This window comes from Chenopodium quinoa, unplaced genomic scaffold (assembly GCF_001683475.1).
Source record: "Chenopodium quinoa cultivar QQ74 unplaced genomic scaffold, ASM168347v1, whole genome shotgun sequence".
Taxonomy (NCBI): domain Eukaryota; kingdom Viridiplantae; phylum Streptophyta; class Magnoliopsida; order Caryophyllales; family Amaranthaceae; genus Chenopodium; species Chenopodium quinoa.
The window spans coordinates 1,915,735-1,984,350 of NW_018742817.1; the positions used below are offsets into that span (position 1 = coordinate 1,915,735).

The 68,616-nt window shown below is 34.7% G+C and overlaps 5 protein-coding genes across 12 annotated transcripts; 4 read left to right on the forward strand and 1 right to left on the reverse strand.

The window, feature by feature from the left end:
- The first annotated feature begins 25,828 nt into the window (after positions 1 to 25,828).
- LOC110725994 (glutathione S-transferase T2-like) lies at positions 25,829 to 26,821 on the forward strand. Its single transcript, XM_021905470.1, has one exon. The coding sequence runs from the start codon at positions 25,829 to 25,831 to the stop codon at positions 26,819 to 26,821; it is 993 nt and encodes a 330-aa protein (XP_021761162.1).
- A 999-nt stretch (positions 26,822 to 27,820) lies between these two features.
- Positions 27,821 to 28,636, forward strand: LOC110725995. Its single transcript, XM_021905471.1, has 2 exons — positions 27,821 to 28,077; positions 28,282 to 28,636. Exons 1-2 carry the CDS (start codon positions 27,821 to 27,823, stop codon positions 28,634 to 28,636), a joined length of 612 nt encoding a protein of 203 aa, XP_021761163.1.
- A 1,846-nt stretch (positions 28,637 to 30,482) lies between these two features.
- LOC110725942 (DEAD-box ATP-dependent RNA helicase 58, chloroplastic-like) lies at positions 30,483 to 41,950 on the forward strand. 5 transcript variants are annotated; one of them, XM_021905412.1, is made up of 11 exons: positions 30,483 to 30,671; positions 30,981 to 31,240; positions 31,843 to 31,936; positions 33,711 to 33,824; positions 34,039 to 34,164; positions 34,395 to 34,499; positions 35,918 to 36,076; positions 36,177 to 36,245; positions 39,650 to 39,739; positions 40,894 to 41,034; positions 41,536 to 41,950. In XM_021905412.1, the coding sequence occupies exons 2-11, from the start codon at positions 31,002 to 31,004 to the stop codon at positions 41,797 to 41,799; spliced, it is 1,401 nt and encodes a 466-aa protein (XP_021761104.1). In that variant the 5' UTR covers positions 30,483 to 30,671; positions 30,981 to 31,001; the 3' UTR covers positions 41,800 to 41,950. The 5 variants fall into 5 exon arrangements, with proteins under 5 accessions (XP_021761104.1, XP_021761106.1, XP_021761105.1 ...); XM_021905414.1 differs by lacking the exon at positions 39,650 to 39,739; XM_021905413.1 differs by lacking the exon at positions 36,177 to 36,245 and having other exon boundaries at positions 30,484 to 30,671.
- Positions 41,951 to 42,076: 126 nt separating this feature from the next.
- On the reverse strand, positions 42,077 to 48,324 carry LOC110725941 (glucose-1-phosphate adenylyltransferase large subunit 3, chloroplastic/amyloplastic-like). 3 transcript variants are annotated; one of them, XM_021905411.1, is made up of 15 exons: positions 47,927 to 48,324; positions 46,860 to 46,955; positions 46,620 to 46,793; positions 45,474 to 45,566; positions 45,309 to 45,392; positions 45,117 to 45,172; positions 44,872 to 44,965; positions 44,677 to 44,789; positions 44,478 to 44,550; positions 44,188 to 44,268; positions 44,011 to 44,097; positions 43,769 to 43,873; positions 43,148 to 43,254; positions 42,987 to 43,047; positions 42,077 to 42,539 (listed from the first exon to the last, which is right to left on the reverse strand). In XM_021905411.1, exons 1-15 carry the CDS (start codon positions 48,143 to 48,145, stop codon positions 42,438 to 42,440), a joined length of 1,545 nt encoding a protein of 514 aa, XP_021761103.1. In that variant the 5' UTR covers positions 48,146 to 48,324; the 3' UTR covers positions 42,077 to 42,437. The 3 variants fall into 3 exon arrangements, with proteins under 3 accessions (XP_021761103.1, XP_021761102.1, XP_021761101.1); XM_021905410.1 differs by having other exon boundaries at positions 46,860 to 46,967; XM_021905409.1 differs by having other exon boundaries at positions 46,860 to 46,973; positions 47,927 to 48,323.
- A 2,728-nt stretch (positions 48,325 to 51,052) lies between these two features.
- Positions 51,053 to 57,133, forward strand: LOC110725944 (clp protease adapter protein ClpF, chloroplastic-like). Of its 2 annotated transcripts, none has more exons than XM_021905418.1 (9): positions 51,053 to 51,253; positions 52,421 to 52,820; positions 54,052 to 54,111; positions 54,489 to 54,583; positions 54,659 to 54,831; positions 55,412 to 55,524; positions 55,949 to 55,994; positions 56,397 to 56,437; positions 56,534 to 57,133. In XM_021905418.1, exons 2-9 carry the CDS (start codon positions 52,494 to 52,496, stop codon positions 56,687 to 56,689), a joined length of 1,011 nt encoding a protein of 336 aa, XP_021761110.1. In that variant the 5' UTR covers positions 51,053 to 51,253; positions 52,421 to 52,493; the 3' UTR covers positions 56,690 to 57,133. The 2 variants fall into 2 exon arrangements, with proteins under 2 accessions (XP_021761110.1, XP_021761109.1); XM_021905417.1 differs by having other exon boundaries at positions 51,055 to 51,253; positions 52,418 to 52,820.
- The last annotated feature ends 11,483 nt before the right edge of the window (positions 57,134 to 68,616 follow it).

A 68,616-nucleotide genomic window follows, 5' to 3' on the forward strand; every position in this document is an offset into this window, starting at 1 on the left:
GTGATCAAGCAATAACAATAAATATCATCAAGCAACATAATAATAATCATAATAATAATAATCATATTAAAGCATAATATAAGCAAGATCATATGCATGATACTAACAAGATTAATAACAAACCCTAGCATGTCACTAAGCAATAAAAATCAAATCTTTAACCCTAACATGATACTAACATGCATATTAAGAAAGAAAGTAGGAAACATCACAGGAATCATAATAAGCATTTTTAATATTATAACCTTCTCCCTAAACATAATACTAGGAAGATCAAAACACCCTAACATGACACTAGGAATCAAAATAACAACCTAAGCATGATTTCTATATCATAATATCAATAAAACAATTAAAGCACTTACTTGTATGCCTCGTACCTCTTTCTAATAACAAAATACACACATTAGTAACTTCAAGGAAAATATAAAACAAAACAACCAAATTAAATAATTAAAAGAGAGATTTGGGACCAAACCCTCAGAAATTAAAACCTTTCACGTATAGGGCGAAGGCAACTTCGAACTTGGCTAGGTGTGTCTAGATCTTGTGAATGCGGAATTTTGTGTGAGAAAAGCTAGTTTAGAAAAGAGAGAGAGAGAGAGAGAGGGAGAGAGAGTAATCAAGAATTTCTTGATGAGAGTTCGTGAAAAGAATTGATAGTTGTTGATGATTGAAAACAGAATTTTAGGAGGCTATTTATAAAGAAAATCAGCCGGATATGATAAAAAACGAACCAGAGTTTCGAAAAGAGTAAAACACGACTTCAACGCCAAACACGCGCCTGTCGCCAGGCGACAGACATGTCGTATGGAGTTGCAAACCAGTTTTCCACGCGTTTTCTTATTTTGATAAAATTTAAGCGTACGAGAGGGTAAAACTGTATTTTCCTTAAAAACACTTCTTTTATTCTAATTAAAACTCTTAAGAGTCAATTAAAATCAATTTATCAATGCTAATCAAATTAGGATTCAAAAGAACCTTTTAGAAGATTCTAGAAGACTATTATCAATCCTAATCGCATTAGGAATGATAAATCATAATAGGCCCTCCTCTAGATCATTGGGCCGCATATAAAGATCAAACTGGGCCTAGTTTAGTAATTTGGCCATAACTTCCTCATTATTCATCGGAATTGGGCTTATAATATATCGTTGGAAAGCTTTTTTCGAACCCGATCCAACTACACTATTATTGGACCCTTTCCATGGACCAAACCAAATTGGATTGGCCGTTTTCTTAAAATAGGTTTTCAAAAACAAAGAGAAAGAAAAGAAATAAAAACTAACCGCAACACTAGACTTTCCACACTTTCACTTCATTCGATCATGATTTGACGTGAAAGGTACTCATCACTGGGTTTGGTTTTGGGGAGACACAAATGGGTGTCTACACGTATATACCTTGAGTATGAACATATGGGGGGAGTTATGGAGTTTTATATTTAACCATAACTTCTACTGGAGTACATGACGCTGTACATTCCTTTTATTATTATTATGCGCAGGAATTCCACCACTTACGAGTGGTTATTGATGCTGGCACGATTAGCTCCCGTGTCACTAACCTCAATTTATTGGGGGAGGTTAGTGGGAAACCCGTTTGATGCGTAATAAATGCTAAATAAATTATGTAGTTTTCTAGTTGAGAAGTTTTGTTGAATGTTGTATGCTTGAAAAACAGGTGCAGCAAGGTAAGTTGTGTGTTGATAGGTAAATGCATGTTAGTGTGTTAATTACGCTTATGTACTCAGCTTTGCTGATTGTGTGTTTTGTTTGTTGTTGGCCTTGTCTTTATATTGGCCCTATGATGACTCATTTCTAATGGAGAGTAATGGAAACAAGTAGAGAGAAGCTTTTCAGGTGATGAAGCATATTTATGACTAGGCATGAGTGAGGAGCGAAGCATGCTAGTTTCCATAAGTATATGATGTGTTTAATGCTTTAATTATTTATTATATTATTATGCATGACTATTGCAAAGTTTTGGAATTTGGTTGGGTTTTAATAAGGGCCTATAATGGTTCCAAGTTGTAGGTTGATTTTATTTTACTTTGTTTGACTTTGGTTTTTACTTTACTTTCGTTGGTTGACTTTTCAAGTTGACTTATTTTGAATGGTTTTGAAATTAGGCTCCCTCTATGTGTCTTTGATAGTTGTCTTAGCCGTTTTCACGGTGGCGGTAATGTCTTAGATATTCCTATTTAAAGTTTTTAAACAAGGCAAAACAGGTATTTTAAAAGAAAGGAATTTCTAGGGTGTTACAGAACAGGTCGACAAGATTGTCACAAGGCTTAATTTGCTGGATATCTATTTCCTCGTCCTTCTGCAGATAATGTGTGAAGTATAGTTTTGGGGCAATATGTTTTGTTTTATCTCCCTTAATATATCCTTCATTTACTTGAGCAATGCATGCTGTATTGTCTACAAATATGATGGTCGGGTCTTCTGTTATTGCGTTCATTCCACACTCCTTTTGGATATTACTGATCATCGACCTTAGCCATACGCATTCTCGTCCTACTTCATAGAGGGTTATCTATTCTGCATGATATGAGGATGTTGTTGTTAATGTCTGCTTTGTTGATTTCCATGATATTACAGTGTCACCATAAGTGAACATATATTCATTTTGTGACTTGGCATTTTGAGGATCCGATAAGTATCCGGCGTCTACGTACCCAATGAGAGCGGCATCTTGTTTTGGTTGATAATATAAACCAAGGTCTTGTGTCCCTAGTAGGTATCGGAGTAAGTGTCGAACTCCCTTCCAATGCCTATATGTTGATGCATTGTTGTGCCTGGCCTGGCTAACAAGTTCACAGAGAAAGTTATGTCGTGTAATACCCCGTATTTTCAAGTCATTAAATATGGATTTTCCAAAATATTTTATCATACAAAATATTTATATGATAATTTTATACCTATATTTTATAATGATTTTAATTATACAAGTCAAGTCAAAGTTTGTCGTATCCAAAATTAGATTTTCAACCGTTAATAAGTTGTACCCGATTCTGACGACATAGTACAAAATTCGCCATTTCAATTCATATATTATTACACTAGTACTACACAAAATTTTCACATCAATTGTCTAGCATACTACTTCAATACACACTCTCTCTCTCTCTCTCTCTCTCTCTCTCTCTCTCTCTCTCTCTCTCTCTCCCTCTCTCTCTCTCTCTCACACACACACACACACACACAAACACACACACACATATATATATACATATATATATATATATATTTATACATATATATATATATACATATATATACATATATATATATATTTAAAATAATAATAATTAAAAAAAATATTTAGAGCATGTCGGCAAGAGGGGGAAAACCCACCCACTTGCCTCCTACATTTAATAATATGGATGGCATAGTATCAAGACACTTCTATAAATAGCCACGGCAGATTGGGAACATATCATTACTTCACTCCATTTCCTCCTCTAAGCTCCTCTTCTTACTTTCTCCTTCCTACTAGCTTCCTCCTCCTTCTTCCTCCCATACTCCCTCTCTTCATTCATAACCTTGCTTCAAAGTAGACCAAATTGGTCTTTATTCTACCTTCAGTAAGTTGGACTCCTTCTCTAATATGGCATATCCTACTATAATACATACTAATGCACTCCTTATTTCTATCCTAAAGAATGTATGATTAGATTTTATGAGCTACTTTCATTATTCTAAGTATTATTATTACTTACTTTTGCTACTTGCATACTACTATATATACTAGGTACTACTACTATTACTCCTATATCTATGTACTGCTATTAATACTTGCCATTATTATTATTATTATTATTATTATTATTATTATTATTATTATTATTATTATTATTATTATTATTATTATTAGTATTAGTATTATTATTATTATTATTATTATTATTATTATTAGTGTTATTATTATTATTATTATTATTATTATTATTATTATTATTATTACTACTGTCGTTATAATTATTGTTGTTGTTATCGTAGTTGTTGTTGTTGATGCTTGCTATTATTATTATTATTACCAGCTACAACAAATACTTGCACAAATTACTACTACTACTACTATTCACATATATAAGTACTACTTATTTGCTTACGTATAGTAATACTACTTCCTATTATTATTATTCTTATTATTATTATGGATTATTAAAGATAATTTCATAAATACAAGTGTTAATTTTATAAAAAGGTTATGATAATAAATTGTTCATGCACAACTAGTCAAAGTCGATAGTCTTAGTCCTTGTGTCCATGGGTTGAAAAGTATTTTATTAGGATTATTGGTTTGTTATAGGAGGAATTTCAGGTTCGAAATTAGGAGCTCCGTAATTGCGTTTAAAGATCAAGGTACGTACACGTGGCTAGACCTTTTATAAAATAACTTTTATATGCAACGTGATTTACATGTTAAGTAATTTCGAACCATGTCTGAATGATTGCGAAATATATTTCGGTGAAGCATGTTTTAATCGTTTAGTCTCAAATGTTAAAATATTTTATATGGTTAATTATAAACTTGTATTGATATTCAAAAAGGAAGTTTTATTGTTTTAATTTATCCCGAGTATGGGATATTGGAAAGTTTATTTATCAGGATTTATCCCTTGGATCTTTGGCTAATACGTATTTGTTTTGTTTTGGCTTGGCCCTACTTATCATTTTGATAAGTAGATAGGTGATGGCGATCGGACAACGTGAACTATATGCTGCATTGGGAATGATGGGCGGTGATCACCTAGTTTAATTTAGTAAACATAGTATTAGTGGTGTAGCTATTTTGAAAGTGTATCAAACTATTATTATTATTACTATTATTATTATTAATAAAAGATAAGTACTGTTTTTCGCTGCAAAACTCTGTTAAGACTTATGTAATCACGTGGCGGTAACACTCCCATGTTACTCCCTAAAGTTGGATTAGCATTGTTAAATATTATAGAGTAATTTGGGGGTGTTACAAAGTGGTATCAATTTTCGGGTCTTAAAAAGATAAAAATTGGAATATAAAACTGATGGGTAGACCTAAGAAGGGCATATAGGATAGAGTTTCGCACTTGTTTTTCTGAAATTATACATTAAGTATATATTCAAGTAAAAACTACTTTCCATTTTAATATGAAGAAAGATTAATAGTGGGGATTATTTGATTGAAAATAAGCTCTGGCTAGGCAGGACTTGGGCTCAGGGAAACGTCGTCCCTAACCTCTCCTACCTGGGATCTCATTGGTCCAATTAATCCACATTATGAATCAAGTATTCAACTTATAACTATATATATACATATAATATCTCCGAAATTAAAGAGTTTGAAACGTATTCAAAAATGATTTCGAACTTTACGTGAATTATGTGCATATGGACTAAGCAAACGTCCAAACTATGTTTTAGAATACAAAGGTTCGAATTAAATTTCGAATTGTGTTAAGATTGATGAGAGTCTTTTGGGAATTTTTATATTCCAAGGTATATTAGTGAAGGTTCATGAAGTATTATTCGATAATTATTCATAAATTGGAAATGGATTGGAAGGTGAATTGCACTTTTATGTGACGAATTATATGGAGAAATGTTTGTTATAATTGTATGCAAATCGTGATAAATCTTGTGATGATTTTTGAGATGTTACTTAGAGTTGCTTCTAAAATGGCAATTTAGACTTGCTAGTTAAACTGATGAACGTTTAGTATTCAAGATATTTTGTGAACAGTAAAGTTATCACATCTCTGAGTTTTTGTTGGGTGGATGAGTAATTTGTTTGTGAATTCATGTGTCTAATTACCATATTATTCAGGATCATGTCTTTAAGGCAACGAATTAAGAAAGGGAGTAGTTCCAAGGTCAGCTCTGTCATCAAAAAGCTAACCAAAATAACCGAAAACATAGCCGGTATTGTCTCAAACCAGGGAAAAGCCCATAATGACCTTGATGCTTTTGGGGAAGTTTTTAAAAGAATGGCTGCGGCCAAACCACCCACTTACCTTGGCAAAGTAGACCCATCGAGCTTAGAAAATTGGGTGAGAGAATTTGATAAACTTTTTTATGCTATTAATTGCCCTGAGGAATTAAAAGTCAATAATTTTGTTTATTACCTTAGAGAGGAAGCCAATTTGTGGTGGAGTCAAAGGAGAGATGACTTGTTAAGTAATCCTAACTTTGGGAGGGCTCAATTAAAGGAAGCTTTGAGAGAGAAGTTTTACCCTGCCTATTTGAGGAAACAAAAGTGTATGGAGTTTACGAACCTTAGGATGGGGAACATGACGATTAATGAGTATTATAGCAATTTCATTGAGTTAATGAGATTTGCACCTGAGGTAGTGCCAACTGAGGCGCTTAAGGCCCAGAGGTTTGAGCAAGGTTTGACTTTAACCCTTCAAGGGAAATTGGGAGGAGTGACTTTTGAGACCTTAGATGAGGTTTTCGGGAGGGCAGCGCACCTTTATGGGATCAAAGGGAGAGAGCTAGAGGGAAACTATTTTAGGGAAAAGAGGAAGCCTAGTGGAGATTTCAATGGGAGTGAGAAGAAACCCAAGGTTGAGGAGAACCCGAGTGGGAATTTCAATGGTAAAAGGGACAACAGGGGTAATTTTGAAAGAGGAAATGGGAACCGAGGGAATGAAGACAAACCCAAGAGAACCTATTTTTGCAAGAGATGTGAAAAAAACCACCCTGGAAAGGATTGTGAGGGAAACCTAGTGACCTGCCGCTACTGCCATAAGCTAGGCCACCGTGAGTATGAGTGTTACAAGCAGGTTTCAGATTAGCAGTCGGGTAAACCCCAAGATGAGAAGAACCACCCCAAGCTAGGTCATCCCAGTGGATTCATTCCCAAGCCTACACCCAACAACAGTGGAGCCACTCCCAAGGGTCGTGTGTTCGTGATGAACAGTCAAGAGGCTGCAACTGCTTCTAATGTGGTAATTGGCAATTTCTTTATTTGTTCTATGTCTACTAAATTCTTTTTTGATTTAGGGGCGTCTCACTCTTTTATTTCTAGAAATTTAGTAGATAGACTCAAGTTAGAGAATCCAGTGTCTGTTTCCTTAGATATTGCTATCCCGTCAGGGGAAGTGGTGAGTTGCACTAAAATGCATTAGAGTGTACCTCTTGTTATTTCAAATGTAGAGTTTCCGTCAGACTTAATCGAGCTTGAATTACAAGATCTTGATGTTATTTTGGGGATGGACTGGTTGGGCAAGTACAAGGCCCAAATTGATTGCGAGGCCCAAAAGGTCACATTGTGTGGCCCGGGTAAGGTTAGAGTAACTTATCGAAGGGAGGGGAGGAAATCAGGGTTAAAAATCATATCTGCTTTGCAACTTAAAAAGTGTGTAGCAAAAGGACATCCACTGTATATGTGTAGTGTCCAAATGATAGAAGAAGGAGATAAAGACGATGGGAAAAATATTCCAGTAGTAAATGAATTTCTTGAGGTTTTCCCCGAAGAAATTCCAGGGATGCCACCTATGAGGGATGTTGAGTTTACTATAGACTTAGTGCCCGGGATAGGACCTATTTCAATGGCGCCATATAGGATGGCCCCGGCTGAGATGAAAGAGTTGAAGACTCAGTTAGACGACTTGCTGGAGAAAGGATACATTCGACCGAGTTCATCACCTTGGGGTGCACCGGTGTTGTTCGTAAAGAATAAGGATGGAAGCTTGAGGCTATGTATAGATTACCGAGAGTTGAATAATGTGACAGTGAAAAATAAGTACTCGTTGCCTAGGATTGATGATTTGTTCGACCAGTTGAAAGGGGCGGGAATATTTTCGAAGATCGATTTGAGTTCAGGGTATCACCAGTTAAGGATAGCAGATTCAGACATTGCAAAAAGTGCTTTTAGGACTCGTTATGGTCATTATGAGTTCACTGTAATGTCATTTGGGTTAACCAATGCACCTGCTGTTTTTATGGATTTAATGCACCGAATTTTTAGGCCATACTTGGACAAGTTTGTAATGGTGTTTATCGATGATATTTTGGTGTATTCGAAGGATCGAGATGAGCATGAGGACCATTTGAGGGCGGTATTGACAACCTTAAGAGATCATCAATTATATGCCAAACTCTCAAAGTGCGAGTTTTGGTTGGAAGAGGTAGCTTTCCTAGGTCATGTGATTTCTAAGGAAGGAGTATCGGTGGACCCAACAAAGGTAAAGGCTGTAAGTGAATGGCCGACCCCGAGGAGTGTGTCATATGTTCGGAGTTTTCTTAGTTTAGCAGGTTACTATAGAAGATTTGTTAAGGATTTCTTGAGAATTGCAAGGCCTATGACGAGCTTCATGGGGAAAGAATGTAAGTATGAGTGGACTCCGGAGTGTGAGAAGGCTTTTCAGACATTAAAAGAGAAGTTGAGTACGGCACCTATGTTAGCCCTGCCTGATGGAAGTGAGCAATATGAGGTGTATATTGATGCGTCAAAGTTTGGGTTAGGTTGTGTGTTGATGCAAAATCAAAATGTGATTGCTTATTCATCGAGACAGTTGAAGCCTTATGAGGTGAATTACCCGACCCATGACTTGGAGTTAGCCGCAATTGTATTTGCATTGAAGATTTGGAGACGCTACTTGTACGGAGTGACATGTAGGATTTTCATCGATCACAAGAGTTTGAAGTACATATTCACTCAAAAGGAGTTGAACATGAGACAACGGCGATGGTTGGAGTTGATTAAGGATTACGACTTGGAGATTCAGTATCATGAAGGGAAGGCGAAGGTTGTAGTTGATGCATTAAGTAGGAAGTCAAGTCATGTAGTTAACGCGATGATCCTACCAGGTCAATTATGTGTGGAGTTCCAAAAGATGAATTTGGAAGTATTGGAACAAGGAGAGGTAAAGAAAATTTTGGGTGCCTTGTTGAGCAAACCATCGATTTATGATGAGATTCGAGAAAGTCAGCCTGGGGACGATAAGTTAAACAAGATTAAAGAAAAGATCGAGGAAGGGCAATATTAGACTTTGCAATAGCCGATGATGGAAGCATGAGGTTCAAAGGGAGATGGTGTGTTCCACATAATCGAGGTGATTTGAAGCAAAGGTTGAGGAGGAAGGTCATAGCTCTCCTTATTCAATGCATCCCGGAGGGGATAAGTTGTATAAGGACATGAAGAAGACATTCTGGTGGCCAAATATGAAAAGGGAAGTGGCAGAATTTGTGGCTAGGTGTTTGACTTGCCAAAAGGATAAAATTGAGCATAAGAGGTCGCAAGGAACAGTTCAATCCTTGGAGGTGCCTAGTTGGAAGTGGGATTCGATATCCATGGATTTCGTGGGATCATTACCGAAGACTCAAGCAGGAAACGATACAATTTGGGTCATAGTGGACCGATTAACGAAGTGTGCAACGTTCATACCTATGAGGGGTACATGGTCGATAGATAAATTGGGAAGGGCGTATGTGAAATTTGTGGTGAAATACCATGGTGTGCCAAAGGACATCATCTCGGATAGAGACTCAAGGTTCTTATCCAACTTCTAGAAGAGTTTACAAAAGGCTATGGGGACTAAGTTGTTGATGAGCACTGCATTCCACCCCACAACCGATGGTCAAACAGAGAGAACAATACAGAAATTAGAAGATATGTTAACATCATGTATTATGGAGTACCAGGATTCGTGGGAAGATCATTTGGACTTGATGGAATTTTCCTACAACAACAGTTATCATGCAAGTATTGGGATGGCGCCATTTGAGGCTTTGTATGGGCGAAAGTGTAGAAGCCCGATATGTTGGAACGACATAAGTGAGACAGTTACACTCGGGCCAGAGATGATCGAAGAGACAGTGAAACAAGTAAAGATGATTCAAGAGAAAATTAAAGCCGCACAAGATCGTCAAAAGAGTTATTCAGATTTGAAGAGGAGGGATGAGGAATACGAAGTAGGTGAGAAAGTTTTATTGAAAATATCTCCGATGAAGGGAGTGATGAGGTTCGGGAAAAGAGGAAAGTTAAGCCCGAAGTACATTGGACCATACGAGATCATCCAAAAAGTGGGAAAAGTAGCATACAAGTTAGATTTCCTAACGAGCTAGAGAGAGTTCACAATGTGTTCCATGTGAGCCAAATCGGAAGTACATACTGTAGGAGATTATAGGTACTACGTAGCGGAAATAAACATGAATCATATTCATACAGTACCTAATCCCAAGATCTAATGTATAACACATAAAGAACATATAATCGTACCTTTGAAGCATGATTCCACATGCGATTGAGCAAGAACAATGGGAGATAAAGAACCCCAAGCGTGATTCCTCTACTTGGTCCATGGGCACAGATTAAACCTCCACTAATTCTAGTTAGTCGTGATTGAACGCTTCAATCAACCTTAAACGGAGAAGAGCGAGCAACGAACCAACCACAAACCACCATGAACCACACACGCGCCACCAAAGGTGGTCGGCCGTGAGTCCAAAGGGGAAGGAGATGGAGCCGTGAATTATAGAGGGAATTAGGGTTTTAGGATTGGTTGCCTTGATGTCAAAATTCACTGTGTGTGAATTATGACTGCTTGCCTGCAACCCTAGGCATGGATCTTATTTATAGATCTCATCTCTAAATAAGAGCCCATGTCAAAAGCCCAAAACCTAATTCCAATCTAACTATACTAGCCCAATCCATTTCATGATTAGTTAATTTCTTATGAGGCCCATTGATGGGCCTCTAACTTGCTTAACCCAATACCCTTGTGTGTGACCTCATAGGATCCATTCTATTGGGCTTTGGACTATTTAACTAGCCCAAAGATCATTTGTCATATCTAGCAACAAACAATGACGACCTAAAAGAACGAACTTATTATCTCCATAATAGTGATCCTTGATATATCTAGTAATTTCACTTATCGAAGACATAACTCCTTCACATACCAGATGCTTCCCATGTCTTACAGCCTGACACCATCGAGATGGATGAAAACTTGATTTATGAGGAAAGACCTGTGATGATTTTGGATAGTAAAGTGAGAAGCACTAGGAAAAAGGATGTCAAGATAGTTAAGGTTTTATGGTCAAACCATAAAATCGAGGAAGCTACTTGGGAAGCCAAAGCAGACATAAGGAAAAGATACCTAGAGTTGTTTCCTGAGGTCAGTAGTCGAGTTATGGGGGCGTAACTCCTTTTAAGGGGGGGGGGGGGGGGTAGAATGTGATAGAGTTTCGCGCTTTTGCCCTTTTTGGTTAGTTTTGAGTCATTTTGAGTTGTTATACCTAAGTCGTAGTTTGAGTCATTCCAAGTCATTGTAGGCTGTGCATGAGTCAATTTGAACAATTCAAATAATTTTACTTATTTTTCAACTTAAGTTTCGAGGTCAAAACTTCTTTTAAGGGGGGTAAACTGTAATACCCCGTATTTTCAAGTCATTAAATATGGATTTTTCAAAATATTTTATCATACAAAATATTTATATGATAATTTTATACCTATATTTTATAATGATTTTAATTATACAAGTCAAGTCAAAGTTTGTCGTATCCAAAAATTAGATTTTCAACCGTTAATAAGTTGTACCCGATTCGGACGACATAGTACAAAATTCGCCATTTCAATTCATATATTAGTACACTAGTACTACACAAAATTTGCAAATCAATTGCCTAGCATACTACTTCAATACACACACACAAACACACACACACACACACATATATATATATATATTAGATTAGGTCCCGTGCCATGCACGGTTAATTTCAGTATTATTGTCAATTATCGAAATATTTATTAAAAAGAAACATATTCATGAAAAAACCGATTAGCTCAATATGTATTTTAAAGTTAAACAGTTGAGCATATGATTATTTTTTGTATTTCTATATATGTGGTAATGTAATAGTGTTATTTTTCTTATTAACTAAATGAAAAATTTTAAAGCTATGTACTAACCCTGTGAATAAATTTTATTTTTGCACATAAGTAAGATCACCCTATTATTTCATTCAAAACCATCCAACCTAAAATAATATTATTCTAATCTTTATTCCAATAACATCTTATTTCTAGTTCAACTTTTCTCCTACTATCAACTCTAATTCAAATATCAATGTATTTGAAATTATATTTTGGTACTATATATATATTATATAATAATTAATAGTTATCAATCAATAAGTTATACAGTTATTTATTGATATTTTTACATAAATATTGATTATCAAGATAAGTTGCTTGACAAAAATAAGTAATGAAAATCTTATGTTGATAATCTATATGATATTTTTTTCCCTAAAAAAATTATTGTTTATTTATTCTTTCTATTATTAAAAATCTAGATGATAATTAATTTTTTACAATTAAAGTTACTTACATTTTTGACAATTTTTTTTTACCTCATTTAAACTTTATTTAAAAGAAGATCCAAAGATATAAAAAAAAATATACGTAGTATACGTATATTTTTTAGGACACACCAGGCGATGACACGTGTCATTGCTGGTGTGTCTTTTAGTATATATTATTGATTATATATATATATATATATATTTAAAATAAAAAAAATTAAAAAAAATATTTAGAGCATGTCGGCAAGAGGGGGAAAACCTACCCACTTGCCTCCTACATTTAAGAATATGAATGGCATAGTATCAAGACACTTCTATAAATAGCCATGGGAGATTGGGAGCATATCATTACTTCACTCCATTTCCTCCTCTAAGCTCTTCTTCTTACTTTCTCCTTCCTTCTAGCTTCCTCCTCCTTCTTCCTCCCATATTCCCTCTCTTCATTCGTAGCCTTGCTTCAAAGTAGGCCAAATTGGTCTTTGTTCTACCTTCAGTAAGTTGGACTCCTTCTCTAATATGGCATATCTTACTATAATACATACTAATGCACTCCTTATTTCTATCCTAAAGAATGTATGATTAGATTTTATGAGCTACTTTCAATATTCTAAGTATTATTATTACTTACTTTTGCTACTTGCATACTACTATATATACTAGGTACTACTACTATTACTCCTATATCTACGTACTGCTATTACTACTTCCTATTATTATTATTATTATTATTATTATTATTATTATTATTATTATTATTATTATTATTATTATTATTATTATTATTATTATTATTACTATTACTATTACTATTACTGTTGTTATAATTATTGTTGTTGTTATCGTAGTTGTTGTTGTTGATGTTTGCAATTATTATTACTACTAGCTACAACAAATACTTGCACAAATTACTACTACTACTACTATTCACATATATAAGTACTACTTATTTGCTTACGTATAGTACTACTACTTCCTATTATTATTATTCTTATTATTATTATGGATTATTAAAGATAATTTCATAAATACAAGTGTTAATTTTATAAAAAGATTATGATAATAAATTGTTCATGCACAACTAGTCAAAGTCGATAGTCTAAGTCCATATGTCTATGGGTTGAAAATTATTTGATTAGGATTATTGGTTTGTTATAGGAGGAATTTCGGGTTCGAAATTAGGAGCTCCGTAATTGTGTTCAAAGATCAAGGTACGTACACATGGCTAGACCTTTTATAAAAAAAAACTTTTATATGCAACGTGATTACATGTTAAGTGATTTTGAATCATGTCTAAATGATTGCGAAATATATTTCGGTGAAGCATGTTTTAATCGTTTAATCTCAAATGTTAAAATATTTTATATGGTTAATTATAAACTTGTATTGATATTCAAAAAGGAAGTTTTATTGTTTTAATTTATCCCGAGTATGGGATATTGGAAAGTTTATTTATCAGGATTTATCCCTTGGATCATTAGATTTTAACTCGCACTACGCGGAGTAAGTTAAAGACTATGGACTTTGTATGACCTAGTCTTTCCCCTTGATAGCACTATGTAAAGGAGTTACTAGCTTGGGGGTGTGCACACTTAGATGGGAAAATGATTTATGAACATATGGACTGATCCATCCTATTCGGAATTATCTTTGAAAAGTTGGTTATTTTGGAAATTGGTTCTTTTGACAAGTTTTTATACATGAATTTCTATTCAGGAATGGTTTGGATAAATTATGGTTTATTAAAGTTAAATCTCTTCGAAAGCATGTTTAATTAATTAAATTGATTTTACATTACTAGCATTTGTATGTACTTAGCATTTTGGCTAATACGTATTTGTTTTGTTTTGGCTTGGCCCTACTTATCATTTTGATAAGTAGATAGGTGATGGCAATCGGACAACGTGAACTATATGCTGCATTGGGAATGATGGGCGGTGATCACCTAGTTTAATTTAGTAAACATAGTATTAGTGGTGTAGCTACTTTGAAAGTGTATCAAACTATTATTATTACTATTATTATTATTAATAAAAGATAAGTACTGTTTTCCGCTGCAAAACTTTGTTAAGCCTTACGTAATCACGTGGCGGTAATACTCCCATGTTACTCCCTAAAGTTGGATTAGCATTGTTAAATATTAGAGAGTAATTTGGGGGTGTTACATGTCGGGTCTAGTGTTGTTAGCTAAGTATATTAAGGCTCCAATTGCACTTAAGTATGGTACTTCTGGACCCAGAATATTTTCATTTTCTTCTCGGGGTCTGAATGGATCATTTTTCATATTCAAAGAATGAACAACCATTGGGAAGTTGGTTGGAGTTGCTTTGTCCATGAAGAATCTTTTGAAAACTCTTTCTGCATAGTTTGATTGATGGACAAAAATACCATGACTCAAGTGCTCAATTTGCAGTTCAAGGCAAAATTTAGTTTTCCCAAGGTCTTTCATCTCAAATTCTTTCATCAAGTATTTTGCAGTTTTCTCGAGTTCATATGGGGTTCTAATGATATTCAAATCATCAACATAAACTGCAATGATAGCGAATCCTGATTGTGATCGCTTTATGAAAACACAGAGACTAACTTGGTTGTTCTTGAATCCTTCTCTCATAAGGTATTCACTGAGACGGTTATACCACATCCTTCCAGATTGTTTCAATCCATAAAGTGACCTTTTTGTTTTTATGGAAAGCAATTGTCTAGGCTTGTGGTTTTCTGGTAGTTTTAGTCCTTCGGGGCCTTTCATGTAAATGTCTGTATCGAGTGACCCATACAAATACGCAGTCACTACATCCATAAATCGCATTTGCAATCCTTGGGACTGTCAAACTTACCAGAAATCTTAATATAGTTGCATTAACTACTGGAGAATATGTTTCTTCATAATCAATCCCTGGGATTTGAGAAAATCCTTGGGCAACAAGTCTTGCCTTGTATCTAACTATCTCATTTTTCTCATTATGTTTTCTCACAAATACCCATTTATATCCAACGGTTTTTACACCGGTTGGTGTAAGGGTTATTTTCAAAAACTTCTCATTTTCAAGTGACTTTAACTCAGCCAGCATTGCCTCCTTCCACTTTGGCCAATCACTCCTACGTCGACATTCTTCTACTGTTCTTGGTTCAACATCATTTTCGTTAGACACAATGTCAATTGCGATGGAATTTGTAAATATTTAATTCGCGATAACATCTTTCATATTCCACCGAGTCTTGGTAGAGACATAGTTCATTGAAATTTCATTGTTATCGATGTTTTGATCGTCTTGTTCATTCCTTGTAGGGTTGTCTTCTTGTTCGTCCCCTTTTGGATTATCATCATTTTCCATACTTTCATCCACATTTGGTCTTTCTTGACCTTCAAACGGGGGAACATCATTACTCTTATTTTCTATTCCCTCTAATCTTTTCAATTTCCTTGGCTTAGAATCTTTTGAACCAAGTGGTCTCCTACGCTTTCTGCGTGCTTGAGATTCATTTTCTATGGCCTTATTACCAGTTGGGATTTCAATACGTGTAGGGCCATTTTCTGCTGGTATATGTGATTTTGTCACCTTCTTTGTTTCTACAAATGCATCAGGCAATTGATTTGAAACACTTTTTAAATGAACAATTTTCTTGACTTCTTGTTCACACATATTAGTTCGTGGGTCTAACATCAACAGTTGTGTTGCATTCCAAATAAGTTCAATTTCATTCTTACATGGGTCCACTTTCTCTCCCCCTAAGGCTGGGTATACTGTTTCATTAAAGTGACAATCGGCAAATCCAGCCGTAAATAAGTCACCAGTCGATGGTTCAAGATATTTAATTATAGAGGGGGATTCAAACCCGAAATAAATTCCCAGCCTTCTTTGTGGACCCATTTTTGTTCGTTGGGGTGGAGCAATGGGAACATACACAACACAACCAAAGATTTTTAGATGTGAGATACTTGGTTCTCGACCACAAACAAGTTATAGTGGTGAGAATTTATGATAAGCTGTAGGTCTCAATCTAATTAGTGTTGTTGCATGTATTATAGCATGTCCCTAAGCAGATGATGGCAATTTTGACCTCATTAATAATGGTCTTGCAATCAATTGTAATATCTTAATTAGTGATTTAGCTAGACCATTTTGTGTATGAACATGAGCTACTGGGTGTTCAACATCAATTCCAATTGACATACAATAATCATTGAATGTTTGGGATGTAAATTCCCCAGCATTGTCAACTCTTATTTTCTATATTGTATGATCTAGGAATTGTGCTCTTAATTTGATAATTTGGGCAAGTAATTTTGCAAAGGCAACATTTCTACTTGAAAGCAGACTGACATATGATCATCGTGTAGAAGCATCAATTAAAACCATGAAATATCGAAATGGTCTGCATGCCAGATTAATTGGCCCACATATATCTCCCTGAATTCTTTCTAAGAATTTTGGAGATTCAGTAGCAATTTTGTTCATAGATGGCCTTATTATTAATTTACCAAGTGAACATGCAAAGCATGTTAATTCATCTAATCGAGGAATTTTGATATTTCTTTATTGAATGTCCAACTGAATGTGCTATTATTCTTTGCATCATTCCAGTTGCTGGATGCCCCAGACAATCATGCCATAAAATAATCAAATTTTTGTCATCTAACTTCTGGTTAGATACCATATTGATTCCACGGGTCGTATGTTTATATGATATAACCCCGAAGAATATGCTGGATATTTCTCATATATTTGTTTCTTGCCATGTTTTTCTGTCGTGATGCATATCTACTCCTTTTGATCTGTTGTCATTGTTTCTAGATGATAGCCATTTTGGCGTACATCTTTAAAGCTTATGAGATTTCTTCGAGTTTTACTTAAATATAAAGCATTATTGATTATAAATTTTGTTCCATTTGGAAGCATTATACAAGCCTTTCCAAATCCTTCAATTAATTTTGCCGACCCAGAAATAGTACTTACATTTGCTTGAAACAAATTTAGTTGTGAAAAATATTTTCTATCCTTCAAGATAGTATGTGTTGTTCCACTATCCAAAAGGCATTGATATTCGGAACTAACTCTGCCGGAAACTCGAGAGGGTCGCCTTTGAAAGCGTTCGCCTTCAGGCAGATCCATATCTTCACAAAATAAATTTGAGATTAGTTTATAATAATATCATACAAACTTTTATTGATGATAGGAATTAAAAGTACATGACTAGAAATTTAAAATACAGGACATAAAGAAAATACATTAAAACATAATATATGTTACATTAGTAGATGGGAAACCTAAGCATTGTTATTTTCTCCAAGGCTGAAATCATTTCCAATTTAGCATTATCCATAAAATAATCAGATACGTCAAGGCTGGGAGAAGGAGCATTTTCTTCGTTAACATAATTTGCTTCTGCATTTTTCTCTTTGCCTTTTACAAAAGCCTGGTAAAGGTCTACCAAATGTTTATCCGTACGACAAGTACGTCCCCAATGTCATGTCATGCCACATCTGTAACATGTGTCTTTTCCTTTCGAAGGAGTTTGTTTGTGGCTTCCATATGACTGTCCCTTCTGATTTTCAAAAATTTTAAAATTATTTTTTCTTTGAAAATTGTTTCTACCACGACCCCAACCACGGCCGCGATAATTTCCACGGCCTCTTCCACGACCATTATAATTTCCATGTCCACCTCTTCGTGTTGCATTTGACTCGGGTGGATAAGAATTTGTTGCATTTGCCTCATGATGAATGGCCAAAGACCCAGTTGGTCTAAGATTATGATTTTTCAACAAAAGTTCACTATTTTGTTCTGCAACAAGCAATACACTCATTAATTCATTAAACTTTTTGAAACCTCTTTCACGATACTGTTCTTGCAATAGTATGTTGCTTGCATGAAAGGTAGTGAGTGTTTTTTCAATCATCTGTCCATCCGTGACTGGATGATCACAGTATCTCAATATAGATACTATCTCATGTATAGTTGTATTATAATCAATTACAGATTTGAAATTTAGGAACCGTAAATTTGTCTAGTCAAATAATGCCTTAGGAAGGAGCACCCTTTTGTGGTGTCCAAATCTTTCATTAAGGCAATCCCATAATTATTTGGGATCTTCAACCATCATGTACTCAGTTTTAAGGCCTTCATGTGCCTTAACAACACTAAGACTTTTGCCTTATCTTGTTCAGTAATAGGTTTTACAATCGTCATTGCAGAAGTGGTAGCATCAGTTGTTTGACTAGAGGGACTTTTATTTTATTTAACAGTGTGCTCCAAGCCTTGAGCTTTCAAATTCATCATTGCATCCACTTTCCATTTCAGAAATTTCTTTCCAGATAAATCTAAGACGCTGAACTGTCTTTTCATAAGGTCTCCCATTTTAACTACAACAAATTAAGTGATAATTAGTTTATAATAATAAATTTTATGTACAACACATATGTTTAGTTATTCCATAATTATAGTTAGGTTAATAAAATAAGTAATAATTAAATTTAACAATAATAAACCATAAATAATATAGTTATTTTCTCCCCCTTGGTTTATTATTGTGAGTAATTATATGATTAAGCAAAAATTAATCATGTTAGATGCAAAAAAAAAAAAAAGCAAAATGACAACAATAACAATTGTAACAATAATTATAATGATAACATTAATATTATCAAATGATGATTAATAACAACAAGCCAACATAATAAAACAAAAACAAGCTTTTCATATACTAAAACGACAAAATAAGTGAGTTTTACTTATACATAATGACAAAAATTAATATTGCTAATAATAAAACTACAAGCGCCTTAATTAGAAGGAAATATTGTTTTATATTCATTAAATCTTCCTCAAAAGTGAAGGTGTGGGTGTTTTGGGTGCCGTCGTCGGGGAACATATCAGAGAAGAAGGAGATGAAAAAATTTTAGGTGATTTTTGGATAAAAAAAGTAGGAAGGGATAAGGGATTTGTGGTGAAATCGGGGGAAAAATCTGCCTTTTATAAAGGTAAGTTTATCCGTTACTATTCTGTACTACTGTAAAAATATCAAATAATAGTATAATGTACTGGCAAAACTAATGGTCCAAATATAAATTTATAATTGTAAAATGTTATCACACTAGGAATGCAAGCCATAGTGGTCCGAGAGCCCTAATATCTAAAAAAGATCATGGGTTCGAAAACAGAAAGAAACACAAAAGTATGTAAAAGTAAGAAAATTAATAAGTATAAAAAGGCTGCATCTTTTTGTCAATTTAGTTAATAATCACTAATAGAAATAGGCTGAATTCCGACTGAACACCCTGAAATCCGTCGGAAATAGGGTTTCCGACGGAATTCCATCGGAAAAGGTTGTCGGAAAAGCAGTTGTAGGATAAATGAACTTTTCCGACGAAAATTTCGTCGGAAAAATATTTTCAAGCACTGCAACAATCCATCGGAAAATTCCGACAGATTCAATTTCGTCGGAAATTTCCGACGGAAATTCTGTCGGAATTGCTTTTCTGAAATTTTAAAAAAATACGCCGCGCCACCACCGGCACGGCGTATCACCACCTCCAACCACCAAAAAACCCAACATCAGACAGTGCCACAACCACCAGCCCCTAACTCGTATCAGCAGCCCCGAACCACCCCACCACCCACAACCATCAGATCTACCACCCCACCCACAACCACCAGATCTACCACCAAACCCGAAAAAATTAGCAAAAAACAAAGAAAAAAAATTAAAATGAAAACTTAAAACCCAAAAAAAATGAAAAGTGAACAAAAAATGAAAACAGACCACCGCCACCACCCCCCTAAAACCACCGCCGAAACCCAACATCAGACAACCGCGAAAACCGAAAAAAATAACAAAAAAAAAAGAAGAAAAAAAATTATAATCCCAACACCCTAAACCCGAACTTCAACAGCCACCATAACCACGTATTTTCGATCTAGTAAACTTGAAACCGGAAAAAAAATAAAAACAGAACAAAATAAGTTGAAATTCAGACCAAAAAACTTACCACAACAATTCAAAGTCTTGAAATTGGTCTTAAAATTGGTTATATAAGGCCAAATTCGACAATGGAAACGCTAGATCTAGCATTTCCATGGTCGAACTTGACCTTAAAACCACAACATGCCAGGAAATTGGTCGGGAAATACATCGGGGTGCTTCTTCGTGGGCTAGCTTCGGAATTCAACAATGGAGGAGAGATAAAGAGAAGAGAGGGAGTAGCAAGAGAGGAGAGATGTAGAAAGAAGTTAGATGAAGAAAGAAGAGAGAGAGGGTGTGCGGCTGGAGAGAGGAGAGAGAGAAAGGAAACTGAAAGAAGAGAGAGAGGGGAGTGCGTTTTTAGGGTTTTAATTTGCTTTTTATACGATTTTTTTTTAAATATTATCAGATGCCTTTTCGACGGAATTACTACCAAGCAATTATAATAACTAAAAATTAATACTTTACGTAAAAGATGAGCATGTAACATGCATAAATCAAACAAAAAAAACAATATAACAACATGAATAAAACAAAGAGGATGATTTTACAAGTAAGAGAATTGGTTTTCACCGTTGTTTTTGAGGTATATAATACAATAAATGTTTGAGTTTCTGGTATAGAGGATCCCAAATATGCGCAACTATAGAGCATACTCCTCAACATTTTAGAAGTAGATAGTATTACTTATTATAGATTTTTAGAAGTAAGTATTAATATACACGACTGGAAACTCGTGTTGATAACGTGTTAAATGTTTACCGATAGAAAGTTTTTTAATCAGTGAAAGGAGAAGTAAAGAAGAAGTAAAAGGGGATGAGTGAAACTCTAGTGTAAAGGGGATGAGTGAAACTCTAGTGTAGTAGTATTGCATCGTAATATTTGTTTGCATGACATCCTACATATATATACTCCCTCCGTGTTTTTTTAAGTGTTACACTTCTCATTTCCGGCCGTGTTTTTTTAAGTGTTACACTTCCTTTTTTGGCAAAAAAAACTACATTAAAATATTATATCCCTCTCCTCTCATGGTCCCCACCCAAACCCACTAATACTTTTTTATTATATATTTCCTCTCACATTCATTACTTTTCAATAAATTATTAGCCCCACTATCTTTCTTTTACAAGTTTTTAATACTCCAACTACCCCACTTACCTCTTATTTTTATTTGAGTCAATTAAATTGCCTAAAACTATGTACCAGTCAAACTATAACACTTAAAAAACACGGAGGGAGTATATATATATATAGCCAAGAGTCCTATACTAAGATTACAATTATACTCATATATTGCCATATAAGTTCACAAGTCTTTGGACTTATATGAACATTGTAAAATCAAATCAATAATTGGTAATTTGGCATTCACCTTATTTTCTAACAGACAAAGTTTTATTTTATCTATTCGCTAATTTTATTCGGAATTTCTATTTTACTCCTGGAGTACCATGCACACGGTACTCCAGCTGGTTTATAAAAATCATGTTATTTTAGTGTTAACTTCTTATTATTTCAATTTATATATTGTATATGTTATTTTTAAATAAATGTATGTTATTTCACCCCTTTTCTCGGTCATCTTCCTCTCACACTCACTTTCTATCACTCTCTCTCAGCTACTCCAACTCAAAATCACACACTTTCTTTTCATTTCTTCTTCCAATTTTCCAGAAATCAAGCTCTCACTCTCACTCTCTTCCTCTCACTACTCCAACTCTAAACCAAAGACACTTTCTCTCTCCTCTTTTCTTCTTCCAATTTTCTAGGTTTCTTATAAATCAATTGATTTGAAGCCATTTAAGGGTTCAAATGTGTTCATGTTCAGAAATTTAGTACCTCCTGAAGTGTTCAATTCTCTTAAAACATAACGTTGTTAATATTATTTTGATGTGAAATTATTATTTCAATTTATTTACATGTTATTTTTAAATAAGTACTTGTTATTTTATGTAGAATTTTTTGTCCAAAACTGCCTTTATTTGACAAATTTTTGTCCATAACTACCTTATAAATTTTTTTTGTCTATAACTACCTTCAAAAGATGCTCTCTTTGTTGACCACTACCTATTTTTTTTTCAGACATTGACCTTATTTTTCAGGTCACTTAAAGTCATGTGCAGGGCACATGTTTTTATTTTTTATGATTTTGTTTAACTTTCTCCCATTTTTTCCCTTTTCTCTCTCTTCCACAAATCAGATACTCCATTTCTCAAATCTCAACTCATATCCCCCTAAAAACCCACACTATATTAATTAATATTGTTTGCATTTATTTTTTAAAGTTAATCGCATGAAAACATCAATGCCCCCTAAAACCCCAATTGTTGTAACTCATTTTCAACAAAATGGTATTTCTCTCTCTTCGATTTAGTAGGTTTCCTGATTTTTTTTCTTCTTTTAATTTGGTGGGTTTTATTTTATTTTCTCTCTCTTAAATTTGGTGGGTTTTCTTTGAAATTTACAATCTATACTAATCTATTAAAAGGCATTACTAAGAACGTCTCTGTGCCACGTAGACCACGCCACGTCACCTACTCCATTTCTCATTATGCCACATCATCACTACTCAATCAACTAGAATATTGCTTCATATAAAAAAAATGATGATAAAGGGATTTGAACACCCAACATTTTATAAGAAAGATAGTTACTTAACCATCTAAGCCAATCATAAGCTATGTTATAAACATGAAAATAAATAATGTATATAATCGATAATTACAAGGTCTATTAAAGTAGCAAGCGGCGCAATGCCCGGGCTACACACTAGTTGATAATTGTTAGACGTTTATCTTTTAGCAGAATATTTGGTTCACTTGAATGATTTATGTTAAATAATTTTAACTTTTTTTTTCTTTTTTAAAACCTAAATGTCAATAGGAAGTGTTCGAGTCTTTGGTTCACAAAATTTCAAAAATTCACAAAATTACCAAAATTTCGAAAATTCACAAAATTCGGTTCGAGTTGTTACTTGAATTTCGTAAAGACGATGGAAGAAGTGTTCGAGTGTGGTGGAGGCCCTCACAACGTACCGCTACAACGATAACGTGGGTTTGACAGGGACGAAGCGTAAGATATGTGAAATTGTTTTTTCCACTACTTTGAATTTCAAACCCATCATCAATTTATCACTAGTGTCCTTTCATGGTGTTTGTTACACTCTAAATTTTTCGGGTATGATAATGTAGAGAAGAAAGTGAAAGAGATGATATGGGCAAAATAAGAAGAGAGAGAAAATGGATAAAAATGGGGGAAAATTAAACAAAATCGTAAAAGAACAAAACCTGTGCCTTGCACATGACTTAAGTGACCTGAAAAATAAGGTCAATGTGTGAAAAAAAATTTAGGTAGTGGTCAACAAAGAAAACATCTTTTGAAGTGAGTTATGGACAAAAAAAAATTATAAGTTAGTTATAGACAAAAAGTTGTCAAATAAAGGCAATTTTAGACAAAAAATCCTTTTATGTAAATTAAAAATGCATGAGTTGCGGTTGAAGTAAATAAATAAATAACATGTTTCAAAAAAAAATATATTATTTAAACAAAATAACACAACATTTAAGCAAAATGATATAAAGTGTACCATGATCCATAGTAGAGTATATAAGAGCATCAGCAATGGAGAGGATTACTCTCCTTATAGAGCACCAGCATCGGATACTTTCTCATTCCTTTCCCATGCTTTTTGGTCTCCTTTTAGTTTCCTCGTCAATGATGGTACTTGGGAAAGGTTACTTTTAGGGAAAGAAAATTGGAGTTTCCTTTCTATGGAAAGGAATGACTTCCTCGGCCCATGCACCATGCAACATGCAAGAATTAACAAAGCAGCAGTACAACGACTATATTTCACAATATACATCCCACACAATCTTGACACTTGTCAAGTAATTATTTGTTTACTATTTTTGTTGCTCCAAAATCGTATAACGGCTATAATTTGCAAATGGTAACTTATTTTGAAAATACGAAAACACCAACGGTCATAAAATTTTTTTTCTCTATAAAATGAGTACAAATTTGACATATTTTCACAAAGTTTCGATTTCACTAGCTTCTACAATACTCTCAAACACAAAATCATATAATTTCCATATTTTTCTCCATTTCACTTTCAATTTCAAAATTTCTTCAATATGGATCATAATAATTCTAATTATGGTCATAACCTGAATTTTTCAAATAATTCAAACTTCCAGATAATTTCGGTAGATTGATAGCTTCGAGAGGGGAAATTCGTGATAGAGACGTCCATATGGCTTTGAAGAACGATTTGATTGAGCATTTATGGGCAAGGTTTAGGAGGTCGGATGAAAATTAATATTTCGGTAATTTTTAAAATTATGTTTGTTATTTTCGTTGCTATTTTAATCAACGTGATTTATGTTTTTTTATTCGTGTCGTTTAATCAATGTATTTCATGTTTTTAACCAATGAATTTTATGTTTATAAATTCGTCTCGTTTAATTAATGTGTCGGTCATTAATTATTATTGACAACATTTACAACATTAATAATAATTAAGTATATTAATAAATATATGTAAATTGAAAAGGGAATAAATGGTGGGGTATATGTAAGTAGCAGAGAGAAAGTGGGAAAGGATACTAATTGATGTTGGGAAATTTTGAGGGAAAGAATGAGTAAAAGGATGGAGATAGTGGGAAGTGATATGGAGGAAAGAGAAGGTGATGTGTCAAGTGTAGGAAAGGAGAGAGAAAATGGGAAAGGATGAAAACATCCCCAACAATAATAATGCTCTTAGCCATCATTTTCTGTACTTTTTAGATTCCTCTTGAATGTTGAAGTAGCTAAAAGGATCCTCTCTTGGGCAATAAACTAGCATTTCCTTTATGTGGAAAGGAAATAATGTCTTATCCAGTGTGCAAAAGCAAGCAAAAGTAAACAACAGAAAAAGAAAAAAAAAAGAGGGAAAAGTGTCCGTTGGAGACAAAATGCCAAACTAACGTCAAAAACCAACGGTCAAATGGCAAACATGCACAAGTTATCTTGTGACACTTGTCACAACGAGAGTAGTCACATATTTTTTGTGACTTAAATCTTTATAACGGCTATAACTTGTTAACAATAACTTATTCCAGAAAACCAAAAACACCAACTGTCATAAAAAAAATTTCTGTATAAAATGAGTATAATTTTTCTATATTTCACACACTATCACTTTTTGCATTTTTCCCCATTAATCTCATCTATTGTCGAAAACATCTAATATTACTCAAACAAATTTTTTTTCCACAAATTTCACTTCCAATTTCAAATACCCTTCATATGGATCGTAATAATTCAAATTACGGGAATAATACGAATTTTCCAAATAATCCAAACTTTCAATATAATCAAAATAATCCTCCTTTTGACCCAAATTTATTGAGCAATCCGAATTTTCAAGTTGCTTTGCAATGGTTTAATAGTCAATCAAGACCAATAAATGTCAATAATATTCCACAATGTCAACCTCCTTTCCCTTTTCCTCAAAGTAGCTCGTTATCTCAACAATCTCTTGGTAATATGGTGGTTTTCCCATTTCTGAACATTTCACTCAGAACATGGATCAATCACCGGGAGGTTTTGGTGGTAGCAATGCAACTCCAATAGAGGAGAGTGGTGATGAACAAGTGGAACAATTAGTGGGGGCGCAACATCTAGAAGACATTAAAGATGTTGAAGTCGAAATTGTTTCCGAACAAAATGTCAACACCACCGGACAAAGGAAAAACCAATCATTGAGCATAGCTAAAGACAAAGCACTTGTATCGGCCTACATAAACGAAGGGGGTGACGTAGTGAGAGGAACCAAGACAAAGAGAAGTGGGTTATGGGTTGACATCTATAACCGCTACGAATGTTCTAGAATAGAAAACCCCGATGAAATAAAGGTAAGAAACATTAAATCTATGCAAAGTCGCTGGGATCATATCAATTTACATTGTAGTAAATGGGTAGATGCATATGGTTATCATTATCGAACCAAGGGTAGTGGTGAGTCCAAGCAAAATTTTGAGAAATTTGCTCACAAAGATTACTACGCAACTAACAACAAGATTTTTTGTTTATTGCACTGTTTTGAGGACTTGAGAAAATTTCCAAAATGGGATCCATCTTTGGCCAAAGATCAATTAACTATGTTACCCAGTGGCCAACAAACGTCAACCGAAAGTGGGGGAAGCAGTAAAAGATCACAACCTGATTCACTATCCGAGGTTGGAGGAAGAGGTAAAAGACCAGCTGTCATAAAACAAACAAAGATGAAAGGTAAAACATCTACTACTTCAACTTCAAGTATAAATCTTGAAGCATTAAACACAAATTTTAACGAAGTTGGTGATAAGTTGAATGAATTGGGTGGGCGACTTCTGGATCAGTTGAAGGAAAGAGATGAAATTAAAAAAGCACAAGTTGAAGAAAAGAAAAGGCAAAAGGATGAGGCCATGAAGTTTAGAATGTTAGAAAGATTGATGCAGAAGCCCGTTCTTGATGAATTTGAATTAGAAATGTATAAGAAACTTAGAGATGAATTCAGTAGTAGATTTTCGATTTGATTTAATTTACCTTATTGTACCGAGTAATCATGATTTGTTATTACGATTATGAGTTGTATGTTTTATTATTATTATAACTTTGCAGAATTATTGTTAATGTACCTTTTTAATATGAATGTAATTTCTATATATTAATATGAACTTTATGTTTACTAAATTGAGTCCAAGTCTGTTAATGTTACTTTATATTATTGTGATAATGTATAAGATTGCTACCCATGACATTTCATCTAACCAAAATCTTATCTTTTGACATCCTTTGTTTTATGACCACATATCATCATCTGAAATCTAATTTTGTGACTAACCTTATCGTTTTTTGTCTAGATAATTTATCAGATTGCTCCAATGACATTTCATCTGACCAAAATCTTATCTTCTGACATCCTTTGTTTTATGACCACATATCCTTGGGAGAAATCTTATCATCTGACTAACCTTATCCTATTTTTATCTATAAAATTCATAATATTACTCCCAATAACATTATATCTATCAATATCAACCTTATTTTCCCTTTAGCATTTAAAAAAAAAACCCAAAACCTTCTATTTCAAATATTGTTTGGTAATAAACATAATATGAATTTCGATTCAAACTCTTCAAGTTCTTCTTCTTCGTCTTCAAGTTCAACTTATGATATCTATGATCAAATGGTCATGAATTTTATCAACGAGAGTCATCGATTACAAGTAATGCAAAATGCAGTACTTGTAGCTGTAAACAATTCAGTACAACAAAATGAACATAAACGTCAAAGAAAACAAAGAATAACCGTGCTGAGAAATCGTGAAGCAGCTTACGACAATTTAGTTTCAGATTATTTTAGTGACCAACCAGGATGAAACCACATTTCGAAGGAGGTTTCGTATGCGAAGACCCCTTTTCCTTCGCATTGTCAACACATTAAGTGCAACTAACCGTTACTTCCAACAACACCTAGATGCTACCATGTGACTTGGTGCTTCACCCCTTTAGAAATGCACAGCAGCCATACGTATGTTAGCTTATGGTTGTTCTGCTGATCAAGTAGAGGAGTATCTGAAGCTCGGTGAAAGCACTGCTAGAGAATGTCTTGCACAGTTTGTCGACGGAGTACTTGCTCAATTTGCAACTGAGTACCTTTGCAAGCCAATATTGGAAGATATCCAATGCCTCCTTAGAGAAGGGGAGGATAGAGGTTTCCCTGGCATGTTGGGCAGCATTGATTGCATGCATTGGGTCTGGAAAAATTGTCCAGCTGGATGGAAAGGAATGTATCAAGGAAGATCTAAAACGACAACTGTTATTTTAGAAGCGATTGCTTCCAGGGATTTATGGATTTGGCACGCCTGGATCCTGCAACGACATTAATGTACTTCAGCGTTTTCCGGTGTTTGATGATATAATAAATAATCGTGCTCCACAAGTTCTGTTCACTGTTAACGGAAATAATTACAACAAAGGATATTATCTCACAGATGGGTTTATCCAAAATGGTCGACATTCATAAACGCTATTGCAGTCCCACAAACCTTAAAGTATAAATTGTTCACTACACGTCAAGCGAGTACTAGAAAGGATGTTGAGCTTGCATTTAGTGTGTTACAAGCTCGGTTTGCAATAATTAGGAAACTTGCTTTGGCATGGAGTGTAAAGTTGATGTGGAAAATCATGATGACTTGCATCATCATCCACAACATGATAGTTGAAGACGAGCGTGATACATATTTAAACTATAAAGATCCACTTGAATTCGCTCAAGAACAGCCTGAAAATATGCCAGGGTCGTCCTCAACCAGAAATGCTACAACATTTACCGTAACTCCTGGGTAGTATGATTCTGATAATTTTAGTAGATTGATAGCTTCAAGAGGGGAGATTCGCGATAGACAATTTCATAAGGCATTAAAGAACGACTTGGTTGAGCATTTATGGGCAAGGTCAAGGAGCTCGATTGAAAATTAGCATTTTAATAATTTTAAATTATGTGTGTTATTTTCGTTGCTTATTTTCATCCGTGTATTTCATATTTTTAATTTATGTCTTTTAATTCATGTATTTCGTATTTTACTAATCTTTTATATTAATGTGAAAATGTATTAGTTGACATATTTTTGTTCGATTAATAATAATAATAATAATAATAATAATAATATTTTACAAACTAAAATAATAATTAAGTGTGTAAATAGGAGAGAGAATATATTGTGGGGTATATCTAAATAGGAGAGAGTATGGAAAAGGATACTTTTTTTTGGGTGTTTAGAGAGCCACACGGGCGGGTTGAGAATCTATCCCGGAACCTCCTAGAATCGGGAGGGAAGCTCTAACCACTTGATCTATCCCTCACTCTCTCATGGAAAAAAGGATACTCATTGATGTTGGAAATATTTAAGAAAGAGGATAAGTAAAAGGATGGAGATAGTGGGAAGTAGGGCTGTACACCGGTCCAAAACCGGACCGGACCTGGACCGGACCTGTTGGGACCGGGACCTGAATCAGGGAATTTTGAGGACCGGAGACCGGACCTGATTCAACAGGTTCGGTTCCGGGTTAGACCTGAAAAATCAAGTCCGGTCCGGGTTCGGACCTGAATAGACCTGTTTTTTTTATTTATTTTTTGATTTTTTATTTAAAAAATAAAATAAATAATAACATAAAATATGATATTATCAATCATGAATACTACATAAATTTTATAAATTGACTAAAGTCCCAATTCCCAAACACCAAAAATACTAGACAACAACAACCACCAGATCTACCACCTTCAAAGTAGATGGTCGCAAAGGAAGGTCGGGGTAGATCATGAAGCGAGTAAGAGGGTGATTGGTGTATGATTGGGTGGCTGCAGTCGCTGTAGTCGCGCGATCTGGTGGATGCGGTCGCCGGAGTCGCGCGTTCTGGTGGCTGCGTTCGCTGGAATCGCGCGATCTGGTGGTTGCGGCCTCAAGTGTCGCGCGTTCTGGTGGCTGCAGTCGCTGGAGTCGCGCGATTTGGTGGTTGCGGTCGCTAGAGTCGCGTGTTTTGGTGGCTGTGGTTGCTGGAGTCGCGCAATGTGGTGGTTGCGGTTGCTAGAGTCGCACGTTCTAGTGGCTGGGGTTGCTAGAGTCGCGCGATCCAGTCGTCGCTAGAGGAGTGTGCAGCATGAGGGAGTGGGTTTGTAAGTGTGTTGTGTGACTTGTGTCGGCTGAGTGGGTTGGGGAGTGAGTGATTAAGTTAGGGTTAGAAATGAACTGACTTCTTGTTTTGATATTTGGGAAAAAAAAAGTTTTTTTTAAAAAAAAATACATTTTTACCGGGTTTCAGGTCCAGACCTGAAAACCCCGGGTTTGGACCTGATCCGGACCGGGACCGGGAACCTTGAATTTTAAGGACCGGGACCGGACCTGAATCTACAGGTGCGGGTCAGGTCCGGTCCCAACAAGTCCGGATCAAGTCGGTTTTCAGGTCCGGTCCTGTTTATGTACACCCCTAGTGGGAAGTGATGTGGAAGAAAGAAAGTGTGATGTGTCAAGTGGAGGAAAGGAGAGAGAAATTAGGAAAGGATTGTTGCACACTCTTTATTGCTGATGCTCTAATACTAATTGAATTTTAATAAGGGTCTGTTCTATTACGTTGAAGTTCAGTTCAGTTTAGCTACTAATTTTCTTCTCTTATAAAATATTCATTTAGTTTTAATTTCAATTCAGTAAATGAGAATGGCCCCAAAGTCGTTTTTCAGCTCACTCTACTGCTCTACGCTTCACCCTCTCTCTCCTCCATTGAAGCGCACTCCGTTTTCTCTGATCTCTATTGAAGTGTATTCTGTGTTCCCCTGTTGAACTTCCTTCTCACCTTTTTCTCCTCCATTGAAACAGCTTCTTAGGTAAACTATTATTCTATCTATTTCCTTATGAACAGTGTTTCTTTCAAAATAATCGAATAACAATTTCACAATCTCTACTTTACTTTCATACTATCCTTAATTTAATTGTCATTTACTCAATTTAGGGTTCTTCTAATATAGATTATGCAATTATTGGTTATAAATTACTCAAGTTATGAACAATTTTTACTAGCGATTTTGCTACTGTAACCTTTTCTTTATGCAATTATATGTTGAAATTCTTGATTTTATGTGAATTTTGAGACTAATTTGGCAATTGAGTAATATTTGGTTGTTACTGTGTTGCAGAATATTGTTTGTAATCATTCAATGTTAGGATGGAAGTATGACTATGGACCTTTTCTCATCGGACCTAGGGTGGGTTTCCCTCCTGCCTTGACTCGGGGACGGTCCGGTAAATTATTTAGCCCTTTCCCTAGAATCCGCACTTTAACTGCTACATCTGTCAATCCTGTTCCTGCAATTGGAGCTTCTGTTGTTCAATTTCGATGTGCTGTTACTCTTCGCGAACTTTGTCAAGGTCATGTGCCTGAGCCTGTGCTCCGCAGGTTATTATCTTCATCCTTTCTGTTTTGAGAGTTTAATGCTTTTGAAGTTAAATGGTAGATGTAGTAGATTGAAGTAGTAATGTGAAATGAGAAATAGATGAAGGGCTTTGAAATTTTCTTTATAAAGCGCTTTTGAATTCATGTGTTATTTGCGTAACTTTTATTAGTGGAAATTGATATGAGAAAAGAAAATATATTTCAGTTTTGTTGGATGTTTTTCACAATTTGGTTGGATTTAGGCATGTAGCTAAGACTTTTGTTTTTGAAATTTAGATGTGGAAGGTGGATACGGGTTCGACTAAAGAGCTTATTCGGCGTGGAATTTTTATGCGATGGTTCTGCATTTGATCAACCTTTTTTATTTTATTTTATTTTTTATTTTTAGGAAAATAGTCTGTTCACCTTTACCAAGCTATTATACGTGCAACTGTAGCCTTTGTAATTTATTAAGACTTGTTGAAATGTTAGAAAGGGTTAGGATTTTGCTGGTGTATAATGTTCGACGAACCTATTATCTTATCAGGATCGAAAATGGAGCTTTGAGTTAAAATGATGGATTTAATTGGTTGATTGACTATAAATTCTTTTTCTGAATGCCATAGGATGGATGAAAATGGATTTATTCAACCAACAGAAGTGCAGCAACAAGGTCTTCCTGTACTTTTCACTGGTTGTGACTGTGTACTGCATGCTCAGGTCACTTTTCTGCCTCTGTCATGTCTTCCCTTTGATGATATTTATGATTTACAATCTATAATAGCTCCTCATTTCCTGTTTGTTCCATTTCTCAATGGGATGTACTTTATAACACACACTTAAACTAGAATAGAATGCTTCTGTCCAAAAAAAATGTATGAGATGAGATCGTAAACGAAAAATTCTTGCTAAGATAATAAAGAGGACTAATATTCTTATCATCCCCGATTCCCAGCTTGATAAGCAAGTACCTGGGATTGTTTACAGGCTTTTGACCACTAAAATTGTTAAATTGTAGAGTGGAGATGAAGGAGATCAAAGTAAAATCTTTGCAGAAATTTATTTTTCTCCATGTAATAATTATATTATTAGGCTAAACCTATTCATAATCTTTACAGTGCCTTATCACAAGACCTACAAGCTTTTTACTTTAGAAGATTGTTTCCATGTGTCTCAATTCTATTACAAATTTACAAGGGTCAAATACAGTCCTTAAAATATTTTTATAATGTAAGATTGTAAGGGGTTCACGCCTTAGAAACTTCCTAAACTAGTCAAAGCTAGTTAAAAATGAGGTTAAAATATGAAACTTAGCCTTGAAAAATGAAACCGAGGTTAAGCTAGATAGCTACTTTTGAGGTGCTTTGACGCAAAATTTTAATGTCAACTTCAAGTCCCAAATGACTCAAAACCTCAATAGAGCCCATAGACAATCCAAGCAGACCATTGTGCACTTGCATTTATGGGGCTCCTACCTAATAGACTGATAAGCTACAAACAATTTTATTAAAAGTGTTTTTACATCCATACACCTTTTGAACAATTTCATGATTTCATGTGACTTTATTTATTACTTTGTGATCTTTGGTGTGATTATCCTTCTTGTCTCTTCTATATTAGCGTGAACTCTCTATGACCTCAAAGAACTTGAGATGCAACTTTTCAGATAATTTATGCTAACTTTCTTGCTTAATCTTTTGAGGGAAAGCGTAGAAGTGACCATTATGACTGAATGTGTCTGCAGTTTTGAACATGATGGATGGAGTTGATATATTCACAAGCTATCATCAACAAACTAAGATTTCATCCTCAAAATGACATTTATTTGGGCCTTCCATATAGATATGGTTACTAAGGAAACTTTAAAACTAGTAAAGGATTTACAGAAGTGACAACATCTTAGACTCATAGCGACTCAAAAATTTACATTAGGGCCAATTATTATTGTGTCACTCAAACAAACGATCACCAATCATCACACATAAGTATATAACCCACTGGAATTAGAATAGATGAATTTATCACACTTTTATGTTGAAGCTACTATTGAAAGAACAGTATCAAGCTTCATATGCCTTTATTACTTACATATTTGCATCATCCTGTGATTTTATAGCCTACATGTCTATGCAAACTTCTTCCCCAAATGATTGCCAAGTAATGAATAATAAAGCAAAAGGATTTTATGCTCTGGAAAGATCTTGAGGTGTACCTTAAGAAGATGGATATTGGAAATATTGGGCAATAAATTAGCTAAGCTGGCTGTAAAGCCTAAACACTTGAACAGTTCTTCTATGCATTGAGGTGCTCCCTTTATCAATCTACATATAGCCCACGTTGAGAAAATTCCATAACTTCATTTGATTTTATAACTGTCATTAAATTCTTCTGAGTTAGTAAGAAGTTAATGTCATTATCTCAATCACAGGAATTTTTTTTTTATTTGTTTATTTTTGGGCCAATCAACCTCATATATGTCTTTATTTGTCTCTAGACAGGTTCTGGGAAGACCTTGACATACCTCCTTTTAGTATATTCAATAATCAATGCTCAAAGATCTGCTGTTCAAGCATTAATTGTAGTGCCAACAAGGGAGCTTGGTATGCAAGTAAGATGATTTTATGCATGTTTTTTTGCTATTCAATTTATTATTTTGACCCAGAAAGTCAGCCTTTTTATTTTTTATTTTTTTATTTTATTTTTTTATGTCATGTTGCTAAACATTTTTTCTTCTCAGCAGACATGGTTTTTGAAATTTTTTCCATCATAGCAAATCAACTTTTGTACTTCATTGCTGATGTTGTTTTTTCTTGATATTTAAGGTTACAAAAGTTGCACGAATGCTTGCTGCAAAGCCATCAGATTTTGGATCAGAGCAGCAAAAATCATGCACAGTCATGGCCCTTTTAGATGGAGGACTGTTGAAAAGACATAAAACTTGGCTAAAGGTGCCTATCCATCTGTTCAATCTCAAATATTCTACATTTGAGCATAATATGAATTTTAACATAAAGAGGTTTCACATTCAGTTGTTTTTCTTAAGCATTACAGATTAAAGTGTGGTATTCTGTATTATAAACTTGATTATTATCGAAATTTACTCTTCAACTAGAATCTCACCAGTTCAACTTTCACATTATCACCTCAAAAAATGAACTTATATCTTTCTATTTTTCAGGCAGATCCCCCAAGCATAGTGGTGGCTACAGTGGCAAGTTTGTGTCAGATGCTTGAGAAACATGTGTTAGATCTTGGATCAATGAGAGTGCTGGTAATCGATGAGGTAATAGAAATGATTTCTGGATCAACTCTGAATTCAGTCCTCTTTACCAAATAGTAATCCAGGATTGTGAGATATGTCTATGGCCAATGTACCATAATCATATGAACTTACTGTTTCCTGAGACATCTCACATTTGTCACATCTCCATTTCAACCTAGCACTCAGGAAATTCAGAAAGGTGAATAGGCTGTTAATGTGTTGTCGATCGTGGTCACTATGTGTGAGCAGCCTGTATGGAGTTAAAATGCTGATTATTGAGGCTGCCGAGAGTTTTAAAAATACATTTAGGTAGGGTTCAGATTCAAGCATTTCATTTTGAGCCTAGAATTTTAAATCTGGAATTTCAAATACTGGTTTTCAATTCCAAATTGTTCGTTTTGGGATAAACTGGAATTTTAAACACTGGAATTTCATCATCGCTGAAAAAATCACCAAAAAATAAAAAAAAATTAAAAAAAATTGCAGAATGTATGAAGGTAAGGCCATAAAGTGACAAAGGAGCAGCAAGAGTTTGTGGCCGACAGCTTCTTTTCTCTCCTTCTAACTCTCTGTCTTCCTAATATTCTCTTTAGTAATTACGACTAGGTTCACTACGATCCTTGTAATACCATACCAATCAAAATCCAGACTTTAAGGTTGTATTGTAAGCTAATTTTAAGGGAATTCAATCACCATTGTTAAGGACTTAAGGTTTAATGGAGTTTCAGTTTGATTGATTTGAAGATCTTAAATTTTGGGTTTTTTTGGGGGAGGAAGATGGTGGTGTTTGTTTTAGCGATGGTGGAGGTGGTTATGGGGAGAATTTTCACGCAGGTGAAGGCAGTGGCAACAAAGATGGTCAACGCGACGGCTGTGGTTAAGCGTTGGAGGTCATTTAGAAGGTGGTGATGGTTACTCCTGTGGTAGCAGCGATGGTTAAGCAGTCAATGATTTGAAGCATTTGAAATGACATCAATTGAAATTGGATTTTAGATTCCATAAAATGAACTTAATTATCCAAAAAGACCAAATGCATATTCTTATAATTCCAAAATAGGCTGTTTGGGACAATTCTATCATTTGAAATGAAATGATAGTTTCTGAATAGACCATTAGGGGAATTTCCTTGCATTTCATCAATGTGCTTTCGCTGATTATTGATAGCACTCTTTGCACTTCCACAAATGGATCTGTTTAATGGACTAGTTATTTCTTGTCACACCTTAGTTTTATGACACATCCAGGAATGTTTCTATTCTTATATTTGCGAGTCTGAAAATTGCTTTCTGGTTTTAATCACTAATAATGCACTTTATAATTTGAATAGAAGCTTATGTTTTTATTTTTTTATTTTAATTATATATATATATATATATATATATATATATATATATATATATATATATATATATATATATATATATATATATATATATTAGGTTGATTTCATGTTTAACTCCTCTAAACAAGTTAGTTCCCTGCGGAAGTTGCTCACCTCATATTCATCAAGCCGTTCTCGTCAAACTGTATTTGCCAGTGCATCTATTCCTCAGCATAGACACTTTCTGTATGATTGTGTGCAGCAGAAATGGACCAAGGTTGGTTAATTGAGTTTTATAGACTAATTTGAATAATTGCTTCATTTTGAGTGATGTAAAGGTATTTTTGCCACTTGTGCAATCTTTGTTCTTTTGGCAGAGCAATGTAGTCCATGTCCATGTAAATGCAGTTGAACCAATGCCTTCACGCTTGCATCATAGATACATGGTAATAGTGAACTTTTTATTTTGATTTCTCTGTTGGATTTTTTTTGGAACAACATTATATTAGAAATTAATTATCTATTAACATGGGAGGTATTGGATTAATGAACTTTCAAAGGCTGCTTAGGAGCTTTGCTTGGTGATCAGGCAAGCTCACTACTCGCCTGATTGGGAACAAATGCATCATCAATTTTTGTGAAGAAATACTGGATTAGTGAAAGTTCTTCCAGTTGATCAAGCAAAGCCCGGACTGGGTGTGCATCCAAATAATGAATTCCTCTTGAAACTTCCAATTTTTTTGTTTTAATTCCAACTAGCTTGATAACTCTTCTATTTATGATAAACTAGTTATTGGCCCGGGCGATGCCCCGGATCTTCATAAATTTATAATTTGATTAAAATTGATTAAGAAGGGTTGATCTTGAACAATGTTAATAGGTGAATGAAGATTTAATGATTTATATCATCTTTAATTAATATATAGAAGATATATCAAATTTAAATAGGGAGGTTGTACATATGAAGAGTTTTAAATTAAACATTATTATAGAGAATTGAAGTTACGCCAATGAAGAGTTTTTCAAAGAGACTAAATATAACTACAATTCAATGTGGTGAGAGAAGAGGGATGGCGCACATGTGGCACCAAATCATATTGAAGGAAGGTTGACACATGGCGTTAACATGTTGTCCCTATGAGTTTTTATAATATTATTATTATAGATTATAGATTATTATAGATATAGATTATAGGAGATGACTATTATTTCTAATTTTATGGGTGTTGTAGACACGGAAATTTTATGAGTGTCATACATTAAATTAAATAAATTAATTTGGGTTAAATCATATGAATGATCCATTTTAATTAATTTTGGCCCACCTAAATAAATAATCCGAATTAATTAAATACAATTCGGGTTATAAAATAAATTAAATGGACCCAGGTTAAAAGACTTCTACGTCATAAAATGGGCCAAGCCCAAACCTACTAAGTCCACTCAAGGAGTTCTCATCTCCTATAAATACACCATTCCTCCATTTGAGAGGATCCAAAAATCATTATTCCAAGAGCTCATAAAACTCAAACGGAATTCTCTCTGAAGTAAGTCAACAAGCACATCAAACTCGTGCCGACTTGTTTAGGTGTATTCAAACAAAACCCTTAAATACAGGTTGACATCATCAAACGTCACCCTGCATTCAAACTCAAGTTTGACGTCATCAAACATCAACCTATAGGTGTCACACACGTGTCATCGTCAAGCTGCGGAACAGAATTAGAGGACTTAGTTTATTTTATTATAAACTTTTATACAAAGATTGTACCCAAAAATCACATCATATAACTAATATATAAAGCTAAACTTTTAGCCAGGTCACGAGACTGCGACACTTGGCGTTCTAACTTTTCGCCAAGTGTCGCGCCACGTTAGATAGATTTAAATAGACCTCATAAGATAAATAAAAAAGTTAATTTAGAATTTCATTTGGATAGAATTTTAGGATAAAATTAGTTTAGTATATGAAGCTAAACTTTTAGCCAGGTCACGAGGCTGCGACACTTGGCGTTTTAACTTTTTGCCAAGTGTCGCGCCACGTTGGATAGATTTAAATAGACCTCATAAGATGAATAAAAAAAAGTTAATTTAGAATTTTAAGATAAAATTAGTTTAATATATGAAGCTAAACTTTTAGCCAGGTCACAAGGCTGCGACACTTGGCATTCTAACTTTTTGCCAAGTGAATGTCAAGTGTCGCGCCACGTTGGATAGATTTAAATAGATAAATAAAAAAGTTAATTTAGAATTCTATTTGGATAAAATTTTAGGATAAAATTAGTTTTATTTTCAATAAAATACCAATATTTCAAATGTACAAATTCAATTATAATTTTATTAAAAAAATTATTAGATTATAATTCTTAAAAATTAATAAATTATTTTTTGTATCATAATATTTTTTTGGGCAAAGGAAACAGTTCAAAGCGTAAAACATGCATTTATAATATATACTAATCGGTTAAAATAATATACTTCACAATCTAGCAAATCGTATAAAGATTAAAAATTTATTTTATAATTCAATAAACAACCCGGGCATCGCACGGGGCACAAAACTAGTATTAATATAAATTCATTTGTTACTTTATTTCCCGTCTTTATTTATTTAGACTCGAAATTTGTGTAAACAGGTGTCATCATGTGATTTTCTTCTTGATAGTGACAGTTTCAAACCTCTTCATTTCTTGGTTTTATTCCTTCATTAATTGCTGTAAAGCATTATAATATTTTTGATTCCCAAGCTGTTACCATCTTCTTCGTTCTTCTTTCCGTCTGTTTATTCTTGTTTCCTTTATGAGTCAAACACAAAGTTATCTCCCTACTGCACTAAAATTTTCTTTTACCCCTTTTTCATTTTGGGTATAAGTTCATGTGATCCAAACTCTCACCTAAAGCACAATTGTCCCAGAATTTTATGTTAACCTTAGGGAACAAACCAGTGGATATGATTAAGCTCTATCGAATTGTTTTTTCAATTCAGTGAATCAGTGGTCTTTCATTGCCATGGCACAAGAATTTTGAATTCATTTTTTTCTTATCAATTTGTTCATATTGCAAGCCTTGAAAATGCCTTATAGTTATTAGTTGAGTAGTTTTATTTTAATTACTTTTGTAACTTTTTAACTAATATATTTGAGCTTTGCGACTATTAGAATGTTGACGCAACTAGCCCTACTTTGATGGTGAAAACTCTCCATGAAGCTAAAATAGACCATTATTAGTTTATTACCCTCTTGCTGCAGAGTTTTAGAGATAAGTGACTTAGATCAATTAGATGCATAATATCTTTTTCGAGTCACTTAGTTGGCCATAGTTAGTACGAGGTGCTATCTGAGACCAGTTTTAGATCCCCAAGGCTGATTCCTTGAGAATTCCCATTAAAGGGTCATTAGGCCTACTGAGCTTTGAGGAAAATTGTTTGCTGTAACCCTTGAAGTCACACTTGTCACCATTTCATTTTTTTTTGCAATATTTTTTGCGGATCAGTTAGTTGAAAGGACAAAAATGAATTATAGCCGAGATTGATGTGATAAACCTTTGAGATGGCTATGAAATAAGACGGTAGTTTCTAAGGTTAATTTTCTGAAACCCTGTTGAGCCATCAAACAACGTAAGTCTATGTTTGTTTTAACGGAATCAAGGGCTTTAATAAAAATGAATCAAACTTTGACAAATTGTGAATGAAGCATGTTAGGTTGCTTTTTTGTTTGTGAACCGCAATTTTGAATATAATTACCTTTATTTCCATAATTGTATCTGTTCCCTTTTTTTTTTTTTTGTCTCTCTCTCTTGTATTATGCATAGCTATGTCTCTTCTGAATTGGGTGTAAGTTGTTTTTAATAGATTTGTCCAAGAACTCAGAGATTTCAAGCTATTTTGTCGTTGCTGCAATTCGATTTGCCCGAGTCTGCCATACTTTTTGTCAATGAACAGGTTGGCATTGTTTATGTTATGTTTTTATGTTAATGTTTTTACAGATTGTAAAAGTGAGCTACTGTTTTCGCAATACTGTTGGATAATTTAGAGTATTTAATTGATTATTCATATTATGTTAAGTTTAAGTCATTTGGTTAAGGTGTCATTACTTAGACAACTAATGATTAAAGTAGTAGTATACAACTAATTAAGAGAAAGGAAGAAAATGGCTGATTCGTCACTATTATTGCAACCGTTACTACTTATTGTTTCAGTTTTGATTTCTCTTGATTTAGTTGGGCAATTACATACTTAATGCATTATAACTTAGTGTATTAATGCATTGTTTAATGCATCTCTTAACATTTGATGTTTGATGCGTTGTTTATGTGTGTCTTAATACGTTGTTCAATGCATAACTTAAAGCATTGTTTAATGCTTGACTTAATGCATTCTTACGTTTGATACTAAGCTACTATCTTATATATATGAGAAACTCATATGATGGATGAAAGTTGTGAGATGAAATATAAGTTGTGAGATGAAATATAATTTCTATCTTATCCCTTTGGCATAGGGAGTTATTATCAGTTGTTCATTTTCACAAAATCACAAACACTTTTATACATTGAATTGCTATCATCCTACAAGTGATGGTAATTGTTCTTTGTTGTATCTCCTGAGTATTTCCGTGATACCCGGTTGTAGTATAGGGTCGGAATTATACTTTTCGGAAAGTGATCCTGTTCACGCCTCGAAGTATTTTCCAATAATTTCATTTCCATTTCTTTGTGACCCTTGTTTACTAGAAAATTTCCAACAAATACAACATTTGTTTTAATATAATCTGTGTATAAGTAAAATAAATTGGTTAAAGTAGGAGATATGAACAAATGAACAATGCACAAAGTCAAAGTGGAACAAGCTAAAAAACTGAGGAAATATAATTGAACCCTTTCTTTTGAAGTAGCAGAGAAGCTGTATGTTTATGTTTATTCTAAAAAAAATAGAAATCATAGAAGAGAGAGGGGGGTGTTTAAAAAGAAAATATAAAAACTTGGAATGTTTGGCAATCTAAGTTGAGTGTATTGTAATTGCTGCAGAAGATATGGTAATTAATTGTTATAAATATTGTAAAAAGGTTCCTAAAGTGTTGATTCTATTGTTTGAAGTCTGAAAAGTCAAAAAAGGCAGGAGATATACCGACAACTACTCTGCTGATTGAGCATTTAAAAAGCTCGTGTGATGAATTTTCCAACATTTCACTTCTCGAGGAAGACCAGAATTTTAATTCTCGAGCGGCTTCTCTCTTGGTATGTCCTTATGAGTTTTGTTTGATTATTAGGAATAGTATCTGGTTTCTAGTCTCTTCTCTAACGTGTGACATTGCAAAGTTGAAGTCTCATTACTCATAAGCGAACTTGTAATTTGTGTGTTTTACCAATGCTTTTGTATATTATGTGGGCTGATGAAGTGGTGTTTTGAAATGTCTCATGAACAAATGGACAATGTTGGTTTTATGTCATGAAAAAGCTTATCCTCCAGTTTAAAATTGAAGCAGATACAGTAACATGATGTGCTTAACCATCAATAAAGACATCACGTTAGCTATTATTATTTATTGTTATTAACCATAACTTAGATCTAGTGAATATATTGGGGCATATATAATTGTATATAAGCATCTATGCTAATTCTACATAGCTTCCTGCCTGTTTATTCTTTCAAATTCTTGGCCAAACGTTGTTGCTTGGTTTTGGCTGCCCTTGCTCTTTATGAATCTCACAAGCTTATTACTCATCCATGAATTTCAGGAGGTTAGAAAAAAAAATTGCTATCTTATTGTGGCGACGGATCTAGCAGCAAGGGGAGTTGACCTTCCAGAGACAACACATATATACAACTTTGATTTGCCAAAAAGTGCAGTGCACTATCTACATAGAGCTGGGAGGGCAGGTAGGAAACCATTCTCAGACGACAAATGCATTGTAACAAGTATTATAGCTCCAGAGGAATATTTTGTCTTGCAACGTTTTGAACATGAATTGAAGTTTCATTGTGAAGAGTTCTTCCTGTGATAGCTCAATGTATTGTGTTTAGTCATATCTTGCTTTTTTTTCTTTGTATTTTTTTTAAAAAAAATTTCCCCCTTTTGTTGCTTGTAGTATTCTATATACTTGGGTGCAAAGCGCTATAATAAAATGCATTTAAGAAATATTAAAGCTTTCATTGTTTATGTCATTCATTTGATTACACTTTTTCTACCACATGTGCATGTGAATGCTAGGCTTAATCTTAGTTGTTTTTTGATAGCAAATGTATGATGCACTATGACACTATCAAATCACATATTGGTAATAGATTTGCATGTGTAGATATGTTCTTAGTGTAAACGATTAATCACTTGTTTTTGGAGTGTTGAAAATGGTTGTAACTTTAATACTTTCTAGCTACTAGAAGTTTATTGAGTTGTATGTACTCTTCTTTGACTAAGCAATGACTTATAAAGAACAATTTGGCCTTTTGGTTTCCCATTGGAAAATTTGACAGTTGGCGAATAATGTAGCCTTTTCACTTGCTACTGAAGTTTCCATGACATTACTCAGCATGCAGACAAAAAAAATTCTCCCCTGATGCTCCATGGTCTTTAACATAATTTTTGGGTCTTCATCTTCATATCTCTTCCTGGAAGAAGGGCTTGGTGGGGTATTATTTGTTATATTACAGTCCCATCTTTGATGATTGAGTTCTTAAATATGACGGTGATGCCAGAACGAATATAGAACCCTTCAGATGTTCTGTCTGCCTCTTGTACCCCCTGTAAAAAAGGAGGATTGTAAAATCAGATGTATATTACTACGTATATATTTAGTGTAGAATAAATATCCTGCCAAAAATACTGATTAGAATAAATTTGCGTTCCTTTCTTCTTGAGAATGTTAATGAAGCTTAACCATCATTTACACATTGTTCTGGACTGAAATTGAAGTCACTTCTGCCCATGAGGGAAAAAAGAAGTATCTTGTGATTCTTATCTTATTAGGCTACACATATGGGGAAGGGGAATGATTTTTTGTTTTTGTTGCCATTTGGCATTTCTTTAAGACTATTAACTATGCCCCTACATTATTTACATACAGTGTGTTTAGCAAAGAAATAAAAAATTAGTTTTCCTTGTTGCAACTATTGTCACTGGTGATTGCTAATATGGAGTTTACAGAACTGGTGGAACAAAAGAAAAGATGAGGTGAATAGGTGATTCTACCTCTGTATTTGAAATTATAACATTTTTTCCAATCCTGGCATTCTTGTCGATGATGCAATCCCTGAAAAATATTGAAGGAAATAGTGTGAGAAAGAATGAGTAAATCTTATTTTTTTGATGATTATAGAGGGGAAACACAGAAATGAGAGAATGTCTTGTACTTGATTTTTGTGTTTTCCCCTATTCCAATGGGAACAGCTCCCGCAGCTAACTGTGATGTAATCTCAGCGTCTGTCTCATAGTAATCAGCACCGAGCATTACTGTATCCTGCATCATGTGGAGTAAGGGGTTTCAGAGTTCTGAGTCTAACAATCATACAAGGTCATTCTGCAAAGCCATTTCTGTGTCACTAATTGCAACCATATTATCTGAGAGACATCAGTTCTTAAATATGTTTATTTGGTTTAAACTTTGAAGCATAAGGAAGGGTTTATAACTGCTGTTTATGACTGAATAGTATGAAATAGCATTGCTTGGAATGGACTCTCAAATTCCTACATCCTGTCCACTTCACTATCTCCTGGAATAATGGAATGTGTATTCATTCTAAATGGATTGGTGAAAATCAGAGTTTGTCATGTGCTGTATATAAGGAATATCGTGCGAAGGGGGATATTATATACTCTTTGGTGCAGGAGAAAACATAATATTTTTATAGTGGGTAAAATTAGACATTGTGAACATTAGACTTTTAGAAATAGCTGCAGTGAACTATATTCTATTATCAGTACTCAAGAAGTTGCAGATGGAGTACATGCTGAAGTAGATCTCCATTACTGACCTTTAAGTGGACGTTAGAGTTGATGCGAGATCGGATTCCAACCACACTATGCTCTATGAAACAATTGTTCAAGAAGCTTCCATGGGATATGATCGAGTCAACAACCTAAAGAAGCAAAATAAAGGTAAGTCTTTCTATCCTTTTTCTTTAATAAAAAATGTTAAATATTTTGTTCACTATGTTTACCACCTTGTAAGTGTAAACTGAGTGAGTATAAACTGAGTTATAGATATTCAATTAACCTTGCTATTGTCGATCTTGCTAGGAGGCAAATTTCTCCTTGATGTGTACATTGGTTTGTCTGCATCATAGAAGCTAAATCTTGGAGGCTAAAATGTAGAAAGAAATAAAGAGGAGTTGATTATCTTTTTATAAAGCCAGTACAGGTATCATACATGAACCTCAACATCAACACTTACATGTTCTGTCAAGGCAAGATTTGCCTCAAAGAAGGACCTGATTGTTCCAATATCTTCCCAATAATCGTTAAAAAGGTAAGCCTGCATACATATATCTCTATGAGAATTAAAGCTGAAGCAGACTTGATTTTGAGCAATTTAAGTTGTAGCCAAAGCATCACATACTATAGTTGGATTAGCTTTTGCTTATTGTGTTCAAATTATTTGTCAAAATTGCATGTTGTTGCTTCTTTAGGTGAATTATGGAGGTATACTTCTTATTGTTTTGTTTCTAGAGCTTGATATTGTACCTTGGTGTAGTATTCTCGAGCAGAAGCTGGAATAATTTCTGATCCAAAGTCATTTGCAGTTGGGAATCGCCATCTGAGTAACCAAAAAAAGCCACAGTGCTCAGTCTCGCCCCCCTAAGCTTGTACTCAAGTGTATTCCTATCTTCAAAACATATATAAGCTTAGAAACTTGGAAAGCAATTGGAGCTGTACATTTTACCTTAATAGGTTAAGAAGTATTTCTTTTTTGAATATGTATACACCCATAGATGCAATATAGGGTTTAATCTGAGCTTCTTCTTTTGATAGTCCTAGAACAGTTGTGTCAACTGCCTGAAACATATAAATGTTATTAGCTCATATCCTTATTATATACTTAAGAATCAGATGCTACTGTTTGAGTTACAAGTGCTACCATAGCTTTCAAATCTTCTCCTTTAGGTTTCTCACTGAAGGACAAAACTTTCCCCTTGTCATCAATCTTCATTAAACCAAAATCTGAGGCACGGCTACAAAGAAATACAGAATCAGCTATATATAATCTGCAATGAGTGAATTTTTAGGTTTCTGTTCTGCTTTGTTTTTTTAGATTATGCATGTGCTAAATGTGGAAAGTAAATGTGCTGAACTTCATTAGTTCTTGATCCCAGAAAAAGATACCTGTCATCCATTGGCAGGCAAGAAATACTGATATCAGCTCCACTTTGGCGATGGTTCTGTAATTGGAAAAATGTATCATTTTTTGTATTTTACAGGAATATGCATTCTTGGAAGTAGCAATTGAAGCAATCTCTATTTGATAGAAGTTTGATTTATAAAAGTGGGAGGATAGCAGAGTACAGAGTTACTTGCCTGGAGGAAGTCCATGTAATCCATTCTGTACAAGTGATCTCCAGAAAGAATCAGAACATCCTCAATTTCCTTACTCCTTTGATCCTGTTTTATGTGTGGAAACTCAATATGCTATTTTCACATGTAAGTCTCAACTCAATTTACTAATAGGAGGAAGATATGTACCTCAAAAAGCCAGCCAAATTGCCTTACAGCGTCAGCAGTACCCTGGAACCATTTTTTGCCTGCATCACCTGGAGTTTGTGTGGCAGCAAGAACCTGAAGAAATGAAAATTCATCTACTATGTAGTCAGGTTTCCACATTATTGTTCCCTTTGATTGCTTTCTCTTTTGATCTAATTTGATCTACGACAGAGGGGATAAGACTGTTTTGTTCGCCTTTTTTCCCACTTATTTCAGGGAACATATATTTGGATAAGGGAAACTCAAGTTTAATTTACTACTTGTATAAAATAAGTTCAAATAACTATTAAAAAGTTCAAATAAATGAAAATTAGATGAATAGAATGCTCCCTAATATTACAAAGTTGTTTATGGTTTCTCTATAGAGTGAGCTACATAATCTATTAGAATGAATGATGCAACTCAATTTGAAGTAATTTTATTTGTAGCTTGAGTTGCTTTACAGAAACTGTGTTTGATATTGAAATAGCCACAATGTTAAAGCTGTATTAATGATCTTTTGGCTCTGTGTTTGGTATGTGCAAGGGAATGAATCTATTATCCTTAAATAAATTTTAGGAAAATTTGTCAGAAACAACATTTTAAAGTGTCCACTTTATTTAAAACAACCTTTTAAATTTTTTTTTGCAATTTCAGACCATATTTTAAATTTTTTTTATCAAAGACAACCAAATGTTACTTTCCGGCGTTAGACTCTATTTTTCCCGATGTTGACCACTACTGTGCAACGCACATGAACTCGTATATTGTTTAATACACCAATTTTCCCTCCAATTCACTCGTACTAAAAGAGGGATGAAAGAAAAGCAGGGTTTTAATAGGAATTAATTAGAGGAAAAAGGGGTGTATTAAGCAATATTGGAGGTCACGTGACTCGCACACTCGTGGTCAACATCGGGAAAAATAGAGTCAACGCCGGAAAGTAACATTTGGTTGTTTTTGGTAAAAAAATTTTATAATGTGGTCTGAAATTGCAAAAAAAAATTTAAAAGGTTGTTTTTAATAAAATGGACACTTTAAAAGGTTGTTCCTGACAAATTTTCCTAAATTTTATTATCTTGTTTTGAGTGGCGCATACATAAATTTTTTTGTAATAGACAAGTATTATGCCAGGTGGTGGTAAAGAACCTCAACATAGCCATCTCCAAAGTTGCCACTGCTGCCAAAGTTGTAAGCTCGAGCAAGGTGCCTGTTGAGAGAGGCAGAGTTGAATTGTGTCAGAATATAGATTTTGTTGATGCCGCTGTTTATGCAGTTACTCATTGGTACATCTATCAGCCGGTATGCTCCTCCTATGGGAACCTGTCGATATTGAGTTTCAGCTTTTCTGTTGAATTAAGAGAAGCAGGTAAGGGAATATTTACTCACTGCTGGTTTTGCACGACGTTTTGTCAATGGAAAAAGACGAGTGCCTGCACCCCCTCCCAATATTATCGCTGCTACAGATTTTGCGCTTGTTTTCTCCTGTTCAACATCCTTAAGCTGTATTTCAGATTTGATTATCAGGGTAAACCCATATCAACTAAAAAGTAACAGTATTATATCTATTATCTTGCAATCTTTCAGAATTTTCTAATCCTGATAAGACATGATATCACAAGGATTACATATCTTACAACAATGCTAACCCATTCGTTTGCACTCTTAAAAAAAACTCACTAATAAAATCACAAAACCTATGCCATCACTATTCATGCAAAGTATTTTGGCCTGACCAAAACATTTTCAGGTTTGGCAATGATCAAGCGCAATTTTGTACTAAATGTTTGCCATCATCTCTTCGCCTTAAAAAAAAAAAAAAAAACTGTATACAGGTTGAGTATAGAAAAAACAAATTTTAATCAGTAAAAATCATTAAGTTCAAAGAATAAGAATATAATAGTAAATTAGTAAAATAAGTTTAATTCTGTAAAAATAAATCAAAATTAGCAAAAATAACTTCACATTCTATATAAATTAAGAGAACATGGCCCTCCATATAAATTACGGAGTACCTCCATATAAATTACGGAGTACCTTTAATCAATATTGAAGCATTACTAGACATATACTACCTCCGTTACAGGTTATGTGCAACGATTAGACATTTTCCCTCTCTGCTTTATGTCAAATCGTTGCACATAATCTGTAACGGAGGTAGTAATATAAATGCGAGAATTTATGACAAAACACAAATAGATCGGTATAATTAATGTTTTTTTTTAAACACTCTTTTATATAGAAGGTTGCATATATCATTATTCAATTAATGCTTGGTAATAAATATTTAGTTTTAAATAAAACAATGCTAATGTATGAATACATGGCTAACATGGGAATATGGGATACAGTACAACGGAAACCAAATTAACATAGTTCTTCAAGTGGTTTACTTTTGCTAAAACAGATAAACAAATTATTCCTAGTAGTAGAGTTATTAGTTCTTAGTAGTGCACCTTAGCTACAGAAGCAACATCAGTAGCAAGCGACATGCACACACGTCGCCGAACCGCCTTCTTGTTAGCTTGAAGAGTTTGTTTGGATGAATTATTCTTCAATTTCAGCCCCATCAATTCCCCATTGCAAAACTTCACCTCTCTCCAGTCCCTCTTACTCGACGCCACGCTTCTGGCCATGGACAACGAAACATGTCCGTTGGCCGACGACAATGTCATCTTTTTTGCAAATAATTATCAAACCAAATCCAATTTGTTACAACACTAATATAACTGTACTAGTTACAAACTAACAATAATGAATTTCTATATATAATGGGAAGAGTATATAATGTTATGCTATATATTAGTAAGATAAGTTAGGGAGTTTTGCTAGGTGAGTCCAACTATATTTATCTATAATTCACTGCATCCACCAATTTTATTTTGTGTTCGTCTGGCTAAAGAAAATTGTGTTTATTGCAATGAAGGCCTTCAATTTGTATGTAATTACGTAAATAGGAATATTCCAATGGTTTATTTGCTCGGATAGTAAGTAGTTCACGTCTTTTTGCGTGACTGTTTTTATTTTCTTAGCAACTGTCTTCTGTCTACAACTCTACACCCATCAGAAGATACAATCTATGCTTGAGAGCCAATAAGAGGTGCCCATGTGCACAAGTGGACCCGATGAAAAAGATAACTCCGTCTGGCCATTAGAAGTGGTATTTGATGGGCCGTGCCTACTATTGTATCGTGTCAGTATTGTGCAACGTCTTTAAATTACGATATCTTTTAGCTAGATTTTAAATCGTGCATCATCACCTTTACGACTTAACCTGTAATATTTGATGGGTCGTTACAAAAATAGGAGCTTAGTTAAATGAGCTTAACTTGAACTCATAAGCAATGATGAAGGCGTAGAATAGATTTGAGATTAGGCCAAACATGCACTTGCATTACCAAGACTTGTGCGGTGACTGCGTAAGTGATTCTAAAGAATTTTTTAATAAACATGCAAACATTTTATCACCTAAACTTGTGTATTTGCAAACCTTTTTATGATGGTTAAATTAGGATGGATGAAATACTAAAATAGTACTCAATTTATTATTAAAAATTGAAACCACCTGGTTTATTATTCCCATTTTGCATCCGCCGATTCTTAACCAATTTCAATTTCAATTTCGAATGTCTGGAATTTGTGCTCAACCTTACTATGTACCAAGTTACCAACAAGGCAACAAATGCAATATTCTTTATTTGTAATAAGATTATTCCATTATTATTTTGTGCAATTAAAATTATACTCCCTTTGTTTCTTTTATGTTTGCATCATATCACTCATAAGATTTTCATATAAAGTAGGCATATGGTGCACATAAAAGGGGACAGAGGGATTTAAACATAGTTTGCAGCACTGTCAAAATGGTTTGACAGTTCGGTTCGGTTTGAAATCGGTTCGGTATTAAATCGGGTCGGTTTGAAATCGGTTTAAGTGTCTTGCGTGTCGGTTTCAGTTCGTTTTAAATAGTTATCGGTTCGATTCGGTTTCGGTTTTTTCTTGAGCGGTTTTAATTCGGTTCGGGTTGTAAACAGTTCGGGTAGTAAACGGTTCGGTGCAGACGGGTTGCAGTTTGTTAACGGTTCGGTGCAAACGGTTTTTTATCTCGATTCAAACATTTTCGGGTAGGAAACGGTTTCGGGTTAGAATCAGTTATGTTCTTTTTCGGTTTAGTTTATAACTAGTTCGGTTTTTTTTTTCGGTTCAGTTTGTAATTAGTTAGGCTCTTTTTCGATTTAGTTTATAACTGGTTCGGTTCTTTTTCGGTTCAGTTTATGGCAGACAGGAGGATTTTTTTAGTGGCAGGAAGATATTTTATACTATGATAGTAATTTGGCAGGAAGATATTTTTATACTATGATAATAAAATTTCAATAAATATTAGTTTGGCAGTACTATGATAATTAAATATCATTTAAAACACCTTTTAACTTGATTTTAATATTATCTTTATAGTAAGCAGTTTGTATTAGATTTGTTATAAGCGGTCCATTTCATAAACGATTCGGTTTGCAAGCGGTTCGGTTCATAAACAGTTCGGTTTATATTAGGGGTGAGCATGGGACGGGTACCCGTACCGTTAGTACTAACGGTTCGGTTACCCGTTAACCAAAATCACTAAAAGTGATACCCATAACCGGAACTGATAAGTTCGGGTACCCGGACTTCGGGTACCCGGATTTTCGGATCGGTTATCGGGTACCCTATAAGATATCCAATAATGATAATTAAACTTAATTATGTAGTTATTATGATATAATTTACAACTAATTAACAACAATACCATATGATCTTGACCAAATTATTAATAATATTACTAATTATTAATATTATTAAGTGATTATGAAGTAAAGTAAAAGTTTAGATTTATATTAATAGATTTAAGTAGGGAAAAAAAGCAAAAAAAATACTTGTCGGATCGGGTAACCGTTAATTTTAAAATGATACCCATAACCATACCCAATAACAAATTATCGAAACGAGTACCCGAACCGTTATGGTTATCAGATCGGGTACCCTAATTTTTCGGAACGGTTACGGATCGATTTTTCGGGTTTTCGGTTTTTCGGTTTTTCGGGTAGTTTTGCTCAGCCCTAGTTTATATATAGTTCGGTGCAAACGGGTCGCGGGTTGTTAACGGTTTGGTGTAAACAATTTTTATCCCGGTTCAAACGGTTTCGGGTTAGAAACAGTTCGGTTCTTTTTCGGTTCGGTTTGATTCAGTTCGGCTTAGAACTAGTTCGGTTCATTAACGGGTTCGGTTCTTATACGGTGTAACCTTATTCGGATTGGTTCGGTTTCAAGTTCATTCACATACGGTTCGGGTTGGTTTTCGGTTTCAAAAAACGGTTTTTAATCGGTTTGGTTCTCATTTGTATCGGTTTGTTTCGGGCAGTTAAACGGTTTCGTTTGAAATTTGACAGCACTAATAGTTTGATAAAATAATCCACTCAAGTTATTAGAGAGCGAAAGAGTGAGGAATAACTCAAATGATTAGAGCTTTCCTTCCGTCCGATTTCAATAATATGTAACGGAGATAGTATTAAACAGGGAGAAACTCGAATATTGATATTAATCCAACTTATCCGAGTGAGGCTTGTTCGTGCCGTGACTGTTACGTGTCATTAATTTTCCGCCATTATTCTCATGTTTTATCCTCTTTGGAGCTTTCCAGTTTCCACTTTTACGCTGGACCTCTTTCTCTCTCCTCCATTGAAGCGTATTTTTTTTATGCATTGAAGTAGCTTCTGACCTTTGTCTCCTCCATTGAATCAGCTTCGGAGGTATACTATTTTTTACTTTCTTTTTTCAATTATCATTTTACAATCAAGGTTTTAGTTTTACACTACCGTCAATTTAATCGTCAGTACAGTCAATTTAGGGTTCATCATAGGTTGATTATCGAATTATTGCTTATACAATTACTGGAGTTATGCAAGATTATAACGAGCAATTTTGTTGCTAGAATCTTGTTATTTGCACTCTACTAATGCGAGAAAAACTTTATGCCATTATTCAAGCCTTATTTGATGATTCAGTCAAATTAGGACATTAGGTTGCTAATGTATTGCAGAATTTTGATTATAATCCTTCGAAGGCATATGAAAATGGACCTTTTTTCTCTGGGCCGAGGGTGGCCGCCCCTCATGCCCAGGCTAAAACTTGGAGGAGAGACATCTCCGCTTATTAGTAAGAGTACATTATACTCCCTCTATGGTTTTTTAAATGCCCCAATTTGATCGACACATTTGCCAATGCGAAACTTTGACAAATAATGAATTATCAATCAGTTTAGATTACAAAAAGTTGATGTTCGGAAAACATCATTGAGATGATTTTAACAATTACACATATATTTAATTATGTATATAACTCAAACATTGGTCAAATAGTTGGGATGTATGTGAATAGTGCAAAAGTCAATATGGGGCACTTGAAAACGTAAAAAGAGTAGGAAATTTGTTGCTTGTGAATTTCATTTTTTATTTTTCGGAAATGTTGAGCATACGAAGGTTTTTTTTTTTTTTTTTTTTTTTTTTTTTTTTTTTTTTTTGTGTCTTTTGAATGACTGGACAGATTGGTATGGGTTTAATCAGTTCATGTATTAATATTGTTGATGCTAGGTTCCTAGCCGAAAATGGTGGCTAGAGCTGCTATTTACTTTTCACAGGGTAAGGAGAATGGGAGATTGCTCTTGTATGTATGCAACATTACAGCCTAAGTTTTTCGATTTAATGTACAACCTAGGTCTCTCAATACCTGTGGTTGACCATGTCTTAATATAGGGAGAAATTAGGTAATCAACAAGAATTCAAGATGTCTCTAACCGGGTTTAGATTGACTTTTGAATGAAATAATTTGTGCTTCTGTGGGTTAAATTTATATTTGTATGCTACATTTGGGTAGTCATGGACTCAATATTGAAGTGGCAATTATTTTGGCTGCAGCAGCATATTTGTAATTTCAGATTAAGAAGTGGAGGCAAGATTGTTCTGAAGGTGAAAGGATCTTTACTTTGGACAAATGGTGCAAGGAATGTCAACGAGTACATTGGCGAATCCTGGAAGCACTGGACTATATAGATCAACTCTTCTATTAAGGACGGTGAAGAAATTTCAGTTACTGAATAAGGCTGAAAGACATTGCCTCTGGAATTGTGGTGTACAGAATGTATTTATCAAAGGACAATCCTATATCACAGGACAAAGAGGCAGGAGGGTTGAAGCAGGATGGCTTTTCAAAGGGGGTGGGGGTGATAAACGATTGGATGCAAGCATCGAACATAGTGAGAAGGCCAATGAAGATATATTGATTTTCTTTTTCCAGCTGGACTTGGCAACCCGGGTCCAGGTTTGTAACCTTTGCTTGTAATTATTTGTGTACCAAATTATTTTTTGGTCTCTTTGACTACGTTGACTTTAGGGGCAGATTGTTCACTCTTCAGTGCTTCACTGGATGTTGTGTTATACTCATATATTTCATATTCATTTTGTACATCATTTGTCCTGCAAATGAATGATCTTTATATAACAGTGTGATGCTTAGTAACTGGCTGCCAATCTAATTTTGCCTTTCTAATGGTTATTGAATCATCTAATATGTAGCTTTTTGCATATGTAGTTCTCTCTGGAAGCACCTTTGCAAAAGAAATGAGATGTAATCTTGAATTGCTTCTTATCATAGAAGTGCTATCTGCATTTTTTTGATGCATTGGTGCTTTGTCTTTAATGGAGTTGAACACTGCTTGAATCATTGTTGCTTGCAGATTATGTGCTAATTATCACATGCTAACTGACTGCCAAGCTGAATCTGTCCCTCCAAATGAACAGAGAAGAATATGAACTAACAAGAAATTTGTATTCTGATTCCTCTGTTTATAAGGATGTTTAATATTGTTCTCATCCACTGTTCTACTTTAATATTCCTATGCTAACTGACTGCCAACCTTTTTAGTGAGGTTGTTTAATATTGTTCTCATCCACTGTTCTACTTTATCTATCTTTTATACTATTATCTACTGTCTTTAGAATTGGAATATGGGAATCATCCACATCCTGCATCATGGGTAACCTTATAGTAATAGTTGATGTTGTAGTGAGTTATGATACCTGGCATCTGAAACTGGATTTTCAGTAGGCCTCATTCAATTACTCTTCAATTGGATTTTCAGATTTCCCCCCACTTTGTTATTTGATAGTGGGGAATTTTCCATGTGTAAAGTCATACATCATATCTGCTAATCCATCCACATGAGAAATATAAGAAACTGTAGCCAAGGCAACTAGTATAGACTAGGGTGGCTGGATTTTGGGTGTTCAATATCAATCTCCCTATTGGTGATCTGAATTGTATAATTTTGAGGGATGTACTAAGTTCAAATTTATTTTCCTTCATGAGATCAATTTGCAATTTGCTGATCGATACGCTCCTTTTTTGCCTCTTGCATATTATTCTAGTTCTGTTGGCATTTAGGTAGGCCTATTATCTTTTGAAATTGTAAGTGAAATTGACATTATGTGTCCTGTAGAAAAGAATGCTCATTTTATAACTGCGTTTATGATTTTTTTTTTTTTTTTTTCAGTACGCTCTGAACTTGGAGCAGTACGATATTGCCCAACAGTTGAGAACCAGGCTAACTGAGGTATGATTGTTCATATTCTGCTGCATATTATATATATGGTTCTTTTGGTATTTTTGTGTATTGCAAGCTTCTCTTCTGGTTTGGTCTAAGCAAATCCAAATTAGGTTTTTGATGCATTTGTATTTTTTTTATAAATTTAAATGTTTGTTTTCAATTAGATGTAAAGGGACAGAACAGATTTGCTAATGGCAAAAAATTTTCTATATTAATATGGCAAAAGGCGGTATAGTGACCCTTAATAAGAGGGAGTGAACTGAAATTTTTTATTTCTACAAACATCAGTTCTTAAGTCTATAGCTTGGTTTTCTTCTTGGGATTCATGTCTTTGAATTTCCATGGTGAAGAATTTTCATATTTAGTACCTCATTTTCTGGTAGGTTGAAGAAGAAGTTATCAAGCAGCAGAATACAAAGAAGGGTTCAACCTCAAAAGTTGACGCTCAGGATCAAGGCATTCGTCTACTGAGATTGCGGTGAGTCCTATTTTATCTACTATTGGGTTGTCAATTATCTTTGCTTCTAATTTCAAAACTTCTTTCTTCCCACAGTGCTGAACTACAGAACGCAATTGACAATGAGAACTATGCCATGGCTGCTGAGTTACGTGATGAAATTTCCAAATTAGAGGCAGAGTCTCTAGCTGCATCAGCAAATGCTTTGGCTTATGAGAATGTTCAGTATGTATTCCGCTTAGGACAGAAAGTGAGACATAAGAAATTTGGTGTGTGAATTGAACACAGCTCATAGTTTTTGTGTTATATCATCTTTTCAGATGACATGTATTTTTGCTTGATTTGTGATCTTGTATTGGGTGTTTAGGTCCTAGATACTGTCAAATTTGTTGCTGTGTGGTAGCTTCAGTATTCATCCTTGTCCCTTATTATGAGGACATGACATTCAAGGATCAAATTATTTATGTTTTTAATCTCGTTCAGGAATGAGTAATGGGGTTTGGAAGTTGGCATCCTTGTAACCCTCCCCCACCGACCCCCCCAACCCCCCAGTTAAGAGGTAGTTTACAATGTAGACATGTTACATGTAATATGCTTGTAAAATTTTGATGCTTCTCATATGTTCTGTTAGTTTTCTTTACTCCTGGACTTTTTTGTAGGGGCTCTCCCTAGACTTATATAGTAGGATAGTGCAATAGTTTAAATGCCTTTTGTCTATTAAGTATTCTTCATCCTTAAACAATAGTTTATTCTCATCTTTTAGTCGGCAAATGCTTAGTTAGGAGCAAGTTGCACATGTGATTGATTTTCTAACTATCCCAGTTACTGAAATACTTGGGCATAACGCAGGGTACTGGGGTGTGATTTGTGGCATGGATCCAGTGTGCTGTGAATCAAGTGGATGGATGGAAGCTGCGAATATTGCAAGTTTGTCCAATGGTTCTAATCAGCCTTTCTATCAGGTTAAGATATTTCCTCTCTCTTTTTCCTACCTTCATTACCATTCCCATGGAAGTTGGAAGAAGCTTCCTTTCGCTGCAACAACTTTACTCTTCTAGCGGCAACCTCTTTTCTTTGAATGGAAAACTACTATATCGTCCTAGCTTGAGTAGTAACTAATAAATTTTTTATTAATACCAGACTACCAATGTCTTGGGCTTTGGATTTAGGATTTCTTAGATTTTTGTTGATGTTATTCTAGCAACTTTTCCCTCTAGGCATCCATACTTCACTTGTAGACTTTTTTCATCATTTACTTACTGAATTTCTGATGACCTCAGCCGTTACAGACTATACACTGAAGAATTGTTCTTTTGGATTAGAGTAGTTGTTGGTGTAAGATTGCTTAGTATTACTTGTCTCAATCACTTCTTTATTGCATTTCAGGTCTTAGTAGATGTTCATGAAGATCCAGACCTTCTTGTGGCATATGGTAATACTTCCTATAACTTAGTATGCTGGACTTTTTTTCTCATATCCAATTCTTCTCTAACCTTTCTTGGGTTAGCATTTTAGAGGATCTCTCTTGTATTACTTCCCCATTTTCTTTTATTTGCAATACAACCTCATGGCATGCATTTTGAGCAAGAAATCAGATGATGACGGACAAAGTAATCACAATAATTTATACACATAGTACCTAACCCTTTCTATTCTCAGTGGAAACTTTTTATTTTTATTTTTATTTTTATTATCATAAAGCCGTTTGCTTACATTCTCTAATCACCTCCTAGAAGTGTGTGTTAGGCTGTGTTGCAAGTAGAAGTAAAAGCATTGAGAGATGTTTTGTTAACTGTGTGCTTCATTGTGATGCATGTTAATCTACCGGTCTCAGTTTCTGAAGAGAATCTATTAGCGCCAGAAAAGCCGGACTTGGTAAGTAGTCATTTAGCCTGGAATTGGAAAAGACACTAAATAATTAGCATATATACACTAAGAAATGTATATAAAAGAATTTCCATTTTTGTGCAGGGAAGGTTTGATCACCCTTATGTTTCATTTTTATTTTATGGAACTGACACTACTGGAAATTTCATCCCAATCAAGCAACTTCGCGAGAAGTACAATCAACCAAGGTATGAAGTACCTTCTGATCCTGAAGATGAAGAAAGTGGAGAAGATTCTTGATGCAAATTACATTAGAATCAGATGTTCCCTTTTACTTGGGTAATTGTTGTAGCAAACTGGGAAGCCTGATCTTGAAACTCCTGAATCAGCTGATTTGCTGAATTCTCGATACATGTTTGGTAATTGGCTTCTGTGTCTAGATGCTGTATTGTGTCCTTTGTAAATCTTGATAGTGCTGATTTTATACACCGTAAGATTGATAGTTGAAAGCTTTTTGTTGATCGTCAAATCTTAATACACACTCGAAGCGGTCTAACACATCCATCACTAATTCACCGCACTATCTTCATCTGTTCACCACACTATCTTCATCTGGGCATCTGGCTTCTGTTTCTAGATGCTGTATTTTGTAAATCTTGATAGTGTCAATCAATACTGTGTGGTTAAACGTCAAATCTTAATGATATTATTACTTTTTCAATGGTCCAACACAGCCATCACCAATTTACCACACCGAAGTTACTTTTTCAATTTTCTATATCATTGTATGGTTGTTATTTAATGATATTAATATTTCCCATTCAAAAAAAAAAAAAAAAAAAAAAAAAAAAACTTTTTCAGTTTTTCTCCCCTTACCTGAAATCGTAATGCGACATTTTGCTCAATATCATTTTTTTTTGTTCTTGCTCGTAGTAACACCTTATTTACATTCAACCATATGCTAACCGATTTTTAAAACGATCAAACTTAAATGATTTACCGTTTCTCTCTCTAGAAAGTTGATAACCCTGTTCTTATCCTCCTACCGTTTCCCCCTTTCTTCTCCCCTGCTCGCCGGCGATCGACGCTTTTCTCTTAGCCATCACCGGCGAGCCTAGGTCTTCTCCTTTCGGTTTTTTGTTGTTTTGTTTCGGTTTTTTGGTGGAGAAAGCACAAAAGATTGCAGTTTGGTTTGGTTCGTGTCTTTAAGTTCATTGGAGGTTTAATCTAGTTTGGTGGTGTCGTCAAGTGTTTTGATTCTAATTTTCCAACCATTCGAGGAGCCAAGACTACTCTTAACGCCGCCGTTAAAAGGAATTTCGTTAATTGTTCCCAACGGTAAAGGAGAATTTAAGATTAGGGTTTTCTCCCTTAATCAAAGGTTAGATTTAGGTGAGGCGGTCTTCTCGCGTTGGCCTTGACGACGGGTTGTAGCGGTCGGTTTTGGTTTTGCCGGTGACGCTTTACTGGGTTCTCTGCTTCTTCTTAAGTCTCACTGAGTTTGCTTAGTGAGTTTGTATAGATTTGTTTTCTCTACTTTGGTTTATTATTTAGTTGTTGTTTTGTCTTAGTTTAACTATGTTTTTACTGCTTTCTTGCTTGTGTTCTTGTTCGGGTTTCTGGTTTTCAATAATTCCGTTGCTCTATGTGTTTATGAGTTGGGGTTGCTTAGGGTAGTTCTTTTGGAGGCTAAAGAAGTGTGGATGTTGTTTTCGGAGTCTGGTTAGTCGGTCAAGCCCTTGTGTTTTAGGGTAGTACAGTTTAACAATACTTGGGTTTGAAGGATTTATGTCTTCGTCGTTGTAAACACCTAAAAATGTCTCCCCCAAACCAAACTCGATGATGAACAACCTTTCACCGCCATCATTGGTCGGGTTGAGTATTTAATCTTGGAGTGCTTAAATCCATATTTCCATTTCATAAACCAACCCAACTTCTAGCCCATTTCCCCAAACTATAACTTATTTTCCTCTTTTCGTGCCTTTAAATCCAAAACAATTCATTTCGTGTCCTTTTTATAAAAACTTCTAATCCAGTTTATTTTTGTCCATAATCTGATTCCAATGATTGAATAGTTGGATGGGTCTTTAAAAGAGCTTTCCAACGATGTATTATAAGCCCAAATCCGAGTTATAACGAATAAGTTATGGCCAAAATATTAAACTGAGCCCAAACCGAACCTAAGCCCACCTTACCTACGACCCAATGATCATGTGGAGGGTCCAAATTATTTAATCTCATTCCTAAACCAATTAGGATTAATTGGAAGCTTCTATAAGTTTCTAAAATATCTTCATTATCCTTTTTGAAAAGATAAGATTAAAGAGTTCGAAATTGAATAAAACTTTTCCTTTTGAAAATCCTATTTCTATCCGAATTGAAAGACGTTCAAAGATAGAAAGATATTATTTTCGTGCCTCATATTTTTTATCCAAATTTTATATGGTTGGATAGCCCTTGAAATTATCTTTCCAATGATACATTATAATATCAATTCCGAGCTATAACGGAAAAGATATAAATAAAATGTCAAATTCTATCCAAAACTAACACCGTCTCTTTATTTCGTCCATATCTTTTATTATATAAAATATTTAATCTGATTCTAATGGGTTAGAAAGTAGATTTCAAGAGCTTTCCAACGATATCTTCTTCATCTTATTCTGATATCTGGATAAAAAGATATGATAAAAACAAAAACCGCAAAAACTACAGTTTATCGAGTTTTATTCCGATTTAATTCGGATCTTATCTTAATTTTTCGACTCTTCTTTTTCCCCTATGAATAGAGGTCATATCTCCCCTATTTTAATCATCAACAAGATTGATCACAAAATAATTATCTTCTCCCTCTTTAGCCTAAACACTAGCCTCCCCATTCTTTCACTATTTCTTCATTTAAGCACTCCAAGGAGTCCATACAATACCCGAAGTTCTATACTTTAACCAAGGCGTGAAAAGGTAGAATTAACTGAGGGTTTGGACCAAATCAACTCTAATTTTTATTTAATTTAATTGTTTTAATTTGATTTATATTTTTATTGAAGTTACTAACAGTTTATTCATGATATATCAATTTCAAGGAAACGCAGAAAGTGAGTAATTAATCACTTAATTACTCTTATTTTTATTCTTGTTGCTAGTATCATGATTAGGTTTATTACTATTTGATTTGACTAACGCTATTATTGTTAAATTTCTTCCAATATTAATGTTTATTTATTGTTATAATGATCACTTTGTATGTTTAAAGGGAATATGTAATTGAAAATCACGCCTAATAAGATAATTTGGACAACCGGCTTAGGATGCTTTTTAATCTTGTTTTTAATTAAAGTGATAACAAATATTTTAGAATTATGTGTTGCATTAATATTCAACCAATTTAGTCTAATAATAGTTTGGAGCGAATTGAATATTTTGTTTGTATGCCTTTGAGATCGCAAGAATCACTTTTCACTATAAGAATCGAGTAGAGGCCAATACGGGCGAATGTGACTCCATGACTCACTTCGTACCATCATCCCCGATCCTCCTTTCGTGGTTCCGAACCATATGGAGTTAGTAATCTCATGGATTATGAATGGGGTGTAACCTTCACGAGTCAATCGTTGTCCCTTTATTCCTGGTTGCCTTAAATGATCCGTGAACGGTTTACATGTTCCTTACAAACTTGTTAGCGGCTCCCTACTTTCCTTTTCCCTAATCGTATATGTCAATTCTTACTTCCTAAGAGTGCCAAGCATATTCACACATGCTTTTAACGTAGGCGCACTTCGAGCGACGCCTACAGTCGTGTGCAATTACTAGATATATCAATGGATCGAATTATGGAGATAATTAAGTTCGGATATTTGAGTCGTCGTTATAGCTAGAGGTACTAACAATATTTGGGCTAGTAAAATAGCCCAAAGTCCAATTAGACGGATCCTATAAGGTCACACAAAGGGTCTAGATTGGGCACGAGAGGACAAGGCCCATGATTGGCCTCATCCTCTAGTATGGCCGACCACATGGAGTGGATTAAAGGGTTTTGGGCTTCCTAACCCTAGTCTAGTTATAATGTGATTATAAATAGACTAGGTGCCTAGGGTTTACAGGTGTATGAAATTCAGTGTTCATTAAGATCAAACCCGAATTAGCAAACATGAGACAAACCCTCTCAAACTCTCCTCTCTCACGGCGTTCTCTCCTCCCTCGGCGTCAGTGTGGTGGTTCCTGGTGGTGGTGGATCGTGGTGGTCGGCTTAGTCCAAGAAAGGTGGTGATAACGATTTTCCTCAATCACTCAACCAATCTAGTATTTTCCCTGATTCCTGGTGGTTCCTGGTGGTGGTGGAGCAACGCTTGAGGCTCTATTCTCTCCCTGATTTTCCTGTCAAATTGCTACGTGGAATTCACGCTTCAAAGGTATGATTATGTGTCTTGTGTGTTATGCATGTGTTCTTGGGATTAGGTATTTGATTGAATATGATTCTTGATTTTCTGCTGCGTAGTACCTATAAACTCCTACAGTGGTATTGATCCGTGCCATTTATGGCACCTTTAGGCTATGTTTTCTTTATATTTCTATGCTCGTTTTTAGTCGTTTATATCATATTTTTAGGGAATAATGCTCGGCTTGCGTGTTTGTGTGTTATTTTAGAGAAATGCGTGCTTTTAATGTTTTTCTTATTATTTTATTCATTTCTCGGCTATTTCTCTCGCTTCTCCGTTTCTTTGTCTTGTTTTGTTGGAATCTCGAAATCCCTTGGATTTAATAATCAAGGAGGAAGCTCAAGTGCATTCAAGGAATTTAACGGAGCCAAGTTAGGGAAGCCAAGCACGTAAGTCAAGCTAATCCAAGCAAGCTCCGCAAGCTCGAGTTCCGCGGTGGCGATCTCGAGCGTCAAGGAAGCGAGCCCGAGTTCCTAGAAGTGTATCAGCCCGAGCTCCCTTGCGCGCAGCACGAGCAGCTACGCACCCAGCAGCTCGGCCGCACACCCAGCCTTACAGCAGCACATCCGCGGGCTGGCCATGGGAGTGAGGTCTGCCGCCGCGGGCGCGGGCTACTGCAACCTTTTAGCAACCATTTTTGGCAGGAACTTCCCGAGTGCAGGCCGCGAGCACCCTGAGGGCGCGGGCCTAGCCCCGCGAGCACGGGTTTGGGGGTTTTCTCCTCCGCGGGCGCGGCCGATTTCTTCGCGCGGGCGGATTTCTGGGTTTTACTTGCGATTTCTTTTATTTCCTTCTTTTGTATACATATATTGTACGACCTTCTTTATTCTTCATACATGAAATACTTTATATTAGGATAGTTTCTCTCCCCCCTAAGGAGGATTAGCTTAGATTAGGAGGTTCTCTCTATAGATTAGTAATAGTTTTAGAGAGACAAAGTGAAGGATTTGAATGGTGATTGAGAGATTGAAGATACAAGGGTGACAATTGTGTTGAAGATCTTATCTATTATCAATGAGCATTCTTAACTCTATCTCACCTTATTGCTTTATTCGATTTCATGTTTGTTTGGTTTAATTTTGATGTTTGATGCTTGATTAGTGTAATCATTATTGATATATTTTTTACTTGATTTCTTTAGTTGTTAGTTGATAGATGATGATATTTGAGTAGTTGTTTGGCTAGGAATTGGGTAAAACTTGTATGATTAATTAATTGTGACTAATTTGGGAATTATGTTGATTGATTGTTGAGATTAAAGTGATTAATGAAGGCTTGCATGTGTGTAATTCGATTAGGCCTTGAGAATTATGCTAGACTGCATCGTAATTGCTAATGACACGAACAATTGATTTAGGAATTGCAATTATCGATTGGTTTTGATTGTGATTCTCTTGGTTTGTTATTCATAGTGAACCCTAGCTTAACAATTAGGAGATAGCTCTTGGTTTGTTATTAAGAGGACGAGCAAAAGTTTAGCTTGGGGAAATTTGATCCGTGCCATCTATGGCACCTTTAGGCTATGTTTTCTTTATATTTATATGCTCATTTTTAGTCGTTTATGTCATGTTTTTAGGGAATAATGCTCGATTTGCGTGTTTGTGTGTTAGTTAATAGAAATGCGTGCTTTAAATGGTTTTCTTATTATTTTATTCATTTCTCGGCTATTTCTTTCGCTTCTCTGTTTCTTTGTCTTGTTTTGTAGGAATGTCGAATTTCCGCGGATTTAATAATCAAGGAGGGAGCTCAAGTGCATTCAAGTAATTTAACGAAGCCAAGTTAGGTAAGCCAAGCACGTAAGTCAAGCTAATCCAAGCAAGCTCCGCAAGCTCGAGTTCCAAGGTGGCGATCCCGAGCGTCAAGGAAGCGAGCCCGAGTTCCTAGAAGTGCAGTAGCCCGAGCTCCCTTGCGCGCAACACGAGCAGCCACGCACCCAACAGCTCGGCCGTGCACCCGGCCGCGCAGCAGCACAGCCGCGGGTTGCTGCAGCCTTTTAGCAACCATTTTTGGCAGGAACTTCCCAAAGGCAGGCCGCGGGCACCCAGAGGGCGCGGGCCTAGCCCCGCAGGCGCGGGTTCCAGCCACGGGCGCGGGTTTGGGGGTTTTCTCCTCCGCGGGCACGGCTGATTTCTCCGCGTGCGCGGCCGATTTCTTTGCAGGCGCAGATTTCTAGGTTTTACTTGCGATTTCTTTTATTTCCTCCTTTTGTATATATATTGTACGGCCTTCTTTATTCTTCATACATGAAATAATTTATGTTATGATAGTTTCTCTCTCCCTTAAGGAGGATTAGCTTAGATTAGGAGGTTCTCTCTCTAGATTAGTAGTAGTTTTAGAGAGACAAAGTGAAGGATTTGAATGGTGATTGAGAGATTGAAGATACAAGGGTGACAATTGTGTTGAAGATCTTATCTATTATCAATGAGCATTCTTAACTCTATCTCACCTTATTGCTTTATTCGATTTCATGTTTGTTTGGTTTAATTTTGATGTTTGATGCTTGATTAGTGTAATCATTCTTGATATATTGTTGATTCTTTATTTCTTTAGTTGTTAGTTGATAGATGATGATATTTGAGTAGTTGTTTGGCTAGGAATTGGGTAAAACTTGTATGATTGATTAATTGTGATTAATTTGGGAATTGTGTTGATTGATTGTTGAGATTAAAGTGATTAATGAAGGTTTGCATGTGTGTAATTCGATTAGGCCTTGAGAATTATGCTAAATTGCATTGTAATTGCTAATGACACGAACAATTGATTTAGGAATTGCAATTATCGATTGGTTTTGATTGTGATTCTCTTGGTTTGTTATTCGTAGTGAACCCTAGCTTAACAATTAGGAGATAGCTCTTTGATTCCAATTGATTGCTCTTATCATTAGTCTTCACAACCTTTGATTGGCATGCTCTTCCCAAGTTGTTGCAATTGACATGATTACTTGTTGATCCCCCGTTCCTAGTGTTTTATTTCCTTGGTTACTTGTTTCATTAGTTGTTAGTATTCTCTCTTACCTTCGTCTTCGACCTAGCTTAGGCGCATAATTGAAAGTACTTGAACATTACCGTTCCTTTGGGTTCGACCCTTGACTTGCCTCTATACTCGTATTTAGGTTTGTTAAGTGTTTATAAATTTAGTTTGACCGAGGGAAGATTAGATAACGACCTAGTTTTCCCCTAGTCAGGTATCAGTTAGCCTCTTGCATGAACGCGCTTGATCATAATAATACGATTATTTGATGTCTATGTTAATTTTATAATCAATTAAGAGGGAGAAATTAATTTAATTATGGTTCAATTATTATATTTAATGGGATTAAACTTTTGGAATTGATTAAATGTGATTTTATTATGCTCAAAATAGCCATAAAGAGGACCGAATTAATTCCTAGATCATTCGAAATTTTCGAACCCTAGAACCCTAGTTTCGGATTCTCGAAAATACCCAAACCCTAATTCGAATTATTTTGAAAATTTCAAGCACTAAAATGTGATTTTTGTGCTTCATTTTGATTTAATTCGATTTGTTTCTTGCTTCATAATTTTAATCGAATTGATTTATGCATAAAAATGTTTTGTGTATGACCATAATTTTAATTTTAAGAGTTAGAATGAAATTGGGATTAATTTTATGATGAACCCTAATTTTAAAATTGAATGTTGATTTAATTTTAATTTTTTGGACTGATTTGATTTAATTTTTATAAAAGTTGTTTTAATTAAATTGAAAACCCAAAAAAAAAAAAAAATATTTAAGGCTGGTAGCCGCGGCGGCTACTGACCTGGTGGTCAGTCTAGAGGGAGAGCAGGGGAGGGCAGCGGTCCAAGGTGGCTGAGGCAGCAGCTGTGCAAGCGTTGCACGCTGCTGCCGTGGCTGCCACTACCATGGGTGATGTTGCCTTGCGGTAGTGGCTAGCTCCAGCTAGCCAACCACGGTGGCAAACAACCGTGCAGTCCCGGATTTTCAAAAAAAATTATTTCAAGATAAACATGATTTATTTTGGGATAAAAAATATTTTGAAAGATAAAATTGGTTTTATTTTAGATAAAATCTTTTGTTTTAGGATAATATCAAATATTCAAAAGTTGTTATATTTGATATTATCCATATTTAAAGTTGTTAAATTGGTAATTATCCATAATTAAAGTGGTTAATCTTGGATAAGATTGATTTGGATATTCTGAGAATATTCCAAAAGGATAATAATTGATTTAAATAATGTGATTATCCCATAATTAGATTAGGATATAATTGATTTTAAAATTATTTCATTGGCTAATAATTAGGATAGAATCTCCTAAAGTTGCTTGGATAATCATGAAAGATTCAATATGATTTATCTTTCTAGATTAAATTAATATTTAATTCTATCTCATGCCTAAATTAAAATATATGATATATTATGATTGGTCATGAATAATATATGATATTATCTAATTATGATTTAAAATAATGAGATATTTTAGGAAATGCGTTGCCTTAATTATGAACATTCGATGTTGGAGTTTAGAAAAGCATGTTGAGTGATTTATTATATGACACTTTTATAATATATGATATTATGTTGCTGTATATAGACTAGTGTGGCCTATAGATTCTAAAATACGATCTGCGCACCGTTAAGTATTTTTGTAATCTAAATACGGTTTGTGTACTGTTAAGTATTTTTGTAACTTCTATTTAAAGTAAATAGATTAGTTACTTAAATAGTTTTAGTCCAAAGAAGCCCATGAAGTGAAGGCCCAAAGGAGCAAGGTGGATAGAGACCCATGATGATTCAAGTGGGAGCTTTTTCATTTCTATTTTTCTTAGGACTAAGGGGCCATACTATGTTATGTTTTATTGCATTAGTAGATTATGCATGTTAGATATTGTTTATATTGATTGATGATGCGCTAGAGTTCACTAAAAAATCACAACATAAATGAATCTAGGTCTCAGTAATATTGAGATTGCTTTTCCAATTAGATACCCAACAATCCTTTAATCGTGAGTGATGGGTCGGCTATCACTTGATATTTTAGGTAATTTGGGGTAGATCACATTCTACATAATTAATTGGTTACGCTCAACAAGGTTACCTAAAGTGTTTAGAACCATGAAGCAAAGGGTAATAATTAAGCATGTGATGGTTAATTATTCAACCAAGAGTTACAAGAGTTGTGATCAGTAAAGATTTTACTCACCTTGAAAATGTAATTCTTGATGGTAGGGCCTCAGTCTGGTCAACTATTACATAAATAAATGATCTTGGAATCACATAAAACTCAATTGGGATCAATTAATATAGGATAAAGTGCTTTAAAGTTACCTAATTAAATCGTTTCTGGTACTTTAATGTTAAATTAAACATAATTGTTAAACTTTGCCTTATGTTCACATAGATGGGTAACCGTAATCACAATGAAAACAACATTTACAATCTTTGACCATTCCTTGAGAAGGATAGGTTGATAGGAGAAAACGTTTCCACTTGGGAAAGAATGCTAAGGTTCGTTCTGAAATCTGAAGGTAGAGAGGATGTCATTGACACCCTATTGCCAGGACCTCTGCTAGAAACTGCAACTGTGGCAGAAGTCAAGAAGCACAAGGAAGCTCATGATAGAGTTGTGCCTATCACTTTCTTGATGATTGCTACCATGGAACCTAGTCTTCAAAAGCGTTTTGAGGATCAGGATGCGTACACAATCATGCAAGAACTTAAAGCTTTGTTTAAGAAACAAGGTAGAGTTGAAAGATACGAGCTCCATCGTGAGATTCTAGATTGTAGGATGGAGAAGGGTGTCACTGTTCATGATCATGTTTTCAAAATGATATGCCTTATTCAAAATATGGAGAAACTGGGGCACCCATACAGTGATGAGATGACAACAGACATCATTCTTCACTCACTTCCAGAAAGTTTTAACCAGTTTATCATGACCTTTAACATGACTGCGACTGCAAAGACTATGAATCAATTTCACGCAATGCTGGTTAGTGCTGAAAAACAAATCCCTAAGGAACCTAAGAAAGAGGTTCTCATGGTTCAAAAGGGAAAGGGGTTCAAGAATAAGGGGTAAAAGGCTAGTGCCAAGATCAAGGGCAAGCAAGTTGCCAAGGCTACTGAGAAGCCTAAGGAGAATCAAAAACCCAAGGATACGAGGGAAAGTGAATGCTTTTACTGCAAGAATAAAGGGCATCGGAAACACAATTGCCAGAGATACCTTGACTTCCTCAAGAAGAATGGAGCATCAATCTAAGGCATTATGTTACAAACATTTTAACTTTCACTTAGGTATGTGATACCTAGTTGCAGTGCTTAACATTATGAATGTTGCGCAGGAACCGCAAACAAGTGAGGCTAGCATGGAAATGGAGCTTAAAGGTGCACTAGAAGTGTTCGAGTGACCAGAGATAGCTTCATAGTTTTATTTTCTGATCAGTTTATCATGATTTTAGAACAATTTCCATTTTTGATGAGACAATATTTCGATTTTCTGTTTGAATACTGAATCGTTTTTACTTGGCTTGGACAAGTGTTGATCCATGACCAAGGAAATAAATTGTTTTCATTTTGCTAGAAATAAGTTATTTTGTTTTATGACATTGATATAAGTAGATCACAAAAGCAAAATTAGATGATTTAAACTTACTTACAGCAAAGTAAGATTAGGTCATATAACCAATTTGCACATCCAAAGTTACATTGGATGGACTCTTATTCTTATATTATTATGAATCACTTGAGAATTAGAAGTCATGCTTGATAAGGTAAGATGACCAAGTTGCCTTTTAATTGATGTATGTGGACCATAAGTTCAAGAATTAGCAAAGAGATTTGACTATTTCATTGCTTTAACTAACGATTTAAGTAACTACATTGATAATTACTTAATTAAGTAAAGCTTGGAATCATTGAAATATTCAAGAATTTCAAAATGAAATGTAAAATCAGTTTGAGATAAACAATTTAACACTACAATATGATTATTGTCATAAATATTTAACTCAAAAGGAATGATCATCTAAAGGAATTGTTGAATTAGTTCACGATCCAGAAACACTACAGTTAAATGTATGTTTATGAAGAAGGAATCAAACTTTGCTTGCTATGGTTCGACCCTAGATTAGCTTTAATGATTTACAAATATCGTTTTGAGGACATATATTACAACAACAATTGCGAATATACTAAACAAGAAACTTAACCAAAGCAGTAGAAAAGATGTCATAAGAGTTATGATTTGGAAATGTTCTAAAAGTTATCTTTTCTAAAAGGATTAAGGGTTATGAAATCAATGTAAAATGTTTACAAAGATGACATAATGCACCCTAAATCAGACAAATAGTTCTTCATGGGTTTTCTCATGGAAACTAAGAGGTATTATTCCTACAATCGCTAAGAAAACAAAGTGTGTGTTGCTCGCGATAGTGTCTTTATAGAAAGAAATCTCTTCCTACGAAGCCAAGTGGGAGTAAAGTTAGATCTCGATGAGATTCAAGACGAGCAATAAAAGGATGTGAATAACACCACTCAAAGACGAAGGCATATGAAATCAACTAATTTGATAAACCATGTGTCGAAGCAAGCTAATGCTACTAGCGAGGCTTCTATCGTCCCACTTGAATGAAAGGCTTCAAAGAGTTGAAGAAAATAATTCTATTGTTGCTCATACCTACTGTAGGTTACTTGGGATCAAAACAAACAATTTGTTGAAATTCTGAGAAAAGGTGGATTCTAAAATTTTCCTATTGGAATGGTTGGAATCTATGCCTACAATCAAGCTTTGGATAAATTCCAACTCAGGA

Coding starts and splice junctions, on each gene's coding strand:
- LOC110725994 (XM_021905470.1), top strand. CDS start 25,829: ATGGATCAATCACCGGGAGGTTTTGGTGGTAGCAATGCAACTCCAATA.
- LOC110725995 (XM_021905471.1), top strand. CDS start 27,821: ATGTTAGCTTATGGTTGTTCTGCTGATCAAGTAGAGGAGTATCTGAAG. Junction 28,078..28,281: donor CCAGCTGGATGGAAAGGAAT/GTATCAAGGAAG, acceptor ATTATCTCACAG/ATGGGTTTATCCAAAATGGT.
- LOC110725942 (XM_021905412.1), top strand. CDS start 31,002: ATGTTAGGATGGAAGTATGACTATGGACCTTTTCTCATCGGACCTAGG. Junction 34,500..35,917: donor GAGTGCTGGTAATCGATGAG/GTAATAGAAATG, acceptor TATATATATTAG/GTTGATTTCATGTTTAACTC. Junction 36,077..36,176: donor TGCAGCAGAAATGGACCAAG/GTTGGTTAATTG, acceptor TTCTTTTGGCAG/AGCAATGTAGTCCATGTCCA.
- LOC110725941 (XM_021905409.1), bottom strand. CDS start 48,145: ATGACATTGTCGTCGGCCAACGGACATGTTTCGTTGTCCATGGCCAGA. Junction 44,790..44,871: donor GAGAAGATTTGAAAGCTATG/GTAGCACTTGTA, acceptor TATATGTTTCAG/GCAGTTGACACAACTGTTCT. Junction 43,874..44,010: donor GCAAGATCGACAATAGCAAG/GTTAATTGAATA, acceptor TTGCTTCTTTAG/GTTGTTGACTCGATCATATC.
- LOC110725944 (XM_021905418.1), top strand. CDS start 52,494: ATGGTGCAAGGAATGTCAACGAGTACATTGGCGAATCCTGGAAGCACT. Junction 54,112..54,488: donor TGAGAACCAGGCTAACTGAG/GTATGATTGTTC, acceptor ATTTTCTGGTAG/GTTGAAGAAGAAGTTATCAA. Junction 55,525..55,948: donor CTAATCAGCCTTTCTATCAG/GTTAAGATATTT, acceptor ATTGCATTTCAG/GTCTTAGTAGATGTTCATGA.